The 72089-nt window shown below is 34.4% G+C and overlaps 1 protein-coding gene, 1 long non-coding RNA gene and 5 other non-coding genes across 8 annotated transcripts; 1 reads left to right on the top strand and 6 right to left on the bottom strand.

Moving 5' to 3' along the window:
* The first annotated feature begins 13024 nt into the window (after positions 1 to 13024).
* LOC128127438 (uncharacterized) lies at positions 13025 to 13883 on the top strand. The gene is made up of 2 exons (XM_052765910.1): positions 13025 to 13309; positions 13401 to 13883. Exons 1-2 carry the CDS (start codon positions 13025 to 13027, stop codon positions 13881 to 13883), a joined length of 768 nt encoding a protein of 255 aa, XP_052621870.1.
* Positions 13884 to 33507: 19624 nt separating this feature from the next.
* On the bottom strand, positions 33508 to 36242 carry LOC111884740 (uncharacterized). Of its 2 annotated transcripts, XR_002847880.3 has the most exons (3): positions 34570 to 36224; positions 33755 to 33982; positions 33508 to 33663 (listed from the first exon to the last, which is right to left on the bottom strand). It is a non-coding gene; the product is annotated as an uncharacterized LOC111884740 (long non-coding RNA). The 2 variants fall into 2 exon arrangements; XR_006184751.1 differs by having other exon boundaries at positions 33755 to 36242.
* On the bottom strand, positions 35335 to 35423 carry LOC111884782 (small nucleolar RNA Z196/R39/R59 family). Its single transcript, XR_002847892.1, has one exon. It is a non-coding gene; the product is annotated as a small nucleolar RNA Z196/R39/R59 family (small nucleolar RNA).
* On the bottom strand, positions 35507 to 35591 carry LOC111884781 (small nucleolar RNA Z195/SNORD33/SNORD32 family). The gene has a single exon (XR_002847891.1). It is a non-coding gene; the product is annotated as a small nucleolar RNA Z195/SNORD33/SNORD32 family (small nucleolar RNA).
* Positions 35694 to 35783, bottom strand: LOC111884786 (small nucleolar RNA U31b). The gene has a single exon (XR_002847895.1). It is a non-coding gene; the product is annotated as a small nucleolar RNA U31b (small nucleolar RNA).
* On the bottom strand, positions 35901 to 35990 carry LOC111884788 (small nucleolar RNA U31b). The gene has a single exon (XR_002847897.1). It is a non-coding gene; the product is annotated as a small nucleolar RNA U31b (small nucleolar RNA).
* Positions 36243 to 36289: 47 nt separating the features above from the next.
* Positions 36290 to 36361, bottom strand: TRNAH-GUG (transfer RNA histidin (anticodon GUG)). Its single transcript has one exon. It is a non-coding gene; the product is annotated as a tRNA-His (tRNA).
* Between the last annotated feature and the right edge of the window lie 35728 nt (positions 36362 to 72089).

Genomic DNA, 72089 nt, shown 5'->3' with positions numbered 1-72089 from the left:
GCTTTTTTCTGACACTTTTGGACGCGTGTGCAGTATTGAAGCGTCATCAATCTGGCATTAATGGCGCGTGTGGAAATGGAAACGGTTCCTCTCTCTGAACCGGCGCTTATTGGGCGGCGTGATCCTAGGAATCTGACACTCTCTCTCCTACGTGATCATCGCACGTCCCAACTATCACCAATCAGTCACTCCAAAAAAACCCGTTTCGTATTTCCATAAGAGATTTGAAACGATTTTTCTCTCTCCTATCACCTACTATAAAAACCCATCAACACCACCTTTTACCTCTTTACTGTCCCCATAATTTCCAAAGCAAAAATACTTCCAAACACTCTTCCGGTCATCTTCTTCTCCCAACCTGCAACAATGGCTGAATCTTCATCTGTTCATGCAACTTCTCAAATTCTTCCCATCCGCCCTCAGCAATGCCTGGTAATTGATCTGAATCCACTGGCGTATGATTCCTATATGTCGCCGGTCATCGAGTGTCTCAAGTACTCCCAGCTTGCTCCTGCACTGTCACGGATTGAAACGGTGCCAATGGTGGCCTTATCTCAGGTCTATGCGACGGCTTACTACGACAAGGCCGTCGACAGGGTATTCTTCGAAGTGGCAGAACACAAGACTTCCATATCTCGCCCCCGCTTCTGCACCATGCTTGGGTTTGCTGCTGACCCGTCTAGAGTTCACCCGGAGACGATTCCGGTTGGTATGCTGTACAACATGTTCTACAACATGGGCTACACGGAAGTTCTCACCTCCGTCGCCAAGTTCAAGAAGTCCTGCCTACCGCCCCAGTGGAATGGGTTATTTACAGTTCTCTTCAAGGGACTGTCAGAGAGGAGCTCAGGATCGGACGGGGCCAGTCGTCTTTTCCTGTCAATTATGTATGGGGTGTACAACGGGATTAATCTGGACTATGGGTTTGTCCTTTGGCAACAACTGATTCAGAGCCTCTCTTCCTCTTCCCGACACTCCGAGGTGTCGCTGGCCCGGTTCTGGATTCTGATCACAAGATGGGCCATGGACAAGTTTAACGTTCCAACAGCCGACGGTGCACCGATGTCTTCTATTGGTACCTTTCATACCAAGAAGATCATCGTATCCGATGCATCAAAATTCTCATTCATTGGCTCTATCCCGGAGTCGATGTATGCTGATGTGCCCGCTGATAGCAGACTGATCAGAACGATCAAGGAGTTTCGCCCAACTGGTCCGAGGGAACTGACACCGGACATGCTGCGATCAATTCATGATGCCGATAAACCGGTGGCCAGGGGCAAAAAGGCAGACAAGGGGAAGCAAGTGTCCAAAGCTCCAAAGGGACCTTCTCCAAAGAAGCGAAAACAACAGAAAGCTGCTTCATCTCCACAACCGAAAAGGAGGAAAACCCAACCGAAGCGAAAGCTCCTTATTCCCTCCTCTTCAAGCGAATCCGAAGGTGGGAGTTCGGACTCTGAGGGCTCACAAGGAGACGAATCTCCTCTACGAGGCAACACACCCCCTCGGTCCCCAACCCCGGAGATGGAACTTCATCAATCCCCAGTTCCTTCACCTCCACCCACAATACCTATTTCCATTCCCACCATAAACCCCACTATACCCCCAACCTCATTCCCTATACCCCCACCCATATTCACCACATCAACCGAAACCCCTCCTGTAACCGAACCTCCACAAACCGAAACCCATACACCACCACCACCCGAAACTAACCCTCCACCCACTCAACCTGAACCAACCAAACCCATAACACCCCCAGCTTCACCACCACCTCCATCTCCAGAAGACGCCTCCGATGGCGATGATCAATACCTTGGTGGTGATCACATGAACTTCGATTCGGTCTATTATAGTCCGTTTCAAGTTCAGAGTGATGAGGAGGATGATGCTCCAGTGACAAAGAAGCATCTTCACGAGCTTAACGAGAAGGTTGATCAACTTCTCGCCTCCTCTTCCAACCAGCAGTCCTCTTTGTCTGAAGCTGCCCTTCAGAAAATTGTTGACGCCTTCTCTAGGGCTCAACATGATTCAGTAGCCTCAGCAACTGCTGCGATAGATGCCTCCACCCGAGCCTGTGAGGCTGCGACCGAAAAAGTTGATAAACTATTCTCCGACGCTTCTGACCTACTGAAGTCCCTGCAGGAAAGCGCCGACGCCACAAAGACAACTCTGGAACCGATTGTTCAACAATTGGCCAAGTTCGTCTCGACGGAGTTGACTTCGTTCGCTACTCTCCGACAAAATATCAGCGACGACAACTCGGCACTCCGTGCCTCCATCGATGCCCGTCTGGCAAAGCTACAAGAGGATCTTGCGGCAGAGAACTCTCTGATGGACGTTCTGGCAAGTAAAACAACTGCCCTAAAGGTCAAGAGCACGCAGCTTTCCAACTCTCAAGAACAATTGGAAGCTCTTCGATCCGAGAGGGAAGTCATAAAGACGTGTGTTTCGGATGTCCACGCCGCTCTATCCAACATCCTGGAAGCACACGACCCCATCCTTAATCATTCGGTGAGGCGCACCCTCGCTGAAAAGCTCTCCCCGGCCATGGACCTCTTAAGCAAGATTGAAGGCCTACCGAGTTTCGTGTCCATTCCGAAACAAGGGGGAGATGAGAAGAAAGGATCGAAACCACCTCCTTCCTCCAAAGCTACTCACACAACCGAACCACCCCCATCTGGTCATGCCACGGGTTCGGGTGTGAAGAACAAGGGCAAAAATATAGCTGAGGGAGGAGATGAAGATGAAGATGAAGATGAAGACAAGGAGACCATTGCCGACTTGTTGAAACGGAAAAACAGTCGCAATGCTGAAGGCGATGCCAGTCGTGTGGCGCGTGAGGCTGAAGAAGCCGAACGAAAGCAAAAAGAAGCCCACGATCTCCTTGAGAGCCGAAAGTTGCTCTTCCCTGCCTGGACCAGGGATCGTTTGATAAAAGAGGCCATAGAGACTCCAAGCATTCTATGGCTCGAGCCGGTGATATCATTCGACTGCAACAACTCGGTCGATTCGCAGTTTGATATGCCGCTTACTCGAAAGGCGTTCATCTTCCACGCCTTCTCCAACATTTTTGAAGTCCCGCATCCGAACGATGAGCTTGACAGGGAGCTCATTGACTTCTACCTGGAGGCTGCTCGCCCTCAATACCTTACATGGAGCGCCCAGAAGATTGTTAATGTTCGGGTGCTGAAGCCTTTTGCCGTGGGGAGATTTACAAATGTCAAGTTCAAGCTTATCCGAGGATCTGCAAGAACTGCCCACATCATCACCCTGGCGGATCTGCCGAATCTGAATCCTCATGACTGGATAGTCTTGTACAATATCCTGCTGACAAATGAAGCCGAATATGGTCCCATCTTAGACCATGTCAAAAGGATGTTGGCTTGCTACATCATGGAGGTTGCCCAAATGGATCAGGAGGTCGCCACTGTTTTCAAGAAGAAACCAAAAGTAGCACCAGTGGGATCGGCCAGTGATCTAAACACAATGCAAATGGGCAAGATAGATCCAAGGCGAAACTCAGTGATGTTCACCAGAGCCGAAGGACAGAAATGTCTATTCAGTTTAGCTGACAAGCACCTTTACACCACAGCCTGCTTGGAACACGTCTTATCAATCATCAAGCGGTGTAAGGACAATTCGGCTGATGACATCAAGTACTTCAATGATATGATCAATTGGTACATCCGGTTTAGACAGACCATCCTCTCCATAACCAAGTGTCTGTTTAGCACCGTGAAGAAGAAGGTACCAGCTTCAGCTGCCGGCCCAAGTAAGAAGTGAAAGTCTCGCTCCAAATTGACGCAAAGGGGGAGATTGTTGAGCTGAAGTTTTATTTGATGTTGCGTCTTTTGGGCTCGTTAGATTAGCCTTGTATTCTCCGGTTTGGGCCTGTCCAACCGAGAGCCTTTTATGTATAGTATTTAAGTTAATGCTTGCATGCATATTAGGTTAAGATTCAAGATTTCAGATTTAAGATTGCAGTGATTATCGATATAGCGATTCACCAAGAGTATTATATTTTCCTATAATCGTTCTTGTAATCTCCTAATCCTTTACAGTTGATGTTCTTAATCGAGCTCTTCTAAGGATTTTATTTAATCATTCGACACGTTTGATTCAAGCTGTTTTGTTCTTATTATTGCGTTTTTGCTGTTTCATATTCATATACTTGTTCAAGATCTAATCGATCTTCATAGATTAAAAGTTGTTTTAATCTCATCAGGGTACATTTATACAAAAAGGTTCTACACTCACACACACTACACGTAAACTTGTTAACTCGGGTTGTGAGACATTCTCTCCCCGTACGTCCGAGTACGGGATCCAAATTCCTGTAAGTTATAACCAAAATCTCTTGTAGGGAGAGTGTGATAATTGTGTATAGATCTATATTGGGGTTGACATCCCACACCTTGCTGCTAGCTACAGCCGGACCGGCAGGTTTGCGGGTGATAAGAGTCATAGGATCAGGGCGTCTGAAAGACGTTGTGCATGTTACCTCTAGTCATAGTATGGTTATAGCGACTCACATAGGGAGCTAACAATACATAAAGTTTATGGGACTTTTTATAAATCAAAAGGGGTTTTATGTCGATTTAAAATCACTTTTTATATCAATAAGTACGAATATTATTGTACACTTTCAGTCTTGGTATTTAAGACTACACATCATTTGTTACGGAACTTTCCTTCAAATCAAAAAGGGTTTTATGCCGATTTAAAACCACTTTTATATCTCTAATTATGACAAATACTTGTTATTTCTCGGTCCTGGGATTTAGGACTACATATACATATTAAAGAAAATATTGGATTTTCTGGATACATACTCTATCGCTTTTACAAGGAAAACGGTTTACTTCTTTAACGAAATCTCTTATGAACTCACCAACCTTTGTGTTGACACTTTTTCAAACAACTTGTATTCTCAGGAAATCACTAAACAGGAAATCAAGTGCATTTTGAGGATGGGACGTTAAGGCGTCAAACATTTCATATTTTGTCAACATATTGTAATTGATTTTGAAACATGTAATTCCTACAATGATGTAACTCTTTCAATTATACATATGTTGATTTGTGTCTACTTTCATCACTATTGCCATTGTTGTTATGATACTATACATGAAGTCCTCCACCCCCGGACGTTTCCGCCATCCTTGGTTTGGGGGTGTGACAATGTTCGATACATATCAAAAGCATAAACAGTACAACATCAGCCTTACTACATTATTTCGTATTTACAGGCCTATAATCCCTTATCTCTCATCCAAAGATCTATGCTCATGCGCCACTACCTGTAATACAAGAAACTGAGTGAGTCAAGCTTGGAAGCTTAGTGAGCACATAGGGTTTTCAACCCACAATAAATAAGTTTATTAACTTTATCAAACCAAACAAACCCGATTACCCGTTCCCGTTATCCTCACTTTACGTCCCTAAAATATCTAACACAAGGGACCTAGTCTAAGGACTTTCATCAGGGTGACAACACATGCTTCGGGGATTCCTCAGCAATTCATGTCAAATAAGGCAACCATGTGGGGGATGGAGTACTGCTGGGGAGCACACAATTCAAATAAACACCTACATGTTGCGAACCTGCTTGCGTTCCACTGGACTGTCTAGAATAGTCTGTGGTCGTCATCTATACCCCGCTAGATGACTGGATCATTAATAACATCTATAACGAGGCCTCTCATTATTTTATTTTGTCACACAACAACTATTACATCTACCCATGTTTTACCTAACATATTTTGTAGATATAAAATACATATACAATTCAAATCATTTAAAACATGTATAAAATCGTTCATCCAACATAGATAGCAAATATACAGATAATATGCACACACAACACGTAATTTATATAAAATACTTCATATCTATGTGTAAGATGAAAGTAACTATGCACTCACCTGTTAAAGTGGTGACTCGGTACTCGGACGACGCTACGTTATCTCAAAACAATTTTCCCTTGACAAAACCTAGTATCAATACCACTAGGTTAGTCTAACGTTAACTGCGACTAATTAATAGTCTAGCTATTATTACTATTATATAAGTGTTAAGTAACACTCTTATATAACTCATAATAATAGCCCAAGTAAATATTTTAAGTTCTATGTTACAAAAATTAAATAAAAGCTATATTAAAAATAACGTAGGTGTAGCTCACTTATAGCGGGTTTTCTCGAAAACCGAGCTTCGCTTGGAGCAGCGTTTCGGAACCGAAAGACCCTTTTTCTCGGGACTCTGAGAGCCTTGAGGCTTCCTTTGGGTGCTAGGGGGTTTACCTAGGGTTTAGGGGGGGGGGGTTGGGGTCCTAGAGAGAGAAAGAAACTAGAGAGAGAAGTAAGAAAGATGAAAGAAAGTCGGCAACCCTCGCAACCTATTTATAGGCGCGAGCCTTCGGTGGTACGCTAGGCGTACAACACTACGCGGGGCATAGTTCGGATAAGGGTGCCAAGTGGTGCTCTTCGGATGGGGCTACGTGTTTACTTCTCGGACCACACAAGACCGAAGTATGCTGGGCGTACTTGGTTTCGGACGTTGGGCGTAATGCGAAGGCCATGTGTCGTTCATCTGAAACGAGGCGTAATCAGCAAGCGATGGCCTAGATCATGCCACATCATCAATTTCGCATCGATCTCGCAATTTTCCTTTCCGACTTCTAAAAATCATAATTTTCGCATACGAGCTCCATTTTCGACGTTCTTTATATCCACGCGTAGGCGGGAACGTCTACAACTTTCGTTTAGATTCTGTCGGCTAATTTTGACTTTATTTTAAATTTATATTTTTAACAGGCCGAAACATGATTGGTCAGTTAAAAATTCATAACTTCTTCATCCAACGTTCGTTTTTGTCTGTCTTTTTATCGTTACGCTACTATTAACGAGATCTTCGATTCTCGTTTAGGTTGTGTCGGCTAAAACCGCTCGATCTAATATTCGAACTTCGGGATGTACACTCCTAAGCCGAAATTTTGAAAAATCATAACTTCCTCATACGAAGTCAGATTTGTGCGTTCTTTTTATGGACGCTCTCGGTTTAACATACTCTACGACTTTCGTTTAGATCACTAAGTCTAAAAATCGCTCTATCGTAAATTTAATATTCACTATTTTTGCTATAAAAGCCCTCAAATTTACACAAAATAGTTGGTTATGTCCCAAGTCCGTTTTTTGGTGCGTTAAAACCCTAAGATACCGGAAAAATGATTCACTTTTGCCGTCGGCCGAATTTGACCTTCTAAACCCGGTCACCTTAGCTAATTGGGACGAAATTTGAGGACTTGGAAGCTGACGTATGAAATTATTATTACACATAAACATGTACTAAATACATATTTATACATATATACCTACTAAATACATATTTATACATCATTTCTATATATAAATACGTAAAAAAAATATCTTCATATATAAAAAATGTTATTTTTATATATAAATATATTGTTAAAACGTATAAATATGTTTTTAAAATATAACTACATAAAGGTATAAATATTTATACATATATACAAACTTATTTATACATTAAAAAGTGTTTTTATACATACATATAAATATGTTTTTGAAAATGTTAATATATATATATATATATATAATTCAAACAAATATGTATATATACATATAAAATCGTTATGCATATATATAAATATGTTTTTGAAAATGTTAAAATACATAAAAATAAACATATAAATATATATACGTATACACACTTTTAAAATGAGTATATATATATATATATATATATATATATATATATATATATATATATATATATATATATATATATATATATATATATATAAAGTGAATATACATTACAACCCACTTAAGCTTAGATACTAAACTTCATGAAAATACGTTGTTTTATTATATAAAAATTATGATTAGGGGATTCATGATTAACAATTGAAGATGTAGATTCATGATGTACATAATAGTTATTCTTGATGATGGAAAACAATATTGTTCATTAGGGTGACTAATAAACGATAATGGAGAAAAGAAAATTAGGATGATAAAACGATAACGGAGAAAATAAATGTTATTGGGGACGATATATTTATCAAGTGAAAAACAAATCGAGTATAATTACTAAGTTAAACGACATATTTTAGAGGTTTAATACCTAAGCTTAGGTGAGGTTATAATGTATATACCCGATCCCCTATATATATATATATATATATATATATATATATATATATATATAATAATAATAATAATAATAAACCTGCATGTTAGATAATAAGTATGATTGTTCGGTATAAATTCCAAACAAATCATCTTGTTAAAGTGGTTAAGCTCTTGCTTATGTGTGCACGAGACTCGTGTTTGAAACCCGTCAGCCTCGAATTTTCGTTGTTGCCTTTTTCTCTTGAAGTTCAGCACGTTTCTCCTTCCATGTGTCAGTAGGTCCGACTCCAACTTCGTCAATCAGGTAAGTGGTGACTAGCTATCCCGGTAAAATCTGGCTAGGGGGTAAAATCAAATTTATTTTCCCGTATGTTTGGGTATTAACGAACCAAAAAGTCGACTTGGGACATAAAAAAACGACAAAACTTCAAAAATGGTCCATATGGTTTTTGAAAATATCAAGTTTAGTCCTTAAGTTCAAAAAACCTCACAGATGGTCTCTATGGTTTCAAAACTTTTAACAAATGGTCCTTTTAGCTAACTCCGTTAGCTTTTGGCCGTTGAGTGAAGGGCATTTCTGTTATTTCACTGCCACAGAGACCATTTATGAAGTTTCGTCTTTATTTAATATAAATAAATAAATAAAATTATTTAATATTAAAGACTCTCTCTCTATTTTTTTCATTGTCTTCTCCCTCTCAATGATATGCAGAAAGAAAAAAAGAAACCCCAACCACATACACCCATTTGATTATTCTAGCTTCATTTTCAATGGAAAACTCGAACTGTGAATAAATGAATATATAAACCATTCTATGTATTCATTCCATCATCACATTCCTCCAATCCAAGAGCAAAGCTGCAAGCCAAGACTAAACCAAAAGTTGGGGTGAGATACGAAATGGAATAAGGGGGTCAAATGGGTCATCGTTTAATCGACAGCAAAAACACACAGGTGAACAAAAAATAAAGAAGATATCAAATGAACTTCATCTTCCCCTCCGATTTGAGTACTGTTAATCGAGTATTGTTAAAAAAATAAAGAAGATATCAAAACCGAGTACTGTTAATCGTGTTCTCCAACAACGATTTGAGTTGCTAAGTCAAAAAAAACTACAATAACTTAAAACAAAACCTTGATTTTGTTCTTAAATTCTTGAAATCAAGCCTAAATCCAAGACAAAAAACGACTGTGACAGGCCGTGGTTTTCTATAATCGTCTTCTTCACTCTTGCAACACATCGATAGAAGCCGCCCATGGCTTAGTTCAGCTCGAAAACAACGATTCCCTAACGAAATATCCATTACTTCGATAATCAGCCTCCCTCTATCCCGATGAGGTCTATCTTGGAACGATTTAGACTCACTCGTTGTCGTCAATGGAGGTGGAAATCTTTGTGAAAGCACCATCTTGAACTCCACCTAATCTCTCCGACTCCTTTTGACTAATAAAGTCGATGATGGGAAGGCAAAAATGGGGTCATCCCCGCTCGTGTTGCTTCCAGTTTTGCTACCTGAACTCCCAGTTCAAAGATCGAGGCTTTTCTGGGTAACTTTCAGAGATTTTTGGTCATGAAGATAAGATTTTCTGGTTTTTGTGAGGAAGTTTCATCAATAGGCTTGTGGGAAAAGGGAGATTCGAGGGAAGTAGAAGGTCAGAAGATGGTTTTTTGGTTGAAAGAGAGAGAGAGAGAGAGAGAGAGAGAGAGAGAGGGGGGGTGGTACCCTTGCATATTAAGTTTTATTTATTTTTTTGTTTTTTTGTTTCATAAACGGTTCCTGGGTGATGAAATGACAAAAATGCTCCTTACTTAACGGTGAAATGCTAACAGAGTGAGCCGGAAGGACCAAATGTTAAAATTTTTGAAACCACAGGGACCATCTGTGAGGCTTTTTGAACTTAGGGACTAAACTTGATATTTTCGAAAACCACAAGGACCATTTTTGAATTTTTGTCTAAACAAACATTTTGTGTAAAATCGAGGCTTTTATAGCAATGACTTTTTAAAAAAATAAGGAGTTGGCGTGGTTGATATTTGCAACCATTTTAAAACACGATGTGGTTCATATTAAAATAAAATTATTTTGCAACCATTTCAAAACACATGAAATACCAACAAAATCGCAATTTTAAGAAAGCCCAGTTTATATGATTTAGATACTCTTAACAGCTTGTTCCCCAGTTGCACTTAAGGACGGAAACGGGCAGATTTGGAGGTGAGGTGAGGGATATGAACAGAAAACCTTGTTCCCAAGTTTAAATTAGGGAAGGAAAGGGAGGGGAGGTGAAGGATTTTGAAGGCCCATTTTCCTTCCAAATTTTCCTCCCAATTTGGGCGGATTCGGGAAGAAAACTGGAAGGATACGTACAATGAATATATTATGGACGATAATACCCTCAACCCTATTTATAACATGATGTAGCCACATAATCAATACCTCCCAACAAGAATTATCATTCGTGCGTCCCTGTTCAAGTCAGTCGACCTGCTATTCAATTCGTCCCCCTATCAGGTATGTCTTCCATATCCCTGTACAATCTTCTTGCTCACAGTTCTTCCATCTAATATGCATGAAACTATTAAATATGAAAAGATTATAAAATACTGCATGTGACTTCACTGTGTTTGATGCTTCATGTCTTCTTTTTTTTTTGTTGTTTTTTATTGATTCATGAATCACATAACACCTACACACCCCGAATAACACTATGATTTGTATAATCCTTTTGTAACAGATGTACAATTTATGTTATGATGAGCTGTACTGCTTATGAGCATATACAAAAAATTACTTGAACATGAGAGGTTATAGATGTTTTGCTGTACAGCTTATGAGTAACATTGCCATCAACTTTTTCACGTCTATCACATATAGCTTTTATATCACATGCATAGTGTTTTATGTGGTTCCTCTTTCGTAATTTCAAGTCTTTGTAAGCTTTTCAAATGTTTTGCATAACGATATAAGTGGAGCATATTGGTGTTTACTATTGAACCTGCTTTGTGTTCCCCTTCATTGCTAGCTTATTTCTTCCTTACTATTGTTGAGTGCCTCACAATTAACCCACGAGTCTCAAGATTCCTTAATATATTGTATATGTTGTTATTTTTAATGCCAAGTTCTTTGGCAAGATCATTCTGGGTTATTCCATCTATTCTGCAGCAGTAAAAGTAGAGTAAGATCAATATCCTTTATGCATAGTTTTAAACTTCAAAGTGGTCCAAGAGATAGCAATGAGCTGACTTCGAGATCAAATTCACATAGCTAATGAGATTTTTTTTTTCTTTTTTCTTGATCAAATGAATTTTTAGTATTAGGAAAGTGCCATGACCAACCAAGATGATGATGGGGAAAAAAGACGAAGGCTAGTGGTTACTCTGATGTTCATGGCCATTGTAATACATCGTAGACTTTCGAAAAAAAATAACCATAATTTACTTAGTAAGGAAGAACTATTAAAGCGTCAACTTGAACGAGAACGACTATTACACAAACTTATTAAAGGTGGGAAATGTCGTGAGCTTATTCGTGTGAGTGAACAAGCTTTTAGAAAGTTGTGTACTATCTTACGACGTGATGGTGGACTGCGACCTACGCAACGCATGTCTGTTGAAGAACATGTTGCAAGGTTTCTACACATCGTAGGTAATGATATGAGAAATACAATGGTCTCCTTCATTTATGGGCGTGCTAAATCTACAACAAGTAGGTGCTTCCATAGAGTTCTTCGTGCGGTTGTAGCACTAGAAAGTTACTACGTTCAACAACCTAAAGGTGATGTGGTCCCAAAAGAAATTCAAGAGAAAAAGAGATTTTATCCCTACTTCAAGAATTGTGTAGGGGCAATTGACGGGACACATGTTCGTGTAAAAGTACCCAATAGAGATGCCCCTAGATATCGTGGTCGCAAGGGTTACCCTACCATAAATGTCTTAGCCGCATGTTCATTTGATTTGAAGTTTACGTACATTTTAACTGGCTGGGAGGGCACTGCCTCAGACTCAAGGATAGTGAAAGATGCACTTAAAAGAGACGATAAACTACTAATTCCTAGGGGTAATTTTTGATAACTAATTTAATTTTGTGTGTAGTCTTTTATTAGAAAACTAATTACATGTTATTTATAGGCCGATATTGTTTGGTAGACGCTGGTTTGCCTCATACCATTAAACTAATGACACCATATAGAGGTGTCAGGTATCATTTGAAAGAGTATTCTGCTCACCCCCCAGTGAATGCAAAAGAGTTGTTCAATCTTAGACATTCTTCTTTACGTAATGCAATAGAACGGTCGTTTGGTGTTTTAAAAAGAAGGTTCCCAATCATTAGAAGTTCACAAGAACCTTTTTACTCTTGCGACACACAATCGGACATTTTTGTGGCATGTTGTATCTTACACAATTTTTTACTAGACGAGGATCGTGATAAAAAACTTGAACATGAAGTCTTACAAGAGGTGTTGGATGAAAAACCACAATAAGTGAGACATGATGTTAATAACGGACGTGTGCGTAGTGATGGGGCTGAGGAATTGAGGAATGCTATTACTCAAATGTGGAATGATTACTTGTTGAAACCAAACAATGAAATAGATATGTCTAATTAGTTTTATAGTAGATCAACGATTTATCAGTTTTATTTCATTCTGTTAATTTAGTTTAATTTTGTAGTGACATTTGCAATTTCTTTTTTTGATGGTGTTATTTAAATTATGAGCCCTTTATTTTTTATAAATGTTTGTACAATTTTTAATAATGTATTTCTGGTTATGTTATCTTTGTATGTACAGAGCAATCATGAACAAAAGGGCAGCGGATGGAAGTGTTGTGAAAAAATAAAATTTGACATGGACAGATCATATGGATAATGTTCTAGTTGAAGCTCTTGTAAAGGAAGATGATATAGGTAATCGGGTGAATGGTACATTCACTTCGCAAGCATATGTGAACATGATTGCAGGGTTGAGTAAAGAGTTTAACAAGCCTATTACAAAAGATCAACTTAAAAACAGAATGAAAACTTTAAAATGTAATTTTAGTAAATGGTATGATATGTATCGGGGTACTTCGTTGAGTGGGTTCTCATGGAATTCTCAAACAAAACACATTGAAGCAAAGGAGGAAATATGGGAGCAATTAATTAAAGTATGTGTTGGTTTTACGTTTGATTTATTGTTTTATATAACTTTTTTACCATTAACTTTACTAATTAATCTTTTGATTTGTTTATAAACAGGCGAACCCTGAAGCAGCCGCATTCAGGACCAAAGATATTTTAAATTACAGTCAGTTGGAGATGTTATTTTCAGATGATAGAGCATCGGGATCAAAAGCGGAAACAACAAAAGAAAAAAACGCCCGGTTAAGCAAATCCAAAGAAATTAAAATAAAAAAAATTGCTGATGTGGAAAAACTAATGGCAAATAAGGAGGTAAGTTTGGAGAACGTACACAAAGATGATGATGAGGACATTCAAATAGTGTCAGCAACAGATGTTTCACCTGATGGGAGTTCAAAAGCAAAGAAGCTGAAGAGTAAAAAAAGAAAACTAGAAAGCAAACTTCAAGATGAAGATGAAGTAGTAGCTGAAACTGAACCTGAACCTCAACAGAATCTTTTGAACACAATATTGTGCAAACATTTAAAGAAATCGTTGATGTTACGAGGGAAGGGAACAAATCTCGTGACTATAGAGGTGAGGAAATCGAGAAAGAGTTAAAGTTGATGGGTTTGGATGACGATGAATTTGCAGATGCTTTCATATATTTATCGCGTAATCAAGCCGATGCTAGGACAATTTTTAGTTCTTCAATGAGGATGAGGAAGTTCTTTTTAAAAAAGATGATGAGTGAAGCTAAAAATTGAATCATATCTTTAGGTTTTATGGGATTTGTTTTTTGTTTTTTTTTTACAGTAGGTTGCATTGGACTTCATTTGTAAGAGGGAGAATTTTGATTTTCTGGGTTTCATTGTTGACTTGAGTTTATTTCATTAGTTGATTGTTTGATTAAATGTTTTTGATTGATTTTGATTTCACTTGTAGTTTATTCATATTGTTTACATGTTCTTAACAAAATGTGTAAACAGGGGTATAATTGTAATCTTTTAATTTTCTTCTCTTTTCCCTCCTAACTCAGGAACACATAAACTAAAAATTTTACTTTTATTTCCTTCGAATTCGGGAAATTAAATAAAATTTTCCTACCCGTCCCTTTCCTCTTTAATATTTTCCCTCCCTTTCCTCTTTAATGAATTTACAAAAAAAAAAAAAAAAAAAGTCGGCAACAAGGTGTTATGGACAAAAGAAAGATATGAAGGTCATTGTTCGGAAGTCCTGTCCTGGTGTAAATCAGCAATAAAAAAGATAACACTTCATTTATCCCTTTTTGGTGTGTGAAGATTCACGAAATCAAAGGACACTCTATTTCGATGATACAACAGCTTTCAAGAGCAAAAAGTTTTTTGACTTCTCCTCTCTTTAAGGATTTTCTGGGTTGGAGATGCAGCTTCATAATCCTTTTGGGGGCCTCAACCTTTCTCCATCATCCCTCTCATCCCTTTGCCATCTTCACCATCACCTTCTTTCTCCACTCCACCACCGTGACCACCATCTACACCAACACCTCCACCGGCGGATTAACCCAGCATCATACCCACCATCTTCATCACCCAAAAACACAATCATCTTCACCCTTCTTCCACTCAGTCAGCCACCCTCCAAATCAACCATAAATCACCACCAAAAACCCTCCTTAACACTCTTCAAGGCAGCAACAGAGCAATCACAGCCACCATCGAGCCTCCCTGCCAAAAAGAAAAACCAACCAACACTTTCTGACTTCGATTTGGAGAGAAAGAGAGAGATCATTTAGAAGAATTTGGAGGTAGTGTGATCGATTTTGAGAAGGAAAAAGAGTGTGGCTTGTGCGAATTGGTGATCGAAATCAGAAGAGGGAGAAGAACCTGTTATCGATTTGGAGTGAAGGACAAACGCAACGGGTAGCTTGACTCTTTGCTGGGTACAAACGCACGCAACATACAAGGTGTAGAAGTGTATTGGGCTGAAATTGTAAGCCTGATTTCTTTTGGGCTAAGTCATCTATGTTTGTTGGGCCAACCGGTTTTTATTTCAAACCGGTTCAGTCAACCAACTAAGGCTAAACCGGTTCGGTAGTCCATTTTGGCAAATTAACATATTTTACATTTAATAGTTATGTTTGGTTGTTTATCTTTGTTTCCTTGTTTTTTTTAATATCAATTATCAAATCTGTTGCATCTCTTAAGTCCCCATAACCAAAAAATATAAAGCTTTTATGTCAATTCCTAGGAACTCTGCAAATTAGCAAATGTTATAAAAAAAATACAAATGGAACAATGGAAAATATTATTCGTTTATGTCATAAAGAAAGTTTAAAGAAAATATTATAACAAATATATGAAGCCATATTTTTTGGCTTAACCCATCAAGTCATTAAATCTAGATCAAGTATAAAAAAAATAGCCATGTATAGTTGTCCAAGTTAAGTGCTTGATCATTAAGTTCATTAAATCAAAAAGAAAAAGCTATTTAACACAGAACTGCATGTACAAACATTGGAAATGTGATATAAGCTTTAAAAATCATGATGGAAACTAACCTTGAAAAAACATTAGAATTTAAAAGCACTTACAGCTTTAAAGTTTAGTTACCGGCCCAAGAAGGAAGAGTCGCAAATAGTTCATTGTATTACAAGTCATTGCGAACAAAATATTGTATGGGAATTATAAATAAATAGAAAATCATTTTTTTTCTTAATCAACCAACCTACAATCACTTACATATTGCCAAAAGTTGCACTCTTTACATCGGGAAGAGTACGAGTTAAAGGGTTTTATAAGCATTCTACGACATTCTTTAGGTTTTTCATCACCTAAAGTATTCATTATCCAACCCTTTATATATTGCATTATGCAAGCTTTTCATATTTGGGCATCCTACTTTCAAATATGATATGCCTTTCATATAGTTCAGTATCAATTTAGAACTAAACTATTTACATCATAATGGTTTCCAGGTTTCTCACATCATTTGTCTCATTTTTTGTACATAATAACTTACTTCATTTTTTACTGAAATAGCAATCGACATCTAATTTCCATAATCATGTAACAAGACTATTTTATTCTAGTCACTCCAATGTTATTCCAAACTTGTTTCGATAGCTAAACACACCTCATTGGGCTTTGAACCCATTTTTGGCATTTTCCCCATATTTATTGTTTTTACTACTTGAACGTATTTTTTTATTTTCACAAGGTAAATCTACAGAAAAGTCTCAAACTTTTGGGAAAAGTTTCAATAAAGTCATAAAGTTTTTTTTTAACAGAAAAATCCCAATTATTTAAAATCTTGCCAAAATTAACGAAAAAGTTATTTTTTTTATATTTGAACAACAAATGTCAGATTATGTGATTTTTTCAAAATAATGAAAATTTTCTGTTAAAAAAAATAGGGCTTTTTTGAAACTTTTCCTAAAATTTGAGACTTTTCTGTAGATTTTCCCTTTTCACAATTATAATATGAATACTATGTTCTAGTCATTACAATATCATTTCAGATTCATGTCTAGTTAAATATGCTTCGTAAGTGCAAAATACTTATTTTGGACATTTTTTCCTTTTTGTCCCATTTTTTTTTGTCAAGCTCACATATTCTTTCAAAAAATGTATTTAAATCTATGTTATAAAGTCCCAACTCCCAAACATATACCAACTATGTTTTAAACATGTATAAATATTTGTAGAATTTTTTAAACCAGATTGTGAATTGACAACACTATTTGACATTTTTCTCATGTAGGCATCATACTTTGCCAAAATGTAATTTTCCTAAATTTAAAGATGTCGTTTTTGTAAGTTTCAGATTTTAACATGTTTATAAGACAATGCCAATGCTTACATGTCAAAAACATCTATCATTTTAGTAAATTATCCAATATTTGATGATTTTAGCCGTTAATTTTCCGTCAAAAACATGTCAATAACATCTATCATTTTAGTCAATTATCCAATATTTGACGATTTGAGCCGTTAATTTTCCGATAAATAAAAATAATTTTGCATTCTACATTTTCTAATATATTTTGTTGCCAAATCCAGCCAACATTTCATAAATGTTGTTTCGTTTGCATATTTTGGTCCCAAAAAAAACATGAACCAAAAATGCTACAAAAACCTCAAATAAAGACCAAAAATGTAAGAGAAAACTTTTTGTACCAAAACTTAAAAAAATCATCAATAATCAAGGATCAAAAATGTTATTTTACTCTTTTAAAAAAATATATATTAAATAATTTCGACTTATTAATCTTACGTTGTGCCTGTAAAACGAGTAATCTTAAGGTTCAGTTCAGAATCAAAGATTTCAAAACTTTTGCTCTTTCGGTTCTCTTTGCCGTTTTTTTTCTCTCACTTTCTTTCAGCCGCTCTGTTGATCTCAAGAATGGACACTCCAACACTCATGTTTTGGGGTAATGAATCTTATCTACATGCTTTATTTCAATCTTCCTTTTCATTTAAATCGTTAGGGTTCTTTTTGTTCAATTTCCTTTTCATTTTTGCTATTAGGGTTTTTTTTTTCTCAATGAAAATTTGTGTTTTCTTTTGTCTCTGGTAACACGCATCAACATGCAAAAACATCATCCACAAAAGAAACCTGGTTTTTGTTGAATATGCATCAGAAGAATAAGCTAAAATCTGACAAAACATTTCGGACATGTAACTCGCACAATAAAAAATATCACATCATTTAGGGTGTTAAAAGATGAAATAAACCAAGTAAAACTAAACTATCAAACCAACACAAAATTTAAGACATACTTCTATCTCAATTTAAAATATCAAAAATAACTTTTTTCACATTTGTATCCGGTTAACCAAACACCGACATTTCTCGACTTATGGAAGATTCGAAAGTTTTGGTCAAACGGAAATTCTACATCTTGTATTGGGTTCTCGGGATGAAGGTGTGCAAGAACAATTTTTTTTTTTTATCAACGGTGGCTTGCAAATGAAACTGCTTATTTATTTCCTTTTTGGTTTTGCTAATTTTTCTTTTCAAAGAACACCAACTTTAACTTTCTTTATAAGTGTCTTCCTTATTTTCATTTTCTTAAGAGTAAGAAATGTAACAGTAATGTCTTTGGTAACTATTACGTCAAATGGTTGATTGTCTTTAACCTCAACATGTGTGTGTGTGTATATATATATATATATATATATATATATATATATATATATATATATATATATATATATATATATATATATATCATGTCGTTATGATTCAGATGTTGATGTTAAAGTTAAAGACAAAGTTATTACTGTGACTCTTCTTACTCTATAGAAAATAAAAATATGGAAGACACTTCCAAACAAAGTTAAAGTTGGTGTTCTTTGAAAACATTTCTTGCCAAAATCAAAAAGGAAATAAATAAGCAGTTTCGTTTGTAAGCCATCGTTGATAAAAAAAAAAAGTTTGTTCTTACTCGCTTTCATCTAGAGAACCCATTACAAGATGTACAATTTTCGTTTGACCAAAACTTTTGAAACTCCACAAGTTGAGAAATGTTAGTGTTTTGTTATCCGGATACAAATGTAAAAAAAAATATTAGTTTTGACATATATCAAACAACAATTATCCACATGAAAACGTAAAAAAAAATATTAGTTTTGACATATACCAAACAACAATTATCCACATGAAAACGTAAACATAAAAAGCATGGGAACAAAAGAAAACAATGAATATCATCAATGCTAATGAAAGTGAATATTTTTGTTATCAGAGACAAAAAAAAAGTCATAATTTTCCATAAAAAAAAACCCCTAATGGCATAAAGCATAAATAAAAAAAATTGAAAAAAAGAACCCGAACGACATTAACGAAAAGGAAGATTGAAATAGAGCGTGTAGAGGAGATTCGTTACCCCAAAATGTGAGTGTTGGAGTGTCCCTTCCTGAGAGCGAGCAACAGAGCCGCAGAGAGAAAGTTATAAAGAGAGCAACGAAATGAGAGCGGTAGAGAGAACGGAGAGAACACAAGTTCTGAAATCTTTGATTCCGATCTGAACTCTAAGAGTACTCGTCTTTCAAGTACAATGTAAGAATAATAATTCAAAATTATTTAAGTTATTTTATTTAAAAAGAGTAAAATTACATTTTTGATTCTTACTATAACTTATATTTGTACCAAAACTGAAAAAATTAGCTATAGTCAAATAAAATGTATTAAATAATTTCGACTTATTAATCGTACGTTGTGCCCATTGTTTAAAAGCGTGGTCAAGGCGTACGCCTCGAGGCGCGCCTGAAAACGGTTCGAGCCTAAAATGAGTATGAGGCGCTGATTCTAAGGTCTGGTCTAGGGCATACGCCTCTGATGTTTGAGGCGGAGAGAAGCGGATGAAAACAGAGGAAGGCGGTGCGTTTTATGTGGAGGCGGTCTAAACGAATTGAGATATCAAAATGTTTTATTTTCTTGATGTGTTTTTCTATAGAGGATACAGAGGATATATACAGCAAAATATTACATCACAAAAGGAAAGAGCCTATCACAATAATTACGGATGGAATTAAAGATCCTAAGAGAGGAAAGAGAATATATGGTGGAGAGAAAATAATTAGTTTCCAATACTTCCCCTCAAGTTGGCGCATGTAGATTTCGAATGCCCAACTTGACTAACAATTCACGAAGGGGGTGAGAACCAAGAGGTTTCGTGAATAAATCTGCCACTTGCTGTTTGGAGTTGATGAATATTGGCTCAACTTCCTTTCGTTCAACACGCTCACGGACAAAATAGCAATCCATTTCAACGTGTTTTGTCTGCTCATGGAAAACGGGATTGTTAGCTATGTGTTTAGCTGCTTGATTATCACATAACAGTTGTGTTGGACCAGTTGCAGCAACGTCGAGCTCTTTCAATAACCAACGAACCCATATAATTTCACTAACGGATGTAGCCATGGCCCGATATTCCGCCTCAGCAGAAGAGCGCGACACCACCGATTGTTTCTTGGATTTCCAAGATATTGGAGCTCCTCCCAACAAGAGTACATAGCCCGTTCTAGATCTCCTAGTAAGAGGGCATCCAAGCCAATCCGCGTCACAGTAGGCTACAAGATTAACATCGTCTCCCTTCGGCAATAGAATGCCTTGACCAACGGTGGTTTTAAGATATCTCAGTACTCTGTTTGCAGCTTCCATATGATTATGTCTTGGATCCCCAACGAATTGACTTAAGATATTCACAGAATATGCTATGTCTGGGCGAGTAACTTGTAGATAAAGCAAACGACCCATAAGTCTCTGATATTGACCAACATCAACCTTTTCTTCTTCTTCTCCTTTGTCGAGTTTTAGGTTCTGCTCCATGGGAAACGAGCTGGGTCTGCATCCTTTCATTCCACTATCTTCAAGAATGTCCAGAGTGTACTTTCGTTGGCTTAGAACCAAACCCTCGGATGTTCTTGCAACTTCTATTCCTAAGAAGTACTTCAAAGGACCAAGGTCCTTTATGCTGAATTCTTTGTCTAGATGCTTCTTTGTTCTTGCAATATGCTCTGTATTGTTTCCTACAATAATCACATCATCCACACATATGAGGGCTCCCACATATATTCCTGCATTTTTATAAATGAACAACGAGTGATCTGCCTTTGATTGCTTGTAACCAAGACCTGTGAGCGATTTCGTGAACTTGTGATACCAATTTCGTGACGCTTGCTTCAACCCATAGATTGACTTCTTGAGTTTGCAAACTCTTGTTTCATTATCGCTTGAGAATCCTTGTGGGATCTTCATATAAATTTCTTCTTCAAGGTCACCATGCAAGAAGGCGTTGTTCACATCGAGTTGTTGAATCTCCCATCCCCGTTTCACAGCAACAGTGAGGAGAGTTCTCATTGTTACTAATTTAGCTACCGGGGCAAAGGTGTCATGATAATCAACTCCCTCCATTTGTGTGAACCCCTTTGCCACAAGTCTCGCCTTGTATCTTTCAACCTCTCCGTTTGGTTTAAATTTGATCTTGTATACCCATTTCGAATCAATGGCCTTCTTTCCCTTTGGTAGGTTTTCAAGGGTCCACGTCCCGTTTCGTTCGAGAGCATGAATCTCCCTTTTCATAGCCTCCTTCCAATTTTCATCTTGAGCTGCTTGATAAAATGACTTTGGTTCATCATGGTTGCTAATGGCTGACAGAAAAGCTTTGTGAGAGTTAGAAAATTGTTCATAAGAAACATAATGAGATAGCGAATGTACCGACGAGGACTCTTAGTTGGATACGGGCTGCGTGTGATCAAGCGAAGGGGGGAGTTTTACATGATAATCACTTAAATGTCTCGGTTGTGTTCTCTTTCTAGTCTGCCTTTCTTCTTTAAATTCTTGTTGAACAGTAGGTATCTCTTCATGTGTTTCTTCTAAGTGAATATCATTTTCTTCCTCACCACTTTGCATGTCTGGACCAGTTGCTTCCAATTCAGTTTGCTCAATTTCATAGGTCTGCATGGGAGCTCTCCATATCTCTGTATCTTCAATGGGCTCCTCATGCGAAGTTTTATCTCCTTCATCTTCAATGGTTTGGGAGGGAACTCCCCCTTGCTCCATATTTTCGATGGGCCTGTCATGCAAGTCTTGGCATTCGGTGATGGGATCCAAGTGTTCAAATATTTCTTGTTCGTATTCCTTCAACTCTATCTTGGAAAAAGGAAAAATGTTCTCGACAAATCTAACATCTCTTGTCATCACCATCTTTCTTTGTTGTATATCGTAAATTTTGTATCCCTTTTTTTTTGGAGGATAACCCATAAACACACCCGGTTTTCCTCTCGGCTCGAACTTGTCCCCATTGGCCTCAACGTTTTTGTAGTATACCAAACAACCAAAAACCCGCATGTGATCGTATTCAGGTTGACTCCCAAATAAGATTTCATACGGAGTTTTGTTGTTTATAACTTTTGATGGTAACCGATTTACTATATAAGCAGCCGTTAGAACGCACTCCCCCCAAAAGATTGTCGGAAGTTTGCTTCAAAACGTAGAGCACGTGCAATTTCCAAAAGGTGTCTATGTTTTCGCTCAACCACCCCATTTTGTTGTGGGCTATGAGGACAAGTTGTTTCTAGAATAATTCCCTGCTTGCTGTAGAATTGTCTCATGTAATTTGACACAAACTCTCCACCGTTGTCACACCTAATCCTTTTTATGCCCTTTCCAAATTGAGTTTTGACCATATTGTAAAAATCAATTAAACAATTACTAGCCTCATGTTTGTGTTTCAGTAAATAAACCCACACGGTTCTACTAAAATCATCAACTACCGTCAGGAAATAATTTGCACCCGTAAGTGATGGTTTCCTGTATTTGCCCCAAACATCACAGTGAATTAAATCGAAACAATTATTTGTTTTAATATAGCTGACCGGAAATGGCAATCGAGTAAGTTTAGCTTTATTACAAGAATCACAAACTTTGTCTTCAAAATTCGAGGAAGCACCCTTAAGAAAACTAACATGCGATAACTTAACATTGGAGGCATGTCCGAGTCGTTTGTGCCATGATTCCATTGTCACCATCATTGCTCGCCTTTCTTCTTTTATTCCCCCCATTCGGTATATACCACCATGACAGTTACCCGCTCCAATCAAGTTCCCCGCCTTCAGATCCTGCAAAACAAAAAAATCGGGGAAAAACGTCACTGCACAGTTAAGATCTTTAGTCAATCTTCGTACAGATAGAAGATTGCATGTAAAGTTTGGCACATAGAGGACTCCTTTAATGTCTAATCCCTCCTTTAAAAGAAAATCGCCTTTCCCTTTAACTGGGATTGATTCTCCATTGGGGATTGTGACAGGCCTTTCAATCATGCTCATGTTCAAGTTTTGAAGTAAGTGTCCTTTGCATGTTATGTGTTCAATTGCACTCGAGTCCACAACCCAGTCCTCATCGACCTTCATCCTACCTGCCATGTTAGCCACAACAGGTTCAACTTTGCTTCCTTCAAATAATTTCAAGAAACTTGCGTACTGCTCCTCTGTCATGCCTGGTATAGGGCATATTTTTGTTTCTACCAGTGCAGCCTTTGGCCTTGACTTATCTCCCTTTCCCTTTCCTGGCCACCATTCCGGGTAACCAATTCTTTTAAAACACCCATCTTTATCATGCCCGTCTTTTCCACAATGACTACAGTGTGCTGTTTTGTTGACCTGGGAATTCATCTTTCGTCCATCCTTTTCATATTGGTTTCGCCTTCCCTGGAAATTTGCCTGAAAGGCTGCCACTTCACGGACCGGTCCTTTTGATGCTCCAATGATGCGCTGTTGTTCATCTTCAGCAACTAAATGATACACATTGCTGAGGTTTGGAGTTGGTTTCATTGCTAGAATTTGAGTCTTAATGACGCTGAACTGATCATCAAGCCCCATAAAAAACTCATAGATTCTTTCCTTTTCTTTTAATTCAACCATCTTCCTTCCGAGTTCACACTTGCATCCATTGCATGAACACTTGGGAGTTGGCAAAATCGATTCGATTTCGTCCCACAAAACCCGTAGTCTCGTGTAATATGCTGAAACTGTCATGCCATCTTGTCGGGTGCTATATAGAGACTGCTTCAGTTCATATGCTTTGGGGGCGCTTTCCTTCCCAAACCGCTCCTTCAAGTCTCTCCAGATCTCGGCTGCAGTTTTGGCGTATTTCACACTGTTGCGAATTTCTTTCTCCATGGCTGTGGTTAACCAACCTTTGATCATCGCATCGCAACGCATCCATGGCAGGTATTTGTCTGATCCTTTTTCTGGCATCTCGATCGACCCATCAATGAATCCAGTCTTGTTTTTAGCGAACAAAAATTTCATCATCTCCTGTTCCCAATCGCCGTAGTTTTTGTCGGTAAGAGTATCGTTTACGTGTAACTGTTTTGGATAGTCGGAAGCGTGTAGGTAAAAAGGAGAATTGTGGTTGATAGTTTCTCCTTCATCTTTGTTCTTCAAAGCCTCATCTCCAGCCATATGGACTATCGATTAAGGTTTCTTTGTGTTTTGATTTTGGATCACCCTCTCTGATACCATAAACGAATTGAGATATCAAAATGTTTTATTTTCTTGATGTGTTTTTCTACAGAGGATATATACAGCAAAATATTACATCACAAAAGGAAAGAGCCTATCACAATAATTACAGATGGAATTAAAGATCCTAAGAGAGGAAAGAGAATATATGGTGGAGAGAAAATAATTAGTTTCCAATACGGTCAATAGCAGATTTTGTCTTCTAACCCTTTTTTTAACGTTTTTTACAGCTGTTTTTCAACAGCTTTGTTTTTACTTTTACTTCTGCAAGAAAGCGAGTTCTGAAACTTCCCAAAATATCAAATTTCACACTTTTTGACCTAGTGTAGAATGATATGTTGCTTGTTACTTTGATCTTCCTTCGTTTTCTTCTTCTTTATTCAAAGTCAACATATCCGTATCACATAAATCCTCCATATTTTTTGAAGTTCAACCATTGAAGACCTCATCAGGTTACATCCTTTTTTTCTTTATCTTTTCTTTTTGCCTCTTCTTCTCTAGTATTATTAGCTCTTTTTGTTGTGTTTATTTGTTATTCATTCAGTCAACTTATTATTTTGTGAGTTTATGATCCATGTGTTTATTTATTGCCAATTTGCCATTTATTATTTAATGCATATATGCATTTATTATGTGTTTAATGTCATAAATGCAAGAATTTTTCTAGGTTGTTCCACGAATTAGCATACAGCTTTTGGATTTCACTACCTTATTTTGTTGCTTGTTTGTTGTCTTTTTTGCTATTTCATGTGGTTTTCTTTCTGTTGTTTCAGTTCATACTTCATACATCCATATATTTGGTTTATTTCTTGCTGTTTTCATGTAGTTTTTTTTTGTTTGTTTGTAGTGTTTTTGTTCACTGTTTAGTCGTTTTGCTCACTGTTTAAGGCTGTTTCATCAAATTTCGTTTATTAGGATGGCTACTAAAGGGTCATGAAAGGATCCTGCATGGCCGTATAGTATAAAAATACCAATTGAAGGTGGAAAAAAAGGTTACAAATACCTAAAATGTAAGTTTTGTAGTAAAGTCATCAAGGGGGAGTGAAGAGTGAAAGAACATCTTGCATGCACTCAAAAAGATGTTTCACCTTGTCCTAATGTTCCTGATGGGGCGAAGAAAGAAATCCGTCAATATTTGAAGACCTTTGAAACTACAAAATTTATGGCGCAACACAATTTTGAAGAGAATGTGGAATATGGTGCATACTTTGTGAATCCGAACATTAGTTCTTCTCCAAGTGTAAACGATAGGGGTGTTAGAGGACCTATGGATCAATTTTTGGGGATTACAAAAAATGATGAGCAAGGAACCGTATCGGGTGAGAAGATGACACCAACAAGTGCTAAAGAACATAGGAATTGAGTTTGCTTGAATATCGAGAGATGCTTCTACGAGAATGGGATCTCATTTAACATGGCAACAAGTCCTTTTATAGGTACTAGTTGTGAGACCCGTATATTATACGGGTTGATTAAAACAAAATGTTAAGTAAGAACGATTAAATAGAAATTTTATTTGAATTTGAAATTGAAATAAGTGAAAATTATGAGAAAAAAAAAACATGCAAAAAATAAATTAATTAAATTTATGTGTTTAGTGTGTACTAAACGGGTTAAATTATAACAAAATGTTAAACATAAAGGTTTAAACTGTAAATTTATTTGAAATTGAATTTGAAATTTAAAATTTGAAATTAATAGTCATTATGATTGGTTTAATTTATGGAAATTAAATTAATGATATATTGAAAATGAAAAATTAAAGTAATGACAAGTGGAAAATAAATATATCTCAAATTACGACAAAATGACATGTGACTAATTTTATGAGAGAAAGACATGTGGCAAAGTCATTTTTATTTATTAGGGTAGATGGTGCGTTCCATTGGCCAATACGGTAGGGAGTTGAAACCACCTACTTCATACGAGTTGAGGACTTGGATATTAAATGAAGAAGTCAAGACAACTACAACAATAGTTGATGATATAAAAGCAACTTGGAAAAAAACTGTTGTTACTTTGATGTCGGATGGCTGGTCAGATATATGAAATAGAAGTCTTATAAATTTTCTTGTAAACAATCAATAAGAGACTGTTTTTTTTTTTGAAGACTGTTGACGCCTCAAATTGTATAAAAAACACACACAAATTATTCGAGTTACTTGATGCTGTCATAGAAGAGAATGATGAAGAACTTGTGGTTCAAGTTGTGACTGATAATGTTAGTGGCTATAAAGCTGCTAGTGCACTATTGATGGAGAAGAGAAAGGGTTTGTATTGGACCCCTTGTGCTGCTCATTGCATCGATTTGATGCTTAAGAAGATTGGAGATTTGCCACAAAATAAATATGCTTTGCTAAAAGCAAAAAAAAGTCAGCAAATTCATCCATAACCATAAATGGGTTTTGAGCTTAACAAGAAAGTTTGATGAGAAAGATATTCTTCGACCAGCTACCACACGATTCACGACATCATTTTTGACATTGGAAAGTATGATTAAAGCAACAACTACAAAGTATATTTGTTTCAAGAGAGTGGTTAAATTGTGCTTGGGCAAAAAAGGATGATGGAAATGCTGTCAAAAAGATTGTCATGGACGAGAAAACCTTTTGATCTAGTGTGGTTTATTCCATTAAAACCTCAAAGCCACTTGTTCATGTTTTAAGGATTATTGATGGTGAAAGGGAGCCGGCAGTGGCTTTTATATATATATATATATATATATATATATATATATATATATATATATATATATATATATATATATATATATATATATATCATGTTGTTATGTTGTTATGATTTAGATGTTGATGTTAAAGTTAGAACAAAGTTATTACTATGACACTTCTTACTCTATAGAAAATAAAAATAAGGAAACCACTTCCAAACAAAGTGAAAGTTAGTTTTCTTTGAAAACAATTCTTGCCAAAATCAAAAAGAAAATAAATAAGCATTTTCGTTTGCAAGCTACCGTTGATATCCTCCTATTCTAATAAAAGAATCCATATTTTGCCACGTGGCACTTTTACATCCCATAATTCAACAAAGTGATTTTACCATCTTGCCCTTCTTTTGTTTTAAATTCGTACGCAACTTAATATCCAACATTTATAATTGAATTTGGAATCCCTACAAATAAGCATCCTCCCTAATAAATGAAAATAATTTTGCCACATGTCACTCTCTCATTAACTTGGACACATGTCATTTTTTGGTATTTTTGAATACATGTATTTTCCATGTGTCATTTTCTCATTATTTATCTTTTCTTAATTAACACATCATATTTATATCTCAATTAATAATTACCTTAATTGAAAATACCCATTAAATTACAATATTATAACTCATATACTATTGAATATGTTTCCTTTTAAATTCAAATTTTAAATTTTAAATTTCAAATTTAAATAAATTTTTGTTTAAACCTTCATATTTATTTTTTTTGTTCTATCCAACCCGTATAACATACCGGTCTCACAACTAGTTTAAATGAAAGCAAATCCCGTTTTTCTTTTGAATACGATTTTAAATTCCTGAACATTAGGAATTTAAATTAGAAACAATTGTAATATACCATTAAATCAGCACAAAGTTAATGTAGTTATTTGAATTTCAACAATATATAAGGCAATAAATCAGCCTATGTTATCTTATTTGAATTACCTCCTTTTAATATACTAACAGTCATTCCATTATTTTACCATCGGTAAAGTAGCAGACATTGAAGTTCTCTCATCGGTTTTATTCATCTTTTTTTTGAGACATTTGGATATGTCTTCCGTCAGGTAATTACTAAACACCCTTCTCAGAATCATATCAGTAAAAAGGAATAGGTTGGTTCATTCAATTCCAATGGACTAATGAAACATGTCCTTTTTCAGTTGTCTTAATGAACCATCCCATTCCTTCCTGAATTTATCATACAAAACACTCTCATGGAGTTATTTTTCTAAGGAAGCATGTAAAGATCATGTTTAATCAAACAAACTCTGATGATTTTAGTTCGATCCCACTAGGGTAAAATCGAGTTACATGTATGTACCTATCTTGGATAGTTCTATTACTTTAGTTTGGAGTTCAATTTTCTTCTTCTATTCAAACTATTTGCTATACATGGTAATGGATATCGTAAGTCAAAAGAAATCAAGAAACAAAAAATAAATAAATAAAGAAACGCACAATAAAAAAGTAATTATAGCATCCTATGTTTACCTATAAAACAGTTTGACTCATTTTTTTTGTTTATAATGAATTTTTTTTCATTTGGTATCGGTTATCACAAAAAGCAATACACCATATTCTTTAAAAAAATGATAATTAAAAAAAAGGACTTTCTAAAATATGCATAAAGTAGCATTGTACTTTAAAAAAGTCTATCCGCAAGAAAGTAGCTTTCTACTTTCAAAAACCTCAGGAAATTAGCGTTATACTTTTAAAAAAAATTAAAAAAAATCTGTTTTTTGCTTATTTATAGTTTGTTAGTTATTTTCTGCAAATATTATCATTTACAGATTAATTTATAATTTAAAAAGTATAATTTTCTAAACCATGCAGAAAGTAGCATTCTACTTTCAAAAAATCCATCTGCAATAAACTAGCATTGTACTTTGATATATTTCTTCCAGCAGGTAATTGCTAATTGGCATTCCTTTGAAATTTTGGAATAATCATAATTGGTGTTACTTAGAGATTTTTACCATTTTACCCTTAATTTTGTTTTTGTCCCGAATTTAATACTTATTGGATGATACTTTTATGTATTATTAGTTTTTTTAAGGGCCTAAACACTCACATGAGATTGGATAGGTGGTGCTTATCTCTTTATATAGTCAATGAGGGTTGGATAAAAAAATCTGTAGAATGCTTACAACCAATTCATCAAGTACACAGACTAAATTCCCCTTATATTTGAATATAGTTATTTTAGTAACTTAAATTACTATTTTATTTTTAAGTATTAGATAGGAGATTCAAAGGATCAAGGCTACTATTTCAAATATAACCCACAGGGAAGCTTTTAGTGATGCTGCGAAAAATGTAAGTATGCATGGTACTAAATTTGTTTTTTTTTGTAAAATTATTTATTCATAGAATTATATATCTTCTCTCTAATAAAAGAATCCATTTATGCCATGTGGCGTCTCCTCAATCTATAAATTTTGAAAGTGAATTACCAAAAATGCCCTTTCTTTTTTAACCTCTCCATCCTCCATCTAAAGCCCTTTGTCATTTATAGTTCTTTCTACTATAACGTAGTTATTGGATTTGGTTTAGAAATCGCAAGAGGTAATTTCTAAATCCTTTCTCTACTTCTGTTTTCATACTTTCTCTACTCTCCCATCTCACTGTCGAATACATTTCATGATAGTTCCTTCTTCATCTTTTATCTTATATTTTTCGTTGATATGTTTGAAATCGATTTTGATTTAGAGCTTGATGCATTTCTTGTGGTTTCCATGGGTTTAAATTAATAATATAAATATTTTACCCGTGGTTCCCACGGGTTGTAACCTAGTATGTGTATATATATATATATATATATATATATATATATATATATATATTGTTCTTGCACACCTTTTTTTTACATTTGTATCCGATTAACCAAACACTGACATTTCTCGACTTATGACAGATTCGAAAGCTTTGGTCAAACGAAAATTATACATCGGTTATCAGATGAAAGTGTGCAAGAACAAACATTTTATTTTTATCAACGGTGGCTTGGAAATGAAACTACTTATTTATTTCCTTTTTGGTTTTGCTATTTTTTTTTCAAAGAACACCAACTTTAACTTTCTTTAGAAGTGACTTCCTTATTTTCATTTTCTTTAAAGTAAGAAATGTAACAGAAATGTCTTTGGTAACTGTTACATCAAATGGTTGATGTCTATAACCTCACATTTTCTTTCATAAACGTGTTTCTATATGTTAAAAAGTCCCAACCATATACCAACTATGTTTTAAACATGTATAAATATTTATAAGACTTTTTAAAACAAATCCCATTTTGGCACTATTTGACATTTTTCTCATTTAGGCATCATGTTTTGCCTAAATGTTATTTCTTAAATTTAAAGATGTTGTTTCTACTCTTAGGTTTTTACATGTTTATATAGCCGATGCCAGTACTTAGATCTCAAAACATATCTTATTTTAGTCAATTGTGCAATACTAGTTTATAACCCGTGAGAACCATGGTTATAAAATTAATAAAACTTTAATATTAAAAAATCAAAATTATTAATCAAATATTTTAAATAAATTATTACTTAAGAGATACTTTTTAGTTATATAAAATTATAATCGTTGATTTAAATAAATACGTGAAATTATATCACTTTATAATTGTATTAATTTAATTTTATTTTTTAATCTAATGTTATTAATTTAATATAATTAGAATGAAAAAAATTTAAAATTTGAAATTTAAAATGGTGAATCAAATAATAATTTAGTGTAATTTGAGTAAAATTTTTAAAATTTGAAATTTGAATAGGTTAACATATGATATAATATGTAACATATAATATTAATGATGAATTCTAATAGGATGATATTTGACAATACAAGAATAAACTTATTCATTTATTAGAATTAGAATAGAGATTTGATTATTTGAACCGTTAAAATTCTTAAAAACAAAAATTATTTTGTGTTCTACTTTTCCTATATATTTTGTTGTCAAATCTACCCAACATCTCATAAATATTGTTACAATTTCATTCCGCACTTATATGTGCTTGTATATGCTAAATACCTCATTTCTTGCCCATAACTTGTACTGTTTTTTTTTTGGGAAAACTGCAATAAAGTCCCTACATATTGGCCTCATAATCGATTTAGTCCTTATATATTTTTTTATTCAATTAAGTCCCAAATATCGGTAGTCGTATTCAATTTAACCCTTTGACCCGGTCAACAGGTCATCCAACTTTCAAAAATTACATTTTTGGCCCATATTTCAAAATTTATTACAAAGTTGGTCCAAAATTTACACTTTTGGCCCAAATTTTAATTTTTTTTACAAATTTGGTCCAAAATTTACCCTTTTTGCCCAAATTTTAGAATTTTATTATGAATTCATCATAACTTTAGTTTTTTTACAACTTTTTTTCTCAAAAAATCGTTTCTAATATGTTTTTTCTTTATAAACTCATATTTATACAAAAAAAAAAAAAATCATATTTTCACATAGAAATCTTATTTTTTCTATATAAAAACTTTTTTTAAAATGTTTTTTGTATATAAAACATCTAGTTATAAAAATAGGTTTTGATTATTTGTGTGATATCTCTTAAAAAATCAATTAAGAAATTAAAAGTAACCCTAAATTATAAAAACAAGTTTGGATTATTTGTTCTTTAATCACATTTATATGAAAGTTTAAACTAGTTACATTATATATGAAAGTTTAATATATATAATATAATAATATTATATTTTATTCGTAAATTTTTTTTAGGAAAAAAGTTAAAATCATAACTTTGAGTAATTTTTTTTAACCAAACTCATGTGTAAATTCTTTAGAACTTTAGTTAAAGAATTCTATTGTGTTATTGATAGTTATAATATTTTATATATTTATGTTGCTATTGTATTTTTGGTCATTTCTCACTCCCCTAAAAACATGTTTATCGATAATAAATTGCAACCGATATTTCATATAACATACATTAAATAATAAAAGAAATACAAGATTATAAATAATCCAAATAAGAAAAGGTTGATTGGCAATAAAAAATCACAACCTAGATCGGATACATGCCATGAATAGATATGTTTTATTTAGATAATATATTTATTAAAAAGTTATAAAAAAATATATCAAAGTTATGATTTTAACTTTTTTCTTAAAAAAATTCTTACGAATAAAATATAATATTATTATATTATATTTTATATATATATATATATATATATATATATATATATATATTTTAAACTTTCATATATAATGTAACTAGTTTAAACTTTCATATAAATGTGATTAAAGAACAAATTATCCAAACATGTTTTTATAATTTAGGGTTACTTTTAGTTTCTTAATTGATTTTTTAAAAGATATCACACAAATAGTCCAAACCTATTTTTATAACTAGATATTTTATATACAAAAAACCTTTTAAAAAAGTTTTTATGTAGAAAAAATAAGATTTTTATGTGAAAATATCTTTTTTTGTATAAATATGTGTTTATAAAGAAAAAACATATTAGAAACAAATTTTTGAGAAAAAAAGTTGTAAAAAAAACTAAAGTTAGGATGAATTCATAATTAAATTCTAAAATTTGGGCAAAAAGGGTAAATGTTGGACCAAATTTGTAAAAAAAAATTAAATCTGGGCCAAAAGTGTAAATTTTTGACCAAATTTGTAATAAATTTTGAAATCTGGGCCAAAAATGTAATTTTTGAAAGTTTGATGACTTGTTGACCGGGTCAAAGGGTTAAATTGAATATGGTTACCGGTATTTGGGACTTAATTAAATAAAAAAATACATAAGGACTAAATCGATTATGAGACCAATATGTATGGACTTTATTGCAGTTTTCTCTTTTTTTTTTCTCTTGCACTTTCATAGATTAAGTTTTGGTTCATTTAAAAAAAATCATATTTTCTACCTTTAAAACAACTGATTTACAGCAATTTGATAAGTTTTAAACATTTTTAACCAAACTATGAACATATTTAGCTTATAAAAGGGTATTTAAGATTTCATTTTCATTTTCAAACAAAATGATTTATTGATAAGGTTGCAGAAAAACAAAATTTTTTAAAATTATTTGAATTAGTTTTTGTGATAGAAAAAAAATCAATAAGTTGTTTTTAAAAGGAATAATGACTTAAAAGGGTAATATGTTTTTCGATTTGTACACATTTGATCACTGAGTTTTTTTTTGGTCCATATTTACTCTTTAACTTGTTGAACTGTACACATTTAGTCGTTATGACCGGTTAGTATGGGAATAATGATTTAATAGGGTAATATATTTTTTATTTTGTACACATTTAGTCCTTAATGTTTTTGTACATACTTAATCCTTAATATTTTTTTGTTTCAAAATAAATTATTTTTGTTTTTGTACACATTCAATACTTATAAATGTTTTCTTTAGATTTTTCTCATGACATCTTACGTGGGACAATTATTGATAAAGTGTGTGAGGCTGTTGATGTTTATATGTAATGTCTCATTTTCACAACCAAAAAATTTCATTTTTAAATAAGGCAAAACTCCCAAATTATAAATCCATTATTAAGAAAAAAAACGTTTATTCTAAAATACATTTATCGAAAATCAGAGTAATATAAGAAATATGTAATCCTCAATAATGTTGATGAGTGTGTATAGTCATGTATTCGCCTTCCCACGACCAACGATAGAACCTGAAAATATAAACAAATGGGTAAGCACAGAGTTTAGTGAGTTTCCCCCAAAATACCCAACACAACAAACGTATTATCATGCATAACATACCCACACTCATTAGATTGGTATACATTGGCCCAATCAGTCATCGAATTGGAATGCAACATACAACAGGTCCAATTAGTTATCAGACTGGAATACTTAGGGTTTGTTGGCATGACACCTTAATCCAACCACTCTTCTTGAGTCTTCGTGCCTACAACTTATAGCCGGTCCGCACCAGGTATCTTGGCTTACAACATATGACTATCCCACATAAGATGTCATGAGAAAAACCTAAAGAAATAATTCATAAATACTGGATGAATAAAAAACAAAAATGTATTTTGCAATAAAAAAATATTAAGGACTAAATATGTAGTAAAGACTAAATATGTACAAATATATTACCCTATTAAGCCATTTTTACCGGCTAAACTGGAATAGCCGGTCGTAATCACTAAATATATAAAGTTTAACAAGTTGAAGAGGTAAATATAAACAAAAAAAACTCAATGACTATTTAATGTAAACAAATCAATTATCCTTTTAAGTCATTATCCCTATTTAAAAATATGTTTTTCTTGGCTTAAAATTATTTTAAGATAATGTTTTACTTTTAGGACTCAAAAAATGTTCAAAAAAATTACATATTGAAACTTTTTGAAAATTTCTTTTTGAAAGATTAAGAAAAAGTTGTTTTAAAAGACATTTTCTTTTTATCAAACATTTTTTTTTTACTTTTTTTTATTTACTCAATAAGTTGTTTAGAGATGAAATACCAAACCCTCTATCTCATTATTCAAGTATCAATAACTTATTCCAAGTTAAATTTATCCAATATTCAATATATCTAAAAATCCCAATTTTCTCAAAAGCCAAACCTTTGACATCAACCATATATCAATTTCGGTCAACTTTAAAACCTCAGAGCTCTTTCATATGATCTCGAAGTTCCCATGTTCACTTGATTCTCGAGTCTAACATATAATCCAGACTGAAGAAAGATGTGAAGAAGATAGATAGCCAAACAAATTTTGAATCTTTTAGTTTTCTCTCATATGAAATCAGATTAAGTTGATTCTTTCAAATATGTGTTCCTTGTAGTTGTTTTCGTTCACATATCCTTATATAATATATTAAGAGTAATAAATTAACTTATTGCAAAGATTGTATTGCTTCTCATAATCTAAAATGTTTTCATCAACCTTTCAGCTTGCCTTTACAAATTGGATTCGCCTGCTTTTTCTCATTACACAAGTTTAGTTTGATTATGTTGGTGGAATCAAAATAAATATTTTGTTGATACCATGTTAAAAAAATGAATGAAAGAATGAAGATGTGTTCGCCTTTTGCAAAATCAATGACAACTACATTTAATTTTACTTGTTTCTCTTTTTACATTGCTATAAAATTCAAAAAAAATATATTGTGTATCTACTGGAAAAATATAAAAAGTGTGAACAGCATTAAACAGTAACAGTAAGCTTTTAAAAACTAACAGCAAACTGTGTCGCAAAGTCTGTTTTCATCACTATCTGCCCGTCAAACGAGATGCATTATACATTAATTAGGTAAAAGCATTAGATACCATGGGCATTGAATTCACAAAAAGATTGAAATAAAAAAAATAACAAAAAAAACTGTTGCATAATCTCAGCCGAAAGATGGTGATCAATTTAAGTTAATCACAGATAAACATCAGTGTAAAAAATAATAATTTACATCATTGATTACAACAGCTTCGTTTTCGAAACAAGTATGAATAAATGAATGATTTGACAAAAAAAATTATTGGGGATTTGATGAGTGGTTGCAAAAGAGAGATCAGATGGTGATGCATGTATATTATATATCATCATTTGATATTACAGACAAAATGGGTAAATAAATCATCACGTCAATCAATTAGCTAACCACATCATCTCCAAATAATATCATTACAACTAAAAAAATTATGAACTTTGAATAACATTTTGAAATCTATTATGTATAATTGGAGCAGCATGAATCAGATTATGAATATGTCTATCACCATTGAGCAATGCAATGATACAAGGCTCGTAAGACTGGGGCGACAATAACTCTCATCATATTCAGAAAAAAAATCTCAGATTTAGTATGGAAAATAAAAAAAAAATATTCAAAGACGTTTCTGAAATTATTTTATGTTCCGATTCTGAAAATCGAAGATTGAAAAGACGCACAATTTGAAAAATCAGATTATGAATATGTCTATCAGCATCGAGCGACGTAGTTGTACGAAGCTCGTAAGACTGGGGCGACAATAACTCTCATCATATTCAGCCAAAAACGATTTGAATTTGGAAATTATAATTGCAATAGATTAAAAAAAAACTGAGAAGAGAGCTCACGAATCTTTATAAATTGCAACCAACGAGATGATGTGATCTTTGTACAAAGAAGAGCTGCAACCATGAGGATTCATGGAGGAAACGACAGCAATTTATAGCGAATCGAGTAAGGTTTAATCTGTGCCCTGTGATATGTTCGATTTAGGGTTTTGACATTTGAGGATAACTAGCGGCCCAATTAGAAATTGGGCAAAAAATAAAAAAAAAATGAAAATTAAAAAAAAAACTTTGTGGCTGCTGGGATTCGAGCCCAGGTCTCCACGGCCACAACGTGGAATTCTTACCACTAAACTACAGCCACATGATGTGACATAATTCTTAAGATTACCTAACTATAGAATATTATAGCTATATTTAAAATACATTTTTGAGGTAATTTAAAGGCATTCTCTGCCATTTATTAGAGGTATTATTCTGGCAGTAGAGGTATTGTGGCTGTATTACTTCAGATGTAAAAATAAAAGTGTCTTAGAATTTTTTTTAATTAATAAAAATATGTTTAGATGAGTTTTTGAAGTTACCACAGTATTATTTTATAAAAATTTGTTAAAACCACTTTGATATAAACTAAGCATAAAAAAGAGTATATCATCATCCCATCTTATAAGAATCTAATGCATATAAACATTAACCATAAGTTCGTACATTCTCTTTTATACGTTATATTACAACTTTGATTCACAAGCATTTTTGTATGAGCAAGCATGAAAGGAGCGAATTTCCGTAAACATTAAACGATAAATATATTTTAATGTAAATTAATTATACAATACAACAAAGTTATGATAAGCATAAAAATATAGAATTTACATACGATCAATATAACATATATACCAACATTTATGAATTAGGTGACATAGCTATCAATCCCATATATACATCGTCACATATTTTCTAATAACATTTGTTGTAGGTCTACTTCTTGGAAGGTGATGGAGCAAAGAACGGAATTGGGGGGATATTTGGAATTGAAGGAATTGGAGGCAATGTGATTTTGGGTATGTTAGGAGGTAGTGTAGGAATGATTGGTATTGTAGGGAGTGTTGGTATTTGGGGTTGTGCGATAGTCGGGTTAGTAGGCATCTTGGGTTGTGGCATACCTGGGGTGGTAGGGATCTGGGGTTGGAGTTGTGGTATACCTGGGCTGGTGGGTATCTGGGGTTGGGATTGTGGTATACCTGGGTTGGTGGGCATCTGGGGTTGTGGAATGGTTGACATTTGTGGTTAAGGCATCGTTGGTGTTGTTTGCAGTAGGTTGCGTGAAGCGTAACAAAATTGATTGTTTGTGATGCAGATTACTGCAAAGACGAAAATGCAAACGTAACCGGAGGAGGTCATGATTAGGAGTATTTCGATTTGGTTTTAAAATCGCTTTTGAGCTAAATAAACTTTGATATACTTGTTAAGGAGAATGTATATTGGTTTAATGTTATATATAGAGAAGCTATGTGTGGAAAAAGATTTGAAGTAGATAAATGGATTGTAGTTTGTTAAGACTTTTATGTGGTTGATTGGAAACTCTAATAGCAAATGTAAACATTGGACTTAAGAGAGTTGAATTTTGTAATGATCTTCTCATTTACGGGTTTTGTCTGATCTATCTTCAAACGTAAGATTTCCGGTTTTTGCAAATCAAACAAACTAAAGTATTATTTTTTTTTCTTTTTTCTTTAAAAAAATAAAACATCATAACCATATAACATATCATTTTATGAAAAGAAGGCATAGTGAGGTCGATAACTACACCTACTAGAGGAAGAATTATGTGAGGAAAAGTGGGAGCACAAACCAAAACGAATTAAAAATAAAAAAAACCCAAACCGCGAATCCAAATGTACAACTCAGTTTGTTAATGTCCTAAAAAGTTGAGCAACCAAATTACTTAGATTTGAAGGTTTAATCGATTTTGACGAAATCGTAAACATGTTCAACATATATAATTGGCAACCTAACTTTCAATCCATGTCTTCTTGCAACGATGTTGTTTAAACTTCAATCAAAAACTTCATTTTCGGTCAAAGATCTATATCCAAAAGTTTATTTTATTTTATTTATTTATTTTTGCCAATGACAACCTTCACGACTCATGGGATATTGAATGGTGTCGATTTTTTTTCCACATAAGTTCTTAATAATGTTGTTATTGAGGGGTATATTATATACATATTAATTTAGGTGATTTTTAGGAACAATGCATTTTTTGGAGTTCAAAGTTTGGCAACATAAGTTCTTAATAATGTCTTTAGAGTTCAGAGTTTTGCCACACAGTTTGTTGAGATTGCTGGTTTTGGTCCCTTGCTTGCTTCCACCGCCACTGTTAGCCACACAAATATTTACAAATGCTCTCTATCGCCCTTTGATTTATTGGCAAGGTTTAAAGGATAAAGTTGGAAACTTTATCCATCTATGTTATGGTTTGGACCTAGTTGGAGCTTGGTAACTCCTGGATTAGGCTGGAAAATCAGCTTAAGGAATTAAGTCTTGCTGACTGATCATCATGGTGTGGTGGAGCCTCACCACGATGTGGTGGTTAGCCTGAGCATGCCTGTTTTGTCCAATGTTTTAAAAACCGATTTTTTAGTTGAACCGGTATGGTGACCGGTTTTCGGTTCAACCGGTTCGACCGCTGAGTAAACCGGTTTCTATAATTTTCATTTTTTTTTTGTATTTTTCTACACATACATACATACACAAATCAAGAATTTGATGTCCACAAGTGCAAACATTAAAATACACATGAAAATAAGTTGTAGATCAATCTAAATACATTAAAATAACTTATAACCATAAGTTTTACATCAATCCACATGCATTAAAAATAAAATAAAGTCCTAGATTTCATCAAAAAACTTCATAACATTTATCATGTGCTTTTATTCAGAAGAATTTTAATAAATGTGAAAAAATACCAAAGTTTATTATGCAAATGGTTTCAATTCCATGTGTTTTTATTCAGTTTAACCGGTTCAACCGGTTTAATTGAACCGGTTCAACCGAATTTTTGTAAAAACCGGCCGGTTCGATCCGGTTCAGAAATAGACATAAAACCGGTGATCGTTGAACAGCTCCCTTCCCCGGTTTCCGGTCCAACCGGTTCGACCGGACGGTTCAAACCGGTTTTTAAAACATTGGTTTTGTCGTATTGCGACCACGACGTGGCCATGGATGGACATGACGTGGCAGTCAACTAAAGGTTGACTTTGACCCAAGTGTGACTTAAGGGTGTATTGGGTATTTTGATAAGTAGTTGAGCATAAGTGATTGTGATTGTATAGGTGGTTGGTAGAGTCAACATTTGGAGCAGTGATCTGTGTAGCTATTTCTTTAGACTGAGATATGAGTTTTCCTTATTGTACTCGTGGGTCGAAGGCACCAATGCCGACCGACCGACCCACTAAGTTATGTATCGTGGTTATAGGATGGTGACATTCTAGTATATAACTTATTAGTAGATTTGTATGATTATATGTATTTTTTGGTTCTATGTCTATGTTTATCTATTACATATGTCGATAGGTTGGGTTGAGGTAGTCCTGCTTTGTGCTGAAGGCCAAGACACCTGGGGCGGTCTGGATAGGATGTAGGCCCTACGAGGCAGTCCAGTCATGCCGAAGGCCCGTAGAGCGGTCCAGATAGGCTGTAGTCCCTGCGAGGCGGTCCAGTCAGGTCGAAGGATCATATTTGCATGCTATTGTTTGTTATGTTGTGTGATGGTACTTTGGGGGAACTCACTAAGCTTTGTCTTACAATTTTAGTTTATTGTTTCAAGTACTTCAAAGGATCGCGGGAAAGTGAAGGCTTGATCGTGCACATCTTCCTATTTTCATGATATTAGATTTTGGGACACTCTGATATGAATTTACTTTTGAAACAATGGCTTTTCTTATAAAAAAATATGGATAGTGCGTTGTTTTTTTGTGATTTTTGGAGTGTTACATCGAGTATCTTGGCCTACAATACAAAGTTGGTCTACTCTCAACTCTAAACATGATATGTCGACATATATAACAGACAAACAGTTTAATACAACATGCAGCCGACTAAACTAGTCTACTTGCCTAACAACACTTTACAACATAACAACATCTTAACATACAAATGATACATATTGTAATATATGGTATAGTGAGAAAACTCACTTGAACAATCTCGAAGCAGCTAAGTAGGTTGGTTTGCAGATGGCTCAACCTTCATGTATCAACCTATAATATATTATTCTGGTTGCTGACTAATTGAGCATAACAACTAAATATTTAGATCCTTCATTAATTCCAAAAATCCTTTCATGGCTATCAAATAAGGATCAACCAGTCAAGACATTCAGGAGTCATGACCATTTCGGCATATAGTTTTCTCTAAATCTAACAACCAAGCTAACATGTCTATCCTAGACACATCTCATGTATGCAGACCAATCAATACTTTAACTAGACTCAACGACTAATCTAGTACTTCAAATTCATATCAACGATAATGAATATAATAGATAAGAGTAAGTGTAACTAACTCGATTTGACGAAATCTGAATAGTCATGAGCATAAATTTTACACCTACTTTCTTATATCCTTTCGAAACTTTCAGAGCTTTGCTAACTAGATTACAGAATAAGAAGTCGAATCACGAGGGACCGAAATGCTAGAGGGTGAGAGAGAGACTATTTGAAATAGAATGGGGCCATAAATGTGGGAGGCCAAGGCCTCTGTTTATAAGCTGAAAAAGAGAAAGGCATGATGTGCCCTATAGGGATGCGCCACGCTCTACGGTCTGGCCTGACAGTTTATTTTGTGCACGTAATGTTGGTTTTCGTGTATGTAACCTCAACTGTAATTGTCAAGTGCATTAAATGTGGCACCTAGGGGTGAGCATGGTGCGGTTTTTTGCTAAAACCGAACCGAAAACTGCAACTTCGGTTTTTTGAAATTTAGAAACCGCACCGTTCGTTTTTATGCGGTTCGTTTTTTGCGGTTTTTATTGCGGTTCGTTTTTTTAGCGGTTTTTAGTTAGTTTTTTTTGGTTTTCATTTTCCCTTTTTACTAGAATCAAGTAACTCGACGAGTTACTTTGACTCATATTAAGAGTGCTAATCATTTTTTGGAGATGAATCGATAACACCACCTCTTGGTTTGAAAGCAAAATTACATAACTACTCATCCAACATGTTTCTAACGCTTGAACATGATACGAATTTAATATAATATTTGTTTCACATGTACATGCAATAATATCAATTAATGTATTCATAAAAATGATACTATCATCACTAGTACTCTTCACATTTAAATCTTAAAAAAATGTCATAAACATTATTTGTTATTGTAAATACTACTGACTGTATGCTTAAAAATATACAATCATCATCCGATATATAAGATAAATATTTATATTTATAGAAATTTTAATTGTCATAAGTTCTTGGTTCTTACAAATATCAACACTTAATATATATATATATATATATATATATATATATATATATATATTTATATAGAGTTAGGTTCAAATGTTTTCACTATCTATTGTGTGCATGTATGACTGATTCTAGACCAATCATTTTAGTTATTTTAAAAAAGTAATTAATGTATATTAAATGCTGAAGATGTAATTAATATTCATTATATCTTCAACATGTAATATGCATTAATTACTTTCTTAAAATAACTAAATAGATAGTGAAAACAAAATAACCTAACCATATATATATATATATATATATATATATATATATATATATATATAGAGAGAGAGAGAGAGAGAGAGAGAGAGCCAGGTTCAAATGTTTTTAGCAACTATTGTGTGCATGAATGCACCAATAGGAATTTAAGAATAATTTAATCATTAAATAAATTAAAAAGGGTAAATTAGTAAATCATGACTCTAAAATTATGGTAATTGAGATAAATGGGGGATTTGATTTTAAAATTACCAAAATAAAAGGAGGAAGAACGACTATCTTCTGATCCGCTTCTTCACAATCCAACCCTAAATCACGAAAGTTATCGGCATTTCTTCCTCACACAACAACCGATTCTTGAAGCAGACCTCTCTTCCTCTTTAAAATGTTTCTGTTTGCATGCATATTGGTTTTTAACATATTTTTGATGATTTCTTTGTCTATTTATAAGGATCATGGTCTTTGTTGATACATACCTAGCACCCATATTATTATTCTAACTTCATTAATTGTTTTAGATGGATTTTGGCTTGTTTGATGAAAATGCATAACAAGTGTTTGTTGAAATGCTTGAAAGAGAATCTAAAGAATTTAACCTTGTGGTATGCATTCTGTCAGAATTACTAGCAACGCATGTTTTATGTAATTGTTTCAAAAGATAATTAATTTGTCTATGTATTGTTTTGGTTCAATTTGTGATTTTGAATTCCAATTTACATGAAATTTATTGATCTTTGATTAAGTTTTTTGAGTTGGGTTTTTGTAATTTTTTATTTTTTTTCAGAAATTCAAAGACACCATTCTTTGATGGCAGAGAACTTGTAGCTGGAAGTATTGATGATTCAATCTATGTTTATGATGTTGAAGCAAACATTTATCCTGATCATAGATTTGATGTTGAAGCAAACTGACTTTTCCTTATGTTTATGATGTTGAAGCAAATAGACATATGGACTGATCATAGCTTTGACCTTGTTTACCTTTTTATAATATTTCCATTCTGAAAGAATAGTTTATTATATAAGAATATTATTGCTTTATTCTGATAGAATTTGTAGTTAATTAATTACATGTTTAATGTGCAGTTGTTACAAGTGTATCACTACAAAGTATTTGTCAATGAATTTGTGGTATAAATGGCTTGAAGACCTGATGGGAAAGACTCCTTATATAAAATCATTCTCATGCAATACAATTCTGACAGAATGTCAATGTCACAAAATGTCAATCTCATAGAATGCTAGCATATTTTGAATTGGCTTAGAGGTCAAACATACACAAGACATCTAGAATGTTGTTATTTTTTAAGAATTATACTTGTTATTCTTTCAGAATGTTTGTTATAATTCAATGAATCACAATCGTACAATGTAATTATTTGGTATATTATTAGTTCAAGTATCGATTTTGTGTATTCTTTCATAATATATTTACTAGTTTATGGTTGACATTCTGTCATTCTGACAGAACAAAATCGAAAAATATGTTTACTACTTTATAGTTAAAATTCTATCATTCTGACAGAATAAAAATCGGATTTTTAATTTTAAATTAATTTAAAATATCTAGATCTTTAAAAATAAAGGAATTAATTATCCCTAAAAATCCGAAAATTTCTTTTTTTTAATATAGGTTAATTGACTAGAATGCTCTTATGCTCAAATTTGTGTGATTATATGGTACATGTTATCCTATTCTACTATCATAGACCCTCAGATCATGATCTTTGATTATATTCCATCCAATGGTCCAGATCTGTGCATTCTAGCACACAATAGTTACTAAAAACAAAATAACCTAACCCTATATATATATATATATATATATATATATATATATATATATATATATATATATATATATATATATATATCTTACTAACTTATAAAAGAAATCCTATTATTTCTATAAATAGATCCAATAAAATAATAATATCTTTTTAAGACGTTCAAGTCTTTAAGCTTAAAGTACAACCAACCCTTAATATAATAATATTATCTATATACTCTTTGAATCTAGAATTTTATGAGGTCTAACTAATAATGTTTTAAGTACTATTGTTTATACATAGTGAAATTTATATCCTGTGATTTTTTACTGAAAATGGGGAGATTCATTCAAATCTTTTTGACTTTTCAATCCAAAACGTAGCTTAGGTCAACACTGGAAAAAGGGCGGACTTGCTCAATTAAACTCTAAAACAGATTTTGATTTTTTTTTGAAATTAGAGCTACTCATTTTCACAGCCCTATCCTGTAAATTACATATTTCATGCGTGATTGAGGAGAATGAATTAGAAATTTGAAAAATCTCTATATTTTCCCCTTATCTCGGCCACCCCTCTCCTACAAATTAGAAATTTAGGTATTTCCATCATCTAATTTCTCTATGCTCCCTCTCTCTCTCACTCATTCTCTCTCTTAAAGCTTCATGCTTTTGTTGGTTCAAAGATGGTGGCTGTTGAAACAATGTTTTCTAGCTCTAAGACCTCCCTGTGCACTGCCCACGAACACCAAACGCCACTATTCCAACTTCAACTAGGCACGACTTCAGCTGCCTTCAGCATATGTTATATGTCGCCGATTCTCCTCTATAAAAACCCTAGACACCGCCTTCATCAAATCTCCGAGAACAAATAGGAACGAACCGCAGGTGCGATTTAAACCCTTAAAATCGTTATTTTTTTGGCTTCTTGGTTCTTATTTTTGTTTATGTGCATATAATTTTTTACTAGGTCTGATATTTTGAGTCCCAAAGTTAAGAAATTGATGTATTGAGTGATTGGAAAGGTCCCCGATCACAAATCTTCATATTTTATCAAGCTTTTTGTCTAGGAGCTGTTAGTATACATGGATGTAAAACCGAACACATAATGTATATACATTTTTAATGTGATTGTGTTTGTGCTCTTATCTCATCTCCTTTGTATGATTCAAATGTTGCATATTTTATCCTCTCATCCAAAAACAACAAGTTGTTCTCGAGTTTTAACATTTGAAAGGTAACACTAGATTTTGTAATGTAAACAAGTTTTGTTGGCTTATGGTTGTTTATCTCTGTTGTGATTGTAATATCATGTTCTGTGATTTCTTAATGTTATTTTTTTTTTATCTTTTATCATAATTTTTTGATTTTGAGTTTTTTTTGTTGCAGAATAAACTTCTCTCTCACAATATGTAACATACTCTTCTATTGCAGATTCTGAATAAAGAATCTCCAAAGTTGCTTAGATGAAAGTTATGGATGGTAAACTATTTTTTTTGAAGGCTATAATGTGTTTTTTTGGTTGATTTATTTAATCTTAGTTTTGTATGTTGTAGAATTTTGATTACTTTATGCATCCTTTCAGTAATTTTCTTGATAATCATTATTCTTTATTCAAGAAGGATGCCCCGCTCAAACATTGCTGATACTAGATTATGAATAATCTTGCCCAAGCTAGATTTACTATTTTGCCCCAGTTTTTTGGTTATCGTTTGCTCTCATACACCGATTTATAGTTCATGTTGTTGAAAGGAACACCTTTACCGGGGGATAGCCACTCTTGATGCATAGTTATATAGATGACCTGATCAACTTATCAACTCCCATATTTTCATCATATATATTTTTAATTTGTGGTACAACTCTTACACCATTCCTCAAAGCACCACCAGTTTTCTCACCATCTCATGCATTCGATCCAGTTTTCTAAATTGCACTTTGGTGATTAATGTTAATAAATGTGCTCTTAATTGATCATTACTACTTTTTGCAGGTTAATATATTAGCCACATTTACAAAAACACTCATGTCACTGTTGATTAATATTTTGATTTAACTAATAGCGAAAAAATCAATATTCAGGGAACATGAACAAAACGCCATCTCCTTCCATCAACAATTTGCAAAAATAACGGGGAAGAACAAAGTGTATGTATATTTAAAATTTTAATATACGCATGATGTATATGCATTTCTTAAAGTAGAACAATTCAATGCATGAGCCATTCAATATTGGTTGTGACCGGTCTTATAACTAAATGAGTATATGCATTTTGTTTTTATATTTTACATCTTTTTACTGCGTGGTATATAACACATGATTTTACATTAATGACCGATGGAGATACCACACCCCATACGTATTTACATATGATGAAATCCCAGTGAAGACCCCTTTTCAAACTAATCTGAAATTTACCTATTATAGTATTTTGTTATGAAATTATCTTTTTTTATTAAGTGAAGAATTTGTATCGACCGTTTGAAAGATCAAAATGTGAGAACTGAGGTTTCACATGAGAACTGTAGATTAGAAAGTATTTCATGTAAGTCTATGTGTATGTCTGTTGTTTGCTATAATAAGAAGGGATACATTCATGCTCACAATTCATTATTTTGACAATCTCTTGCATACTATCTCTTGATACTTGACTCTATATTTTTCATATTAAATACTAACCATATCATTGGTAAAATGACCAGATGAATATGGTTTCTATGCTAAATATTATTAAGGTTAATTTATCTCTAATTTTACAAAAAAAGATAAAAATATAATATTGAATTTTGAAAAGTTAATTCATTGTTGATATAAAAAGGGATATTTTGTATGTCTGATTTATGAATTTTATTTTTAACGTATAATCAAATGGTTTAGATCTAACGAAGAATTTACGTTTTTGACATCTTTCAAAAAGTAAATTAATTTGGACAAAAGTAATATTTACCGTAAAGAAAAAAAAGACCGGTCATCGAAACTAACCACCGCTCGAAAATTATTTACCAAAATGAAACAACAGCCGGTCGGAAATAACTTACCACAAAAGGCTATCCATAGAACATAAATTGGTTTACATTTTCCAAAACTAATGTAATTGGAGCCTAAAACTCATAGTCGCCCGTTGCATTGCGTGTGTGTGTGTTTTAAATGTCATGTTTTATAGAGGAAACTATTTGCCGATGAATTGTATGTTTATTGTAACGTCATATGTTTTCGAGAATATAATCACCGATAGGTAACTATTATCCAAAAAAACCCATTCACATCACCCACATTCAATCTCCTCCGCTGAATTGAAACTAATCATTGTCTGCTAACTAATTGCCGAAAAAAACTATTCGCTGCCCGCAGCTTTGCGCGGGTAAACGACTAGTATATGTGTATATATATATATATATATATATATATATATATATATATATATATATATATATATATATATATATATAGAGAGAGAGAGAGAGAGAGTTAGGTTCAAATGTTTTTACTCTCTATTGTGTGCTTGTAGGATTGATTCTGGACCAATCATTTTAGTTATTTTAAGAAAAATAATTAATTAATATTAAATGTTGAAAGTGTAATTAATGTTCATTATATCTTTAACATGTAATATGCATTAATTACTTTCTGAGCCTTGTACACTTAAGGAATAAGTTTCGGGGTTAATCGGCTGAAGTTTTAGCTCAAAGAAATGACCTTAAACACTCATGCAAGGAGTTCACGGCCAACACATGGGAGTTTACGGTCGTAAAATCCATGTGGGCCGTAAACTCTTGCTTATATGATGAAGAGGTGGCCATTTGTTCATTCCTTCCTTCCATTTGGCCCAAATCCTCTCAAGTATCATCCCGATCTTTGTCCCCGATCTTCAAACCTCGTAAGCTTATTGTCTTAACTAGTTGATATCTTGCATGAACTACTAATCTTACATGATTTCATCCGTGAAATCATTCCATTTTGTAGATCTTCAAGTTTCACCAAGAACACCAAGAACACACACTAGTGTTCTTGGCCAAAATCGACCATTCGAGCTCGTAGATTGTAAGTACTCTTGATCCAACTCATTGTACACTAATTTTAGCATATTTAGACCTTAGTAAGCCTTGGTTAGTGACATAGCACCTTACACCATTGACCTAAGGACCAAAATTCACGAAATGGTACTCCTTAACATGAGTTTACGGCCGTAAACTCATGGGGGAGTGGTCCCAGGGCCGTGAACACCAAACAAGGTCATTTAAGACCTTAAACCCACCCAAACACTTGTTTAAAGCTTTGGAGCACTTAACCACTTAAGCCCTTAGAGTTTTAAGCCCCTTTTGGTGACCAAATGAGAGTTTACGGCCAGGAGTAAACTCCCCTGGGCCGTAAACTCCAACAAACATGGTCATTGGACCATAAACTCCCGTATGAGGCTTTGCACTCCTTTGTTGCAACCCGATAGCCTCCTAGCACTTGACCAAAGTGTTTTCCTCGCAATAGGATGTTTATACATGTTTAATTAGTGTTAAAATCACTAATTGTTTATATACATATGTCTTCATATGTAATTAGGATCATTGTGTGTGTCTAAGTCTTCACTTGACACCAAACACTTGTCCGACACTTCCTTCCGATCCGCTCACTGCAGGTGAGTTCATACCCCTTGAATTAACCTTTTAAATGTTTTTAAATGTTTATAAATGCTTTATGGGGGGAATACAAGTTGAATCATGTTTAGTAATTATATCAATCACATGTGATTAATAATTAACATGCAAATGGCTTTACTTTACGTTAACTGTTTTACCAATCAAATTTCTTCAAATGTTTATCTTAAACATTTTTAAGTGTTTAAAACACTTTATTAAACTGTTTATTAAACACTGTAGGTTTCATTTCAAACCCTGTTACATTTGCGTTTCAAACAAAGGTTCCTTTATACTTAAACTGTTTTTATCAAACGAATACTTTCAAACCGTTTTATAAACTGACATCAAGTTGATCTTTTCTTAGGTATTAATCTTTTTCAAAGGTTTTACAAAACTCCTTTTATGCTTTTATATTGTCAAATGCATGCCTGTAACGCCCGCGTTTCCAGGCTAGGCATTATCTTTGATGTAATAGTCTAGGTTGACCTTTGTAACCCGTTTTGAAATAATAGAAGTATATTATTTGAGTATTATGTGTTTTGTGCTTAATTGCTTAATTATGTGGTTTGATTAATTAAGAATAAAAATAAGCGTCAAAATTAAAGTATTAGATATGCTCGGATAATGTTGTAGTAGTTGAAACGAGGTTTCCAAATATATATAGAACGCCCAAATCTGACTTCGTATGAGGAAGTTATGAGTTATTGAAGTTTCGACTTAGCGGTATGCAGCTCGAAATACTCGATTTGAGATCGAGTGGTTTTTAGTCGAATCGATCTAAACGAGAATCAAAGATCTCGTTGTTGGTATCGAAACGATGAAAAGTTAGGCGAGAACGGACGTCAAACGAAGAAGTTATGAATTTATAACGAAGTTTTTCTGTCCCGGCCTACTAAAAATAATTAATAAAAATAAATTCAAAATTAGCCGACGGGGTCTAAACGAAAGTTGTAGAGCGTAGTCTCACCTACGCGTAGATATAAAGAACGTCAAAAACGGAGTTCGTATGAAGAAGATATGAATTTCTGAAGTTTATTAAATAATTTGTATTTAAATTTAATCTTTAATTCGGATGTATATCCGAAGGAGTCACCGATCTGATCCGAAGTACGCCCAGCGTACCGCGAAGCGTGACGCACCTCGCACTCAAGTTCTTCGGATACGTAAGCAATGACGATTCGGACGCGTACGCCCCGCGTACTGCTGTACGCCCAGCGTACTCCGAGGCTCCAGCCTCCTATAAATAGGATGCGAGGGCAGCTGGCTCATTTGCTCTTTTTCTCTCTTCTCTCTCCCGTTTTGCATCGTTTTGCATGCCAGAAGTACCCCGAAGCCCCGATATCATTCCCGAGCCCTGAAGCAAGTCCCGAGGTCCCGAAGATCCCGAGAAGTAAGATTCCCGAGTCGAAGCTCTGCCCGCGAGGAGTCCGGTTTTTGTGAAGATCTTCCAGATCTGCCGAAGAATACTACTTCTACAAGCCGTAGTGTTGTCCGATCATCTTCTGATCAAGTGAGTGTGTAGTTACTTTCTTCTAACGCATAATTATGAAGTATTTTATACGAAATACGTGTTATGTGTATAATTTTGTTGTTATGTGCGTGAATGTATATTCACTTTCTTCTATATCATAGATCTTATTTACTTTCTATGAAATACGTGTTATGTGGGTGTGCCTCATCTGTTATGTGGAATATGTATTGAATGAAAATGCTATACAGGTTTTAAACTATGTATGAAAATATATATTTTTATCTACTAATATGTTGGGTAGAACATGGGTAGATAGTTGGTGCGTAATAAACAGATGAGAGGCCTCGATGTTGTTGTTGTTGATCTAGTTATTCAGCGGAGTATGGATAACGACCACAGACTCTTTCTAGACAGTCCTGTGGAACGCTAGCAGGTTCATAACCTGTAGGTGTTGTGAACGATGTGTTCACCGGTGTATTCTATCCCCCTCATGGTTGCCTTTAGGATATCTATTGTTGAGGAAACCCCTTAGGAGTAATGTCCGTCCCGATGAAAATCCTAGATTAGGTCCCTTGAGATAGATGTTGTTTTAGGGACGTAAAGTGAGGATAACGGGAATGGGTAATCGGGATATTGTTGGTTGGTGAAATTAAATATAATTATTTATTGTGGGTTGAAAACCCTATATGCTCACCAGGCTCCCAAGCCTGACCCACTCAGTTTTATTTGTATTACAGGAAGTGGCGCAAGGGCGTAAGATGGATGAATCATCGAGTTGTTTTGTTTACAAGTCTGTATATGTATATATTTGTTGAATGACTTGTAATGTTATCGTTTATGCTTTATGATCTGTATCGGAACATGACATCCCGAGTTTTGATTATATAATGAAAATGCATCTCTTGATGAAATGCTTTGATAAATATTATTTTATCATGTTTTGTTTTGGGAACAAATTCCGCAACACTTTTAAATCAAAAGGATTTACTATGAAATTATTTTAAAAAGCATAAATGAAATCGGCCTTTTCTGGCCGTGATTTTGGGGATGTCACAGTTGGTATCAGAGTACTAGTTTAAGCGAACTAGGAATTTGTAGGATTTCTAGACTTAAACTTAGAATGCTAAGTGGAAATTTGAGTTAAGTGTCTGTTGGATTTTAGACACGAGCACTAGTTTATTTTAGGAACGTTGCCTAAAATGCTTTTATGTGCTAAATGTTATATGTTGCCATATATGATATTTTATTTGTTCGGATCTACGGTTTGTTGCCGACCAGATCTGGAAACCTTATGTGTGTAGGATTCTAAGCGTATGTCTACGGTATTAGAACTAGCATGTAAAAGTTTCGGGGTAATTAGGATGATTTGAATATCTATCGTGAATGAGGATCTAATTTCACCTTATTCGGTGTATAGATCAAAAATGGTGAGAACAAGGAGTGGCGTTGGAAACGCGGATGAAAACAAAAATCAACCGCTAGTGATTGAACAAATATCTGTTGTAGCAGCAGCACCAGAACCAATAACAATGGTTGGGGTGCAAGCCATGATTCGGGCTATGTTAGCCGAACAAAGGTATGAGATGCGACAGATGTTGGATGATAATAGGGACGAACCTATCATACCTATTGAGGAACCCGAATTGATTCCCGAGCAATCGGAGGAAGGGAACAATAGTCGCATTATGAGTCAAGTTGGGACTCAAGGAGAACGAAGGAACGATACGGAAAGGAGAAACAACAAGGATGGGCGAATGTACAAGAACTTCTTGGGCGCCAAGCCGCCAAGTCTTTCTGGAAGCCCAAAGCCTGTGGAGATAATGGATTGGATCTCCGAAATGGAGATGGTATTTGAAAGTTGCGACTGTAGCAACAAACAGAAGAATGTCTTTGCAGTCAGACAACTGAAGACTGGAGTCTTGAGTTGGTGGAAGTTGTTGGCAGATACTATGCCACGAGGGGAAGCCCTGAAAATGTCATGGGAGGAGTTCTTGGAACAACTAAGGGTGCAGTATTGTTCAGAGATAGATCTGATTGATCTGAACAATGAGTTCCAAAACTTGAAGAAGGGGAGGATGAGCATAGATGACTATGCTACTGCATTCACTGAGAAAATGAAGTTATTTCCGTACCTAGTGCCAACGGAACTCTCCAAGATTGAGAGGTTTGCTAATGGACTGCCTGCCGACTTTGGTCCGACAGTCAAGATGGCAACTACTCTGAAAATAGCTGTTCGTGCATCTAAGAATGTGGAGGCCCAACAGAAGGAAAAGGGTCTGGAAAGGATAGATGTTGGTGAAAAGAGGAAGTTCGATGGAACTTCAAGGTCCAACAAGAAAAACAAGTTCTCGAAGTCTGGTTCGAGGGGAGGTGGAGGCGAAGCCAAGTGGTGCAACAAATGTAAGAAGAAGCATCATGGAAAATGTGAGGTAGCGGCCACATGCTACAAATGTGGAAAGCCAGGGCACTATGCAAATGAATGCACCCTCTCTAAGAAGGTTTGCTATGGTTGTGGTGAGGAGGGACACATGTCGAGGGACTACCCGAAGAAGAAGGAGGCAGCTAGACCCAACATTCCGCCAAAGCCAAAGGCGAGAGCATTCTAGATGACACTGGAAGCTGCTAAAGATGAAGCTGATGTCGCTTTAGGTACCTTTCTCGTAAACACATTGCTTGCCCAAATTTTATTTGATTCTGGAGCCAACTACTCCTTTATATCGCATGAATTTGGTAGAAAGCTAGCTTTGCCTGTTGATAGACTAGATAGTGCCTTATTAGTCGAAGTTGCTAGTGGCAAGTTTGTACCTGTTAGCCATCGTATGAAAAACATCTTAATTGATCTGAATGGGAATAAGTTCCGCGAGGAATTATTGCCTATATAACTTAATGGTTTCGACATCGTGCTTGGAATGGATTGGCTTAGCGCCAATGATGCCGAAATTTTATGCAAGAAGAAAATAGTGAAAGTGAACCCGCCTGGGAAGGAATCGTTTATGGTGTACGGAGATAAACGCAGAGTAAATTCTGGAATCATTTCTCTAATGAAAGCCATAAAATATTTGACCAAGGGGTGTACATCATACTTAGCATTCGTGATCGATGCTAAGAAGGAAAAGAAGGTGATGCAGAATATTCCCGTTGTGTGTGATTATCCGGAAGTATTTCCTGAAGATCTTCCTGGATTACCACCCGACCGGCAAGTAGAATTTCGTATCGACTTGTTGCCCGGAACAACGCCAATTGCAAAAGAACCTTATCGATTAGCACCGACGGAGATGAAGGAGCTGATGATGCAACTTCAGGAGTTATTGGACAAAGGTTTCATAAGACCTAGTTCATCACCCTGAGGAGCTCCGGTGTTATTTGTGAAGAAGAAAGATGGAAGTATGAGAATGTGCATTGATTACCGAGAGCTGAATAAGGCAACAATAAAGAATAGATATCCGTTGCCGAGGATTGATGACCTGTTCGATCAACTACAAGGTTCAAGTTATTTTTCAAAGATCGACCTAAGGTCAGGATATCATCAGCTGAAAGTAAGAGAGCAGGATATAGAGAAGACTGCATTCAGAACCCGATATGGAGACTACGAGTTTTTGGTTATGTTGTTTGGATTAACCAATGCTCCAGCAGCATTCATGGATTTAATGAATAGAGTTTGTAATCCGTTCCTAGATAAATCTTGATGGGTTTTGGTCATAAGACATCCTATGTGCTCATACAAACCCTAATGCTTGGATCTAGGTTTCTCTATTGTACATGCATTGAATCCAAGACTATAAACCCTAATTCTAGCATATGGAAATCAATATTAACATATAATTAGGTTTATGATATTACCTTGATTGTTATGTAGCAATAACAATCCCAATTCCTCCTTGAATTGACTTTGGAATGCTTAGAGTCACAAGTGTCACTCCTCTAATGGCTTACAAACACCAAGAGCAAATGGAGAAGGTATAAAGAGAGAGGATAGAGGTAGGAATTCGTCCTTAGGACTTCTTGGGAAGGCTTAGACAAATTCATGAGCCTTAGGGGGTTTATATAGGTGTAAAGAGTAGGGTTTTAGTCCTTATCCTTATCTAGTTGCTTGCCCACCAAGCAACCATAAGATAAGTCTTAGAAACCCTTATCCTAGTCGAATTCTAAGGCATTATCTCCTTAAATTCGTTCACCCTATATTTAAGATAATCCTTACCTTATTTTGTAACCATCACATAATTACAATTCAGCCCCTCTAGTTTAATTAATTACACTTGATCACAAAATTAATTCTTAATTAATTATTGACCAATATTAATTAAACAAATATGATTTCTCCTTTAATATATTATTCTTATAACATATTAATAAATCATAATAACCTCTCTCTCTGTTTATTTCTCCAATCAAGTTGCTTTGGTGAAGGCAACCCAAAAGGACCATGCACCATCGGGTCAAGTACATACCAAAATAGTTATGGACTTAGACACTAATCCAAGAGTCTCCCACTTGGATAAGTCTAACAACTATTCTGCGTATGACTTCAGATCCCGATCTGCAATCGTAGCTTTCCAAAGCCACTGTCAACTCTGATCATATAAAGTACGCGTGTCCTTAGATAAGGGATCATATATTCCTCCATTCTAGATATCATATGAGACATGATTTCAAATCATTCTCTTTATACTACTTTTCGATTTCTGATTTATGACGACAGACTAATTGAACAAATCAAATTAGCCCTAGCCCGGCCGAGCATTTACGTTTGTCATCACTAAACCATTGAGGGGCCCAAAGATATCGCTTTTATTCTACTTTGAATAAAAGGAATGGATAAACTTTGATACAATGCTTGCTTGCACTTACTAACCAAATCACACACAACAATATATTTTATAACACCAAGTTACTAGTGCGTTTACATATTATCAATGTGCAACCGATTTGCAAGATACAACTCACACATCTCAGTTTCAATAATATAAGATGTTATCGTCTCACCAATCACTCGTGATACAATCCATGGAGTGATCCAAGTGAGCGTGGGTTTAATCCAATGCTCAAATCATATTCATAAGCACTCATGAACGTTGCAGCAAACATTTGCTTATGTCTAATACTCTTTTAGACAATCCACACACCAATTCACGACAGTCTTCATTCATATCTACTTCCAACATATGAACAACTGTGGCCCGTTTGAATAATTCGATTATTCTTAATAAACTCAATTATTTTGGAAGTCAAAACATGCAAATGTGAAACACAAGAATAATACTAATCCCATATGGCCTCAACCCTTTGAGCATAAATAAAACACCTTTTATTTATCACCATATCGATTACTCATTATTTGTTGTTTCGGTTAATCAACTTCTTACTTGAATTACAACACTTGTACCATGCTCCTAGCATGCACACAATGTTTACCTATGGTTCTTTCTTTGTGAAATAGATCATATTGAACACATTTCCAATCATTCTCATTTCACAACTCCAAATCCTTTTCCATAAGTTAAAGAATATCAAATTCTTGCTACTTATAGAATATGCTAGATTCTAACATTTTATGCAATGATCTCTTTTGTAATGTCACTGCACCAAAGTCACAAAGACTATTGCCAATGATATTACAAAGTCTTCTATCGGAGATTGTCACAAGACAATTCCTTAGATATGATGTCTCTCACTCAAAGTACATTACTTTAAACATCCTTTTGCATAAGAGTTTCCAATCTAGACATAGATTTTCAATATTCAATTCCCTAATATGGACACGCTTCCATATTTTCCATATGACAACTCATTCTTAATAGAATCTTATCTATTCGTAATGATGTCAATATGGTCCATCCGATATGGAAACATTTCCATAATTTACATATGACAACTCATCCTTAATAGAATCTTTTCTATTCATAATAAAGTCGATATGGTCCATCCAATACCATGCTTCCAACTACTCACAAGCGACCAATCCTCGTCGAACTTTGGATTTTCCTTTGATAGTTATTTAATTATTTTAGCCAAAACCAATTCTTGTCCTTCTTCCTTCTAAATGCGCTAGACATTTGGAAAATTTTATAATGGTCAAACATTAAAGCATTTGCAATCGATCCTATACCCGAAGCGTATGGGACACGACGCATAATGTTTTATTTGCTATGTTCTCAAAATTCGAATTGTGAAGAGGAATGCCGTAATCATAATCGAAATTTTAAGAACACACTATGTACCTTTGACTAAATTTATTAACATTTCTCAACCTAAACCTTTAGATTTGAAATGAAGCATAATATTCTCTCCCTTAATTATAGCAAAACAACTTTATAACCCTTACTACTTTGCAAGGTATAACTCTTGTTTTCTATAATTAATATTGCCATCTTGCAATACGTGCCTTAATAATCAAACAATCATAACATTTATGCTCCCACTATCATGATGATTATTATAAAACATAACATTTATGCTCCCACTAGCTTCGACATGTATTCATAAACATCTTAACTTTCAAAAAAACAATGCTTATTGAATTTCTTAAGTCCATGTTTCTAATGCTTAATGCTTTGATAATCTTTTATCAAGGCTTCTTGAACTTATACACCTTTGCCTTCGATAGTTCATATGTGTGTCTAAACAATTAAGACTAATTGCCAAACCTCATAATTCAAATTATGGAAAGGGATACCGTAACCATAATCAAATTCGAGAATGCAATTTTACAATCACTATCTTCTTAAAATCTTTCTTAGTGAAAGCATTTCCTCACAATCATTTTCATGAAGGAGGAAATCTTATGACACTTAGATTTAAACGGTGTATGTGTTCCTATCCATGTGAATTTGTTAAAACCAAAGTTTACGACAAATTCAAACTCATATGGACCGAACTTTCTTAATCTTGATTTCTTGCCTTATGGTAGCACAACTGCCCACCATGTCTTCCAAGTAGTTAAGCAGCTCACCCTTTCCTATCAATGTACCTTTCATTGATTAAGGTGCTTTGCCTTTTATGCGTTCAAAATGAGAACTCATAGAACTCACATGCATAATTAACTCAATTGGAACAGCACAGAAACAAAATAATGTCAACACGATAGGTTGTAAACCTCAACTCGTGTGCTAGTGATGATCGATAAGGTTTATCTGATTTGTTCTTGAAACCTTTCAAGACCATTAAGACTCCCACTGACTCCTTGACATATAATTCTCTTGTCAAAACATTTCTTGACAAATAAATATTCAAGAGTTAGTGTAGCTTTTATCAAAACTCTTCATAAATTGGTCATATTTGGTCTTTGTCTTATCCAAGACATCACAACTTTCCACATTTGATGAATGTTATAAACCTTCTTAATACTTTTCACTCATTGTCACAATCTTAACTTTAAGACTTGTTTTCGGAACGAAGTATGATTGAATTCTTGATTTAACCATTTCTTCAAATCTTGATTCCTCTTCTTATACATACAATTGTACTAAGACTCACTTAGAGGATCAATTGAGATATGGTTCTTAATCATTAAGACCTATCATAAAGCATAAAAGGTACTCTCCCTTCTTCTTAGAATGGAGAAACTTTTATCTTTTTGCCTACTCGATTCTTCTTATTTGTTCTACTATTGATTTAAACCTTTTTCAATCAATCTACAATTACACTTAATCTTGTAAGTATAACCTCCTTTAGTAAATCATGACGAATATCTTTGTTACTCTTATGGTGGACTTGATCAACACGCAACTTTGTGTATTCGATCTCCAATCCTTCACTTGACACTTTGTCAATGAATTAGTCTAATTTCCAAATATGAAATTTCTCATTCATCGTGCAACCAAGTTGCATGATTCCAAGTTTCTGTCCAATTGAAACTTGGGCGATGAGAAACTCTCCCTATTTGGTAAATTCTCGAATTTTCCATAAACACCATAAATAAGAATCATATCCATTTGTTGTAGATATATTCAAACACCAATTTTCATAACGATTTCATTGCAAGGAAATAAACAAATAAATAAATAAGTCAAACGAAAATTTATTTTATTTATAAAAGCAGCGGAAAACATTTGTCCTTACAATGCAAAATCCATTGAAAACTATGTATTTCAAAAGAAAATTTTCTAACAACTCTATCATAACTATCTAAGCTCAAAATCTAATCTTCAAGTCCATGCGATCAAGATCCATTCCTTGTGATTAGATTCATCTTGCTCTTTCACCAAGCTTCATTTCTTTTCACCGATCCTGTAAAACATTCAAATGCAATCTTATTACATTATGTATTAAGAATTAGTGAATAGGAACTTAATGGAGTTAGTGGATTTTACCTGAAGCGCAGCCATACTCTTTGACTCTCCCATCTTCTGGACTCTTCAGGCTCTTTGGGCAGACTTGTATCCAACGCCCTTTCTTTTGGCAGCAAATGCAGGTCGGTTCTCCTAGAACGTCCTCGGAAGCATGGTCGGTTGACTTTCCCAACAAATATGCTCCATTGCTTCGCCAAATCATTTCTGATTCAGCAGCAATGAGCATGTAAGTTAGGTCAATGAGGTTGTCGTCATGATCCATCATATAATACTTTCTTTTGAACTCATTATATGATTCAGGAAGTGACTGCAAAACCCAATTCACAGCCAACTCATCTGGGAATGACACACCCAACATTATCAACCTATCAATGTGTGATTTCATTCCTAGAACGTGGTCACACACGGGTTTACCATCTTCATGTTTCATTTCCAATAGGGCTTTAGTGATATTGAACTTTTCAATTCTTCGATCTTGTGGGTTGGGGAGAACAATAGGAGGAGGAGGAGGAAGTGAAGCATGATTTCTTGTTCCTCGATTGAATCGTGGAATACCATCTTCATGTGGAAAGCTTGTTCCATGGGTTTTGGGAAAACCATAGTTGTCGAACTTTGACATCTACAAAACGGGAGAAAAACAAATTCAAGTTAGTTGATAGATTGAGTCCTTAGTAAATCACCCAAATGAGATACTAAGGCTAGGACCCAACACAATATTCTACAACTCGGGAGAGGGATGCCGTAACCCTAATTGCAGAATATTTGAAGGTAAGTGAATGACGATTCACTAATTTCCACCACGAGAAACAAAAAGAAATTTAAGTTTTTAAATTTATGAAAACTCCTAGATCCTTTGAGATTCATTGAACTTTCAATGGCATGTTTAAATCTCGATATGCCCCTCTTGTTTGTGACTGGGATGCCGAGGATCACAAAGCGGGTGTGAATAACCATGCAAACTTACATGGTGCCCTCACATGTTATAGTCACCTATTCGATGTGCCGGTAAACCACACACGCTCCACCGAACTATGACAAACATTGAGTCACCCTTTGCTACCTTTGCTTAGAACCATTTAGTGTGCCGGTAAACCACACACGCTCCACTAACGTCTTCACAAGGGCACAAAGTGTAATTTCATGGAATTGCATCAATTCACTTTTGCCTAAGTAACTAAGATTGGGAATTTTATAAGATATTTTGTTACTTTAATAATTCATTATACTTATAATGGAAGGTTTCGTCCTATCCTACCCGTTCGGCTAACGACCCTCCACTAGTCAAGAGTGCGGTGGGTAAGAGTGGATACCCATTCAATCGCCATTTTATAGGCAATTTCCTTAAACACCCCTTATAGACCAGCTTCGTGAATGAGGCCTACTAACGGTAAGACTGACTTTTACTCATACATATATATAATGTTAGACTTTTAATGTTATATATAGTATAGGTTGTATTTTATACTTTCAAAATACTAGGTGGTCTAATTTAACAATTATACTTTTAATTCAATTAAATTGTAAACCTAAACTTTTATGGATTTATTAAATCTCTATTAATTATACACCTTAATTAATTAATAAAACCATAAGGGTGTGATTTGAACTTTTTCAAAACTATACTAGAGTTTTAGAATTTAACATTCCTAATTAAACTTTTAATCAAGTTTTAAATTCCAAAACTTGAGGGCAAGTTTTGAAACATTTCAACACATTAGGGTTTAGAATTTAAATATACATCAAAATTAAACCATTTAATTTAAATTCCAAAACTTGAGGATAAGTTTTGAAACCCTTTTCAAAACATTAGGGTTTTAACTATTTAAATTTCAAAATAACAAAACTTTTGGGTTCAAATTTAAACTATAAAACCTTAAGGGCAAAATATGAAACCTTTCATAACAACAAGGATCAAATAACAAATAATTCAAATTAACATTTAATCACATAATTATCCATATTTGATTTAATTTAATGATTTCTTGCAAAACAATTTATCAATTTAATCAAAATAATTTAAACAATTATCACATAAGGAAACAATTATCTTATTAATTGATAAATATCTTCAATTAGATCAAAAATATAGTCAAATATATCATATAATCGGATTAATATTGATCTAACATGATAAGGTAACCATCCATAATCAAAAACAGCAAGAAATCCCGAATATACCTCTGTCTGATGCACTGACTCGCTGAGTCACCCTCTGGAACTCGCTGAGTAGGGGCAACTTGCCGAGTCCACAGTGGGACTCGCCGAGTCCACAGTGGGACTCGCCGAGTCCATCAAGCAGAACACCAAAAATCGAATTTTTTCAAACATCTCAAGCATCAATACAATAGAAACCAATCAAGGCTCTGATACCACTGATGGGTTTTGGTCATAAGACATCCTATGTGCTCATACAAACCCTAATGCTTGGATCTAGGTTTCTCTATTGTACATGCATTGAATCCAAGACTATAAACCCTAATTCTAGCATATGGAAATCAATATTAACATATAATTAGGTTTATGATATTACCTTGATTGTTATGTAGCAATAACAATCCCAATTCCTCCTTGAATTGACTTTGGAATGCTTAGAGTCACAAGTGTCACTCCTCTAATGGCTTACAAACACCAAGAGCAAATGGAGAAGGTATAAAGAGAGAGGATAGAGGTAGGAATTCGTCCTTAGGACTTCTTGGGAAGGCTTAGACAAATTCATGAGCCTTAGGGGGTTTATATAGGTGTAAAGAGTAGGGTTTTAGTCCTTATCCTTATCTAGTTGCTTGCCCACCAAGCAACCATAAGATAAGTCTTAGAAACCCTTATCCTAGTCGAATTCTAAGGCATTATCTCCTTAAATTCGTTCACCCTATATTTAAGATAATCCTTACCTTATTTTGTAACTATCACATAATTACAATTCAGCCCCTCTAGTTTAATTAATTACACTTGATCACAAAATTAATTCTTAATTAATTATTGACCAATATTAATTAAACAAATATGATTTCTCCTTTAATATATTATTCTTATAACATATTAATAAATCATAATAACCTCTCTCTCTATTTATTTCTCCAATCAAGTTGTTTTGGTGAAGGCAACCCAAAAGGACCATGCACCATCGGGTCAAGTACATACCAAAATAGTTATGGACTTAGACACTAATCCGAAAAATCTGTGATAGTGTTCATAGATGACATTCTGATTTATTCGAAAAGCCAAGAGGAGCATGACAGACACTTGCGAGAAGTGTTAGAAGTCTTGAAGAAGGAGAAGTTGTATGCTAAGTTCTCCAAATGTGATTTTTGGATTCGTGAAGTCCAATTCTTGGGTCACGTGGTCAACCAAGAAGGGATAATGGTTGATCCAGTGAAGATCGAAGCTGTGATGAAAAGGGAACAACCGAAAAGTCCCACGGAGATCCGAAGCTTTTTGGGATTAGTCGGATATTACCGAAGGTTTATCCAAGGCTTTTCTTCAATTGCTACTCCATTAACAGCTTTGACCCATAAAGGAGCTACTTATGCTTGGAATGATAAGCATAAAGAAGCATTCGAGAAGCTAAAGAAGAAACTATGTGAGGCACCGATACTTTCTCTACCCGATGGAGTTGAAGACTTCGCTGTTTATAGCGATGCGTCTGGGGTTGGATTGAGTTGTATTTTGACCCAAAGAGAAAAGGTGATAGCATATGCGTCTCGACAGCTGAAAGAGCATGAAAAGAACTACCCGACTCATGATTTGGAGTTGGTAGCGGTGGTTTTCGCTCTGAAGATGTGGAGGCATTACCTCTATGGCACGAAGTGCAAACTTTTTACTGATCATAAGAGTCTCCAATATCTCTTTGGTCAGAAAGAATTGAATATGAGGCAACGACGCTGGCTGGAATTACTTAAAGACTACGACTGTGAGATACTTTACCACCCCGGTAAAGCCAATGTTGTTGCTGATGCTCTCAGTCGGAAAGTCAATCTTGAAAGGAGAAGGCCAAGAGCGTTAAGAATTGAAGTTGTATCGACTATTTTGGAAAGTATAAAGAAAGCTCAAAGCGAAGCTTCTGAGAAGAATGACCGAAAGGAGGAACGTTTGGGAAAAACATTGGTGTTCGGTATTAACAGTCATGGATTGAAGGTGTTCCAAGATCAGATTTGGATACCTAAGACAGGAGGAGTCAGAGATCTTCTGATGGAAGAAGCTCACAAAACCATGTACTCGATTCATCCCGGTAGCACAAAAATGTATAGGGACCTAAAACCCTACTACTGGTGGCCGACGATGAAGCTTGATGTTGCAAAGTATGTGGCTGAGTGTGTGACTTGTGCGAGAGTAAAGACACAACATCAGAAACCGTACGGGAGTTTAGAACCATTGCCTGTGCCTATGGGTAAGTGGGAAGACATTGCTATGGATTTTGTCACTAAACTGCCCAGAGCAAAGAATGGTCACGACATGATTTGGGTGGTCGTTGATCGATTCACTAAGAGTGCGCATTTCATAGCAGCTAAGGAGAAATGGTCTATGGAGAAGCTTGCAAATTCTTACGTGAAGGAAATTGTGAGGCTTCACGGTGTTCCGTTAATGATTGTGTCGGATCGTGATAGCCGTTTCACCTTGAGGTTTTGGAAAAGTCTACAAGAGGAATTGGGTACCAAGTTGTGTTTAAGTACACCTTACCATCCGCAGACTGATAGTCAGAGCGAACGAACAATACAAACACTTGAAGATATGCTGAGAGCTTGTACCTTGGAACTCCTAGGTAATTGGGATGAACATTTACCTTTGGTAGAATTTTCCTATAATAATAGTTTTCACTCGAGCATTAAGATGGCACCTTACCAAGCTTTGTATGGACAGAAGTGTCGTACGCCGTCTTGTTGGCTTGAGGCTGGGGAAAAGCAGGTTATGGGACCGGAGATGGTTCATCAAACTGCTGAAAAGTTGAAAATAATTAGGGAAAGAATGTTAGCAGCTCAGGATCGTCAAAAGAGCTATGCTGACAAAAAGCGAAGACCGATGACTTTTGAAATTGGAGATTCGGTTTTGCTTAAAGTCTCGCCGTGGAAGGGACTTATAAGATTTGGTAAAAGGGGAAAGTTGAGTCCAAGGTTTATTGGACCGTTTAAAGTTCTTCAGAGGATTGGGAACCAAGCTTACAAGCTCGAACTACCAGAAGAACTGAATGGAATTCATAACACTTTTCATGTGTGTTATTTGAGGAAGTTCACGGGGGAAGTGCCCGACATGATTCCACTTTCGGAGTTGAGGATCGATGAGAACAAAAGGTTGATTGAAGAACCAGAGGCAATCGTTGACCGAAAGACTAAGAAGTTGCGACGCAAGATGGTCGAGTTAGTGCTTGTCCGATGGAAACACACGAATGGGCTGAATCTCACCTGGGAGACGGAGAGTGACATGATGGGTCGCTATCCGCATTTGTTTGTTGATGTGTGATTCCGGGGACGGAATCATTCTAAGGTGGAGAGAATTGTAACGCCCGCGTTTCCAGGCTAGGCATTATCTTTGATGTAATAGTCTAGGTTGACCTTTGTAACCCGTTTTGAAATAATAGAAGTATATTGTTTGAGTATTATGTGTTTTGTGCTTAATTGCTTAATGTCCGTCCCGATGAAAATCCTAGATTAGGTCCCTTGAGATAGATGTTGTTTTAGGGACGTAAAGTGAGGATAACGGGAATGGGTAATCGGGATATTGGTGAAATTAAATATAATTATTTATTGTGTGTTGAAAACCCTATATGCTCACCAGGCTCCCAAGCCTGACCCACTCAGTTTTATTTGTATTACAGGAAGTGGCGCAAGGGCGTAAGATGGATGAATCATCGAGTTGTTTTGTTTACAAGTCTGTATATGTATATATTTGTTGAATGACTTGTAATGTTATCGTTTATGCTTTATGGTCTGTATCGGAACATGACATCCCGAGTTTTGATTATATAATGAAAACGCATCTCTTGATGAAATGCTTTGATAAATATTATTTTATCATGTTTTGTTTTGGGAACAAATTCCGCAACACTTTTAAATCAAAAGGATTTACTATGAAATTATTTTAAAAAGCATAAATGAAATCGGCCTTTTCTGGCCGTGATTTTGGGGATGTCACAATGCCCATATATGTATAGTTATATAAGTAATATTTAAAGGACTTAGGAAGGTTAACTCACTCTATTTCCTTTTCCTCGTTGGGATGTGGCTATGGGGTATCGGTTATCCGTCCGAATGTCGTCTAAATATTAGCTATATATCATGTATACATATGTAGACATAAAAGTTTTCCTCAGTCAGTTCAGTACCTTTGGGTAGCAAAGGCATACTTTAGGTTATACACGTACATGGTTAGTAACTATTATAGGTATAATTAGGAGATACCACTTACCATTCCAAGTACAAGGAATCACACAAGAGCCAGTTCATTCATGAGTCTATACTAGTACATTACATGTTTACATGAGTACGTTTACATAGATACGTTTATATAGCTACATTTACATGAGTACGTTTACATAGATACGCTTACATGGGTACGTTCATATAGATACGCTTACATGAGTACGTTTACATAGATACTCTTACATGGATACTTTTACATAGATAATATATGATGAGTTACTATTACATATTATATGTATAGATACTGTTATATAATTCTCATTCTTATCTTTATTTTGTGATACAATCACATAATCGACGAGATAGATTGGACTTAATATCCTAGTACCAAAGGATACTTTGTGGGACTAACCATTCCTATCACCACTGTTAGCTACAGAGGTAAATGCACATCTACGGATGTCTACGGTTGATACCATTATAGGTATACTTTAAGGGACTAACTATTCCTACACCCAGCTGTTAGCTACAGAGGTAAATGTACATCTACGGATGTCTTCAGTTAACACTGTTAGCGATCCTAGTACAAAAGGATAATACTTAAGTTATTTATATTATTATTACCTTTACCTTGTGAGTCATTCACATAACTGATGAGGTGAATCATATTTGTGTATCCTAGTTCCAAAGGATACAATTTCTTATCTTAATAATAATAGTCGGTACAGTTAGGTCTTGGTAGAAGGCTACTTTCAAAACAGTCAGGTCTTGGTAGAAGGCTACTTTCAAAACAGTCGGGTCTTGGTAGAATGCTACTTTCAAAACAGTTAGGTCTTGGTAGAAGATTTCATCTATACTAATAGGAATCATAGGAATTTCTAGGGTTTTATCAAACGCTTTCACTTACTTACAAACATTTCCACATTTATACGAACTTTCTTTCAGAACAATGTCAAGTTTTTCATTACAAGTTTTACAAATCAAAGACACATTAATACTTCTGAATTCACCAACTTTTTGGCTGATACTCGCTTTCAAAATAACTTGTATTCTCAGGTCACAAACAGACAGGTACGACGACCAGGTTTTGTGAAGACGGAGCAGTCCAGACTCGTCTTATTTTCTGATTATTCATTTTATTGTTGTATATTATGAAAGAACACACTTGTAATTAAAATTATATGATTAATGCAATGGATGATGTTGTTGCTTGTTTACTACTTTACATTGTTGTGATACATTACATGACGTCCTCCGCTCCAGAACGTTTCCGCCGTTCTCGGTTTTGGGGTGTGACATATATATATATATATATATATATATATATATATATATATACACACACACACACACACACACACACACACACACACACACTAGCCGTTTACCCACGCCAAGCGACGTGTGTGAATAATTTTTCAGAAATTAGTTTCTAAAAGCGATTACTTCTTTCTCGCAATTAGTTTAGGACATCGAAACATTTACCAATAAAAATGATGTAAGTAGAAATGAAATCAACAATAAAAAAAAGGCAGGATAGATATCTTTCAGCCATTAGTATCTTTCATAGAAATGTCATATTTCAACATATACACAACCTGATAGTATACACAAAAACCAACTTTGTAACTATATGTAACTGTATCATAATAGTTTTTTTTTTATTACTTTTTGTACTTTATTCGACAGGTTTAATACCATTTTTACCAAGTCCATTACATATCTATGAACAATGTCATGTAAAGTTAGTCGCATACAAAAATAAAATTTTTGTTATTTATTAATCAAACAAAATAATCATAAAACTTTATCTTTTTCATATATAAACATGAAAAAAAAACATTATCATTTATACATCATAATAATTCTAAATATCTTTAAATTGTATCGTTATATGTTTATCAACCAAATGATATGACTACCGAAAGTATATAAAATGAATAAAAAACATATTTAAAATAATTTTGAATTGTTATGTGGTTACAATCATGTAGATTTTTTTTTCAAAACAGAAATTCGAACACTTGTGAATAAAATACAATTTTTAAAACAATTTATTTTTTTAGAATGGTAAGTTATATATTAAAAAGAAACACCGACTAAGACGAACTTAAACAATAAACTAAAAAACCTTGATTCACTTATATAAGAATAATATCGAAAAACAATCTTTATTTTATCAAAATTCTATTCTTAACATGTGGTGTTGGATTTGTTTAACCTTATTTTATCAAAAGTATACATATATGGTGTATATATAGTTTTTTTTAAGTATATTATTTTAGATAAATCTATTTGTTTCGTTTGATTAAAGATAACTAATTTTAGTTTTAACATGTGGTGTTGGATTTGTTTAACCTTATTTTATCAAAAGTATACATATATGGTGTATATATAGTTTTTTTTAAGTATATTATTTTAGATAAATCTATTTGTTTCGTTTGATTAAAGATAACTAATTCAACTAAAATGTATTTATCTATTTCTTACATAAAAAAATGTTATGTAGCATATTGCTCACAAATATTATCCTAATTTTGTTTTTGCAAATTACTAACACAAAAAATCCATGAATTTTTGTTATTTTTGTTATATATATATATATATATATATATATATATATATATATATATATATATATATATATATATATATATATATATATATATATATATAATTTAACAATATTTTCACTATAATTTCAATAAATTACTTAAAATTTTTTAAAAAATTATTCATGTCACTTACAAAAAACCAATCATGACAAACTGAACAAAGACAAATGTTTGATTCATAAATTAATTTAGAAAACTTTTGAACTTATAGAATAATTGCATTTTAGATGACTTTTGAATGCATATAAATAAGAAACATGGCAACCGGTTAACAAACAAAGATATAGATAAATGAGACGATTAAAGCCAAAACCAGCCAGATACGTGAAACCATCAAACCACCAGGTCCAAACTATAATGATTCATAAGCCAGTTTACTTATAATGTTATATATATATATATATATATATATATATATATATATATATATATATATATATATATATATATGGTTAGGTTATTTTGTTTTCACTATCTATTGTGTGCATGTATGATTGATTCTGGACCAATCATTTTAGTTATTTTAAGAAAGTAGTTAATGCATATTACATGTTGAAGATATAATGGGTATTAATTACATCTTCAACATTTAATATGCATTAATTACTTTATTAAAATAACTAAAATGATTGGTCTAGAATCAATCATACATGCACACAATAGATAGTGAAAACATTTGAACCTAATTCTCTCTCTCTCTCTCTCTCTCTCTCTCTCTATATATATATATATATATATATATATATATATATATATATATATATATATATTTGAATTATGCTAAATAGTTAATGCTAATGATGATATTGACTTTAACCTTGAGGAATGAGATAATTCCTCTTTTAGTTTCTTATTCATAAAACATTTTTTTAATACATATGAAGTTATATTAACTACAATTACAATGCATTTTTTCACAAATTTTTAAAAACAATTGTTAAATAAGAAAAATAAGTTATGCATCATGGTAATCACAAAGAGATTTTAAACTGTATATTATAAAGCTTAACAATAAACACATTTATTACGAACACAATTAAGAACATTCTAAATAAAGTTATAGAAGAAAGAAGGAAAGGTCTCCACTGTAGCCTGGTTTAACGAAATTGATAACCATATCATTGACCTCAAAACTTTAACTACACAATTTAAACATTGAATTTATTAAATGTACTTATATTTTTTGGATGCATTTCGAGGAGATAAACGGCAACTTCACTGAATTAACCACAAAAAAAAAATAAGAATTTGACATATTTAATTTCCAAATGTACCAAAATAATTAAGCTTCAACAGCTGATGCAAAGTTACAATTAAGTGAACCAGATTATAGTTCATACTCCTGGTACTTGGATCTTTTTGCATCTGTTTTATCAACCAGCTTCAAGAATACCTCTGTCACACCCCAAAACCATGAACGGCAGAAACGTTCAGGGGTGGAGGACGTCATGTACAGTATCACAACAGTGTAATATAATAAACAAGCAACAACATCATCCATTGCATTATAAGTAAAGTTTAATACATGTGTGTTCTTTTATTGTAAAAAGACACCAAAAATATACAATCAAAATAAAAGACGAGACTTGTCTGCTCCGTCTTCTCAAAACCTGGCCTCCGTACCTGTCTACTGATGACCTGAGAATACAAATTATTTTGAAAGCGAGTATCAGCTTTAAAGCTGGTGAATTCATAAGTATATAAGTGTCATTGCCTTGTTTGTGAAAATCTGTTATGAAGGCCATGTAAAACGTTAAATGAAAATGTTGATGTACGTATGAAAAACCCTGGAAAATCCCTTATTTTCTATCAGTTTGAGATGTAGTCTTCTACCAAGACCCGAATGTTTTGTTTGTAAAATGATAGTTTTTCCTTTATATTGACTAGTACTAAAAGTTCGTAGTCTAACTCATCGTTTATGTGAATGTATCGCAAAATAAAGTAAACAGGAAAATGTACTACTGTAAGTGTTGTCACTGGGTACTAGGACTAACACAACATCGCATTAAGCGAAATATGTAACCTAATGAACATCCGAAGATTGTCCAGAACAAGTATTAATGTAAGTGTCATCGTTGGGTACTAGGAGTAACACAACATCGCATTAAGCGAAACATATAACCTAATGAACATCCGGAGATTATCCAATTGTCCTCTGTAGCAGCAACAGGTGGGTGGAAGGGTTAGTCCCAATCGATCTACCTAATATAAGTAGTAACCTTAGACCTCCGTAGATGGTAATCGACCACTGGTGCTAATCAATGGGGTTCGGAATGGTAAGTCCCACCGAGCTATCACATTGAACCGAGATAGGAAAGACAATTTACACACTAAGTACTAATAAATCATCCTCATAGTCCTAAGTACAAGTATCCAGGTAAGTGAATACAGGATAATGCACCTATGTAAAAGTGTTCTTGTATGGTATTCATGTATGTGTGTCCATGTAACAGGTAAGTATATGTAAACATATTCATGTATCAGGTAAACATCTGTAAGTACTCATGTATCAGGTAATGCACTAGTATAGACTCATGAATGAACTGACTCTTGTGTGATTCCTTGTAATAGAAGTAATGTTTGATATCTTCAAATTATCCCTATGATAATTTACTGTAATATAACTGGTTGATCATGTAGGTTTATACACTCTTACTACTCAAGGGTGTGGGAAACTAAATGAAAGATGTAAACTATAACATCAATACATAACATTTCAAAGGTAAAACATTTGGTAACAATGTGTTGTTAAGATGTAAAACCATTTCATGCATCACATTTTGTAGCATGTGAAATCTGTTAAATGACAAACACAGTTATAAAATACATATCAATGATTCAATAACATGTTTGTTTCTACTTGTATTCACCCATTAAATCATTTAAAATCATTTAAAATATTGATTAGGGGTATGAACTCACCTGTAGTTGGTGACTGGGATGAACTGAACGGTATAGGATGGCTAGGTGTCAAGCGAGGACTTGTACAAGCACTACGATCCTAATGAACATATAATCAAACATATATGCACTCAATTAGACTCAAATCACTAATTGATAATGTGAAGACATCCTAGACATAATAAACACTTTACATAAGTGTTTTAAGCCTTAAGGATTGCATCTAAGCTATTGTGGGACAAGGTATTTGTGTTTAGGGCTCCAAAGGACCCTACATGTGAGTTTAGTCCCCATAAACCATCACACATGGAGTTTACGGTTGTAAACTCTTGAGTTTACGGCCGTAAACTCCCAACCATGGGGTTTTGGTGTGTTTTGAAGTCCCAAATGATTCCTGGAATTATTCTAACTTGGTGGTTAAATTCTTGGAAGGGTTTAAGGTCTAGAAACACTCCATTTAGGAGTTTATGGCCCTGAGGCCATTCCCCTTAAAGTTTACGGCCATAAACTCTAAGTATGGTGTGTTTTTGATGCTTTCAAGTCCTTTGCATTTGTGGTATAGGTTCTAGACTTTTATTCCAAGCATATGAAGGCATTAGGCACACTTTGGTGCCCTTTTTAGGAGTTTACGACCCAAGAACCATGTCTTGGCCGTAAACTCACTTTGTTAAGTGATTTTGATGTGGTTAAAGCCCTTGATTTAATGGGAACAAGTCTAGGTAATTATCTAAGGCTTTAGGAGCCTTAAAAGTGCCATTTTGAGTTTGAAAATGGAGTTTACGGCCTATGATATTCTTAGGTCGTAAACTCCCAAACTTGGTTGATTTATGGATGTTTTCTTGTCCCTAACACACATACATAATAGTCTAAAGCAGTTGTATAACACAAATGTCGGTTTTGGCTTTGTTTCGGGAGTTTACCGCCCAAGAACACCTTGGGGAGTAAACTCCTAGATCTAATGATTTAGCCATCTAAATCATGTTATAAGCACATAATAAGCATTCTAACACTACTAGAAAGAGTTACTCACGTTGTGGTATAAAAACCCGAAGATCCGTGAGAGAGAAAATGGCTTTTCTCTAGTTGGAAATGTGAATAATGAATGAATTTGGTTCAGAAATCTATTTATAGTCCTGAAATATTTTTGGCAGAAAATATTTTTATTCATGAAATGATCTCTAATATAATAGAGTGTTGGAATAACAGTGTTGCACAAAACCATAGTGCACCCACTCTCCTGATATTTCCTGAAGTGTAAACCCTGAATTACTCAAACTGACGTAGAAAGTTTGAAAGTTAACTGTGACTGCTATAACTTCTATTGAAGTGATATAGTTTGTACATAATGGAAATTTCGGGTTGTAACATCATCCCCCCATTAGAAGGAATTTCGTCCCGAAATTAGAATTTAAGCAAATAAGAAATTACAAATAACTAAGCAAAAAGGTGAGGGTATTTCAGTTTCATCTGATCCTCACGTTCCCAAGTGAATTCCGGTCCACGCTTTGCGTTCCAGTGCACCTTCACTATCGGGATACGACTCTGCTTTATTTGCTTGACCTCTCGGTCCATGATCTCTACTGGTTCCTCCACGAAGTTGAGGCTCTCGTTGATCTCGATCTCGTCGAGTGGGCTAGCATTTCTTTACAGTGGGGAACACGAAGACGTGGCCATCCTAAAGAGAATCAAGATATCCCAGGAACCGGAAGAGACTGCTCAGGATGAATGTCTGACTTTCGCCGTGTTGTAACAGAAACACGAATGATATACTATATTATATTCTAATAATTCTATCTATTTTGAAATGCAGTAGAGAATCAAATCCAGTTCAAAGGAAGAGCTCACAAAGACGTGGCCAAATGAGCTACCCAACAGATGACGCCATAATACTTTTGCAGCAAGTGGGAAACTGATCTTCTGAGTAGAACACCATGCTGGAGTGGCTACCCTTTTTGTCAGATACGGGTCAATAGCCCCGTTCAGACAACTAGGGTCCCCCTTAGATCCTCCAGCATTTCGTGGAATAACAAGAGTCTCGTCGGATAGACACTTTTTCAAGTTTGACACGTGGAAGGTAGGATGTACGTTACTGAGTTCTTTCGGTAGATTGAGCTTGTAAGCCACAGGGCCGATTCTTGCGAGAATCTCGAAAGGCCCTATGTATCTTGGATTGAGCTTCCCACACTTTCCAAAGCGTATCAAGCCCTTCCAGGGTGAGACCTTCAGTAGGACTCGGTCGCCCACCTGGAACTCCAATGGTTTCCTACGCTTGTCAGCGTAGCTTTTCTGTCGGTCTCTAGAGGCTTTTAATCGTTCACGTATTTGAACGATCTTCT

Source organism: Lactuca sativa, chromosome 7, assembly GCF_002870075.4.
Source record: "Lactuca sativa cultivar Salinas chromosome 7, Lsat_Salinas_v11, whole genome shotgun sequence".
Taxonomy (NCBI): Eukaryota; Viridiplantae; Streptophyta; class Magnoliopsida; order Asterales; family Asteraceae; genus Lactuca; species Lactuca sativa.
The sequence above is the reverse complement of the archived record's forward strand: the minus strand, read 5'-3'. Positions and strand labels throughout refer to the sequence as shown.

Excerpts from the sequence above, each read along its gene's own strand:
- LOC128127438 (XM_052765910.1), top strand. The coding sequence starts at position 13,025 with ATGGATAATGTTCTAGTTGAAGCTCTTGTAAAGGAAGATGATATAGGT. Across the intron at positions 13,310-13,400 it reads TATGGGAGCAATTAATTAAA|GCGAACCCTGAAGCAGCCGC; the intron begins GTATGTGTTGGT and ends GTTTATAAACAG.